This window comes from Cygnus olor, chromosome 2 (assembly GCF_009769625.2).
Source record: "Cygnus olor isolate bCygOlo1 chromosome 2, bCygOlo1.pri.v2, whole genome shotgun sequence".
In the NCBI taxonomy this organism is placed as follows: domain Eukaryota; kingdom Metazoa; phylum Chordata; class Aves; order Anseriformes; family Anatidae; genus Cygnus; species Cygnus olor.
The window spans coordinates 2,794,779-2,861,370 of NC_049170.1; the positions used below are offsets into that span (position 1 = coordinate 2,794,779).

A 66,592-nucleotide genomic window follows, 5' to 3' on the forward strand; every position below is an offset into this window, starting at 1 on the left:
AATTTGTTCTCTTGCTTCCCTGCTGCTCAGCACATCCACAGATGCAGGCTGAAACCACTTTCTTGTGAAGACCTAGCATTGGCCTTAAGGAAAGCAATGGGAGAGAAGGCGAAAGAAAACCCATTTTATTTTTTTGGAGGTGTAGACTCTCATTTGATACTTTTTTTTTTTTTTTTTAATCCCATATTCTTACAATATGCATTCTAGCTTCACCCACTTCCTCTGTGGGAACAGCTGTCAAAACGCTGTTACATCCTAGGCTACTGCGGCTTTACGACTCACATTAGCAGCTCTTTAAGGGTCTGGCGGAGGCTGGCTGTGAGGTTTCAAGCCTGCGATTTCTCATTACCCAACTGGCAGGAAGTGTAATGCAAGGTCAGATGGGAAGCTGAAGAAGCCAGGGAGGTATGTTGCAGGGTTTGATGGGATGTAGACCAAACGTAGCTCCCTGGATCCCCCATGTCCAATCCTATCACCTCCAGTCCTCCATTCTTCTTGCTTAAAACCACCTGGGCTAAACATCAAACAAAATATCAGCCAGGTTCCTCAGGGCCTCGTGTTGATCATTCTCATCATGACAAGAGTCATGCTTGCCTGTTGGGTTTGGTCTACTGCCAACTGAGGAACACCCACTCTGCAAGTTTTGTAAGACCAACAGAAAGTGAGTCCTAGAAACTCCTCCGCCTTTCATTTCTGTCTGTGACCAAATGATTTGATTCATGCAAGTATATTGGGAGTAAGTCCATCCTTCCATCCCTTACCTCATGTAGACTAACTATCCCTTGCCTACCTCAACTCTTTCTTCATGGATATGGTCCCTGCTCAATGCTGTCACCATACAACTCCTCCAGGTGGTCTCCCTGGAACTAACAGCTCTGTGTACAACTCACCTGCACCACATTAGCTCAGGTGATCCGTGGAGGTTGCTCACAAGGATGGGCTTTTGGATGTTTGTAAAGGCACTCCTTCAGATGGGGTTGTATGTGGCTAAGTGTGAGTTTTGACACGTCAGCTCTCCATCAGTGAGTAGAGATGGTGAAGATCAAAGCAAGGTGTCTAATGGTTTATAAGAAAAGAGGAATTTTGGTCCCAACTCCAGTAGCTTCATTAACTGGCTATCCACTGACTATAAAAGGCACAGGAGGTGACCAGCCCCTGTGCATCCAGCTGCAGTGTAAATACCTGCATTTAAGCAGACGAATCTTCTATTCACCCTCAGACATCGGGTTTAAAGTAGAAAACATTGTTCAGTGTATACAGTCCCTTCATCAGATCATTGTATAAAATGGTGAGCACCCTAGGATGCTGATACGTGCAAAACCACCAGGACTTCACATTTTGATGCTCTGCAAGGGTGACATAACACTTCCTACAGGACTTATTTATTACAGGTGTTGATGCACTGGAAGCTTTCAACTGAAACTTTTAAAAAAAGCAAAGCAAAGCAAAACAAGAAGTGGAAGGCTCATTGGTTGTGCAGAGATCTGTCTAATTTAATGCACTTTTCCTTAGGTGGATGCTGTAGATAATAAGCTGTGAGAAAGAGTGCAATAGTGTGCATAATGCACCAACATGAGCAAAATACTGGATGAAAGTATCAGCATCTCCGAGGACAGGCACTGCTGAGTGTCAAAAGCACTAAGGAGCCATTTCTTAAAGGTTTGGGTAAAGACCTGGATGTGATTACTGCACCGAAGTGGAAAATGAGATAACAAGGGTGCTGGTGCCTGATCGCCTGCCTCAAAAAGCAGCAGCCCAGTAAGTTAAATAGCTTCTTAACAGCCCACCACCTCCTCTCTCAATAAGATTTTCTCAGCCACAAGTTCAGTCTGTTCCAGGGCTTGGTTTTGGTTTAGATTGGTTTGATTTGTTTTTGTCTGGTTGATTTTTTTTAAACATCTTGATGAGTTAGACTTCAGGTTGCTACTGGTTGGTTTCTCATCTTTCTCCTCATCCTCACAAAAAAGCAACATCTGTGAACCTCTGCACAGCTGTAGCACAGGAAGGCATCATTTCATTGCATGCATATACATACAGGCATGGGGTTGTTTCTGAGAGACTTTGCAAAGCCAAATCACCCACATTCATGTCAGTAGGTTGTGAGAGGAACAGCAACAGTCTCTGGATATTTAAAGCTCAACTGAAATGAATTTTAGAGAATTGTTTTCATTCAGACAGATTACACTTGGCAGTGTCCTCATTCTGAGCTCCCGTCAGATACTCAGTCAGAGGAACTGAAGTCACATCGTGACAGCGACATTCTGCCAAGGTACCGTGGCTTCTCCAGCTCAATACGATGACAAGGCAATCCCATGAAAAGCTGACAGAGCTCATCAGCCCCCTGCAATTAACACTGTATTGGCCAAGACACTGGGACAGCAACTGGCCCCAGTCAGAGCAGCCTGTAGCAGTCCTGAACCTGATCATAGTTTGTGAGGTGTTTCATGCAGAGTAGAAGATCTGAGGGAGGAAGAGAAGGAAGCAAGGAGTTTTGTCCTAGCTGTGAGTCACTCCAACATCATTCAAAATTGGGATAGGTGGGATAGAGACAGTTTTTTAACTGATGGTAATATTACAAGGACAATTATGTTTTGACATGTGAGGCAGTAGGTTGTCTGTGATTGGAGGCCAAGCTCAAGGAGCTACAATGGATAGACCTCAAAGGTCACTTGGGTTAAGTGTCCCCAAGGCTAGGCTTGTTAAGGATTTCTTTCCTGAGAGAAAAGGAGAATGCTTGCTTCTATGACAGTCATGAGCGCCCCTTCTCCTGAAATCCTGAAGGCTTTCAAAGAGGGGCAGCCTGCAATGAGCCCAAATAAACGAGGATATGGGACCTCAGACTGAAATCTAGGGCAGCATGCCTCCTTGATAGCATTTCCAGCCTTTTAAGGCTTGCATTAGCCACAGGTACAGGCTGGCTGCAGGACCAGCAGTGAGGAGTAATGCTGGGGGAGGGGCAGGGGCTCCCACAGCCATTGAAATTAGAACTTTTTCAACAGATGTGAAGAAAGAGGAGCACACTTCAAGTATAATTTAAAATACATTTATTGTTTCATTTGTTCTGGCTTTTTTGTTATACAAAGATGTTAAATAACTTAAATACATTCTCAACAGTCACTCAGAATCAGATTTATACCTACAAGCTGTACATATGAGGTAGAGAAAAATAACTTAGGCTCCCATAAGACATTGGAAAAAAATAAAAAAAATAAAAAGAAAAACACTAATCCTTCATGTTAGTATTCCCACCTCCCTTTAAAAGGAAATGCCATCCCAAGTGTGCAAAACAAATCCTAGACTTTACATTCAGGTCTCAAAGGTCACTGTTAGAGACCACAGTGGGGTGGGTGGAACAAGGGAAAATTCCCATGCTAGTTTGGTGATTGTGCTTTGGGATGGGTTCATGCCTAAGGGGATCTTGGCAGGGTTTCCACAATGACCTTGCTTAGGCCTCAATTCATCTCCGCCTCTCTCACCTATGCTTTATCTCCTTTTGCTGTCATTTGGGAGAAACTGGCACCTCCACATTGACCAAAACACCTGTAGAGTTGCTTATACCAACAGACAAGAGCCTGGACAACCAAGCTTTTAATGCTTTCCTTAGCTAAGGGGTGATGACTCCAGGCCCACTGCAAATGCCCCACAGTGCCAAACATGTCAGCACCTCTGACTTTCCTGAGCAACTCCCCAGTGAAGGCAAAACTGGGTGAAGGAGGGGGATCTGCTGTCCCTTTGGGTGACCTCGTCAAATATTGCTGAGCAGGGTTTTCCCATTTCTGAAAACATTCAGCAACAACTGAGAAAAATATGTTGTTTAGACATGTCCCTGCTACCCTGCTGAATTTTCATGTGTCTGAATCATTTATGGTCTTACACTCTTCTCGTACCCTGCCCCTGAAGGAATGTAGTTACAGGAAGCCTACCATGATGCCAGATCTAAAATATGCTTGAGATATCCATTTTTTTTCCTCTCCTTCCACAAATACTAGAGATTTTTTTTTTATTTTTTCTCCTTTCCATTTGGACATATTCTGTTTCCTGGAACCTCTAAAATAGTTTCTAAAAATAATTTGGCCAAATCCAGTCTTATCAGTGACAACTGGATTGAAAAGACATTCATTGATAATCATGACCCTAAGCTTGACTGCTTTAGCAATAACTAGATTTCTACAGGGCTGATCCTGTGCTACACTAAGCCTCCTTTGAGTTACATGGACAGTAATGGTCATAAAACACACTGGTCATTTTGCACGAAAATATTGCTCTTCAAAAGTCATCACCTAGTTAGCATCCTTAAAAAAGACGACCAGGACAAGCTGGCCATGGAAGCCAGACGCACCCTACCAGATGTGCATGCAGAGCCAAAAAGACTGGGAATGCAGAGCTTTGCTGCACCTGTTTTAGCAAGCACAGTATAGACCTAATTTTACTGCAGCAGCAACTGAGGAATTTTTCACAGGCACTATAATCCACCAGAAAATTACCTTAAGCAGCATCTACACCATGAAAGTAGCCTTGAGAAATCTGTCCCTTCATCTGGATTCTCATCCAACCCTACTATGGGCCAAACCAACTTAATTTCTTCACATATATTGGCTAAAGTAGGGCAGCTGAAAAGTCACTAACAAAGAAATTCAAGACCTGGGCTGAAGGAAGGCAGATGCATATGAGCTAGCCAACCATGAAAAATTGACAGAAATTGTTTCTCCCCTGCCCAGATCTCCCCAGCAGTTCTCTTGAAAACAGTTGGTTCATAGCTCATCGTAGCTTCCAAAGGTGAACAACAGCCTTCCTGAACTGCAGCAGACCAAGTTCCAGCTCCCCAGTTTTACAATACCCCATTCAAAATGATAAAAATTGCTTCAGTTAGATCAAGCCTGGAATTTGGCCCTCTTCATTTAATCTTCCCATGCACTCAGATATGTTTTTTCCAGCTAACTTTTAAGAGTGTTTTTCCCAGGCCAACTGAGATCAATAGCAAATATCTAGTTATTGTGAATAAATTTAGGTTTTCCTCCCTTCAAAGCCATTCCAGGACCAGTAAACACAACTAAAAAGTGTAAGCTTGAAGCCTGTCACTCTTCACAAGCCATTTTTTGTGTCAGGAATAAAAATAAAATTTGGAGGGGGAAAAAAACCCTACATTTCACTAACTGGAGTCATTTGCGAGCTGGAAGACAATGAGAACGTAATGTTTAGGACTTGTTTTGCATGTCTCCACATCCGGTATATATGAGTCAGTCACACAGAATAGAAGCTTGTTAAAAAACAGATGACGGGTGCAACAATTATTTGTGTGGGGTTTTATTTCTTTTAATAGAAAATTCTAATATAAAACAGCAAACATTTTCAGTTTGCCTTGTTTACAAAAATATTATATATATATTTTTTTTTATATTTCTGACATAACTAAATGCACTATTCAATAAAAATATTCTTCCATCAGCTAACTTCTCTTTTAAAAAATTAATAAAAAATTATATAAATAATGGTTGCACCCCCCCACCCCAAAACTGATCACGCAAGTCTTGCTGGATCAGCTTAGGAGAACCAACACTTTGACATTTTGGGGGGACACGGGCTAAAAGGGAATCAGAAACCAGAGACTTCCCCTACACCAATCCATCTGTCTCCAGTTATATCTGCCACAAAAAACACTTTCTCGGGGTGTGAGTGTGTGTGTGGGGGGAAGTTGTTTCACACTTGGTTTTTGTTTGGTTGTTGTTTTATTTTTTTAATGAAATGGCACCATGAAAGATTCAGAGCCTAAATGAACTCTTGTCATTTTACAAAAATGGGCAATTTCAGTCAATTGCACTGGAGATCCAATGGTGTGGCAGTAGAATTAGCCTCTCTGGAAAAATCCAATTTCAAACAGCTGGAAGCAAAAGGATTTTACAGGACACAGCTCAGTCTCAGTGTCTGGCAGAGGACTTCAACTTTCTTACCCAGGGTTTTCTGAAGGTGCATATGGAGCAGCACAAGCAGAAGCTCCTGTACAGCTCCACAGATCAATTAAATTCCGAAACACAACCTTCATAAACAGAAAACCCAGACCAAGCACTCAAAAGGGTTTTGAGAGGGTTTAAAAACATTTCTACCAGCTGCTACTTGCATCACACTACTCAAGCTCCATTGTTTTTTTCCAAAATGAGGCTTTTCTCCCCATTCTTAATTCAAAGATAAGGCAAACATTTGAAAATGCTGGACCTAAACGTCTCCCCGTGCCTCCCAAAAATCACACACAACAAGGTGGAGGGAGAAGAGAAATAACCCACATATGTTTTACCACCCTAGGTCAAAAGGCCAAGAAGACAAGTTCTCCTGATTTCAGAGTGTTAGTATATTTTATACACTGCCTATACATTTAACACATGTGCCTCGCTACTATTTAGTTATATTTTTTTTTTAACCACAGGAGAATAAACCTTGCTATTTACAATATATAACAGGCAAGTAATATATCCACATTAACATAAATACAATTTGTTTTTTGTGTTTTTTCTTTTTCTTTTTTTTTTTTTTAAATACTTACAGAAAGCATCCAGGCTTCAGTGCGTGAGTTATAATACACAGAAGAGCTCTTTCACTCAGTAGTTCATTCACTCTTTGCCTCTTTCTTCTAGTCTAGCCTTAACAGTCTGCCTCATTGCCCACCCCTCTCTCTCTGCAAACTCACCAAGCTATCCTATCCCATCCGACACAGGCATTTTCTCTGCAACGATATCCATGCCAGCACTGCCCTCTCTTCTGCATCTAGGGACTCATTCTCCTCTCACACCAGTGCAATGTGGAGTTACTCCAGCAAGGTCAACGGAGACAGAGACACCAGTGAAAAGAAAGAAAATGAGGCCCATGGTTTAAATATAACAATAATAATAATTAATAATAATAATAATGCACATAAATTGCAGCCCATTCTTTAATTAAGAACACATTTTAAAAAAGAATGGGGCCAGAAATAGTAATTCAGACCCAAAAATCCTCATGTTTTGAGCACATTTGGATCCAGCCTTACTTTGGAGGGGAAGAGCTATTCTAGCACACACACACACAAATGTAACAGTGAGCTTGCACATGTGTGAAAGAAAGAGAGGGAGAAAGAATTTAACATAATACCACATTGAAACCATAAGAAGGTCCTTCTGAAGGGCTTTACAATAAATAAATGTTTGTTCAATATTTATATATATATATATTTACGTGTCTGCGTGTGTATATATATACACACATGCACACACTGAATAATAGGTTTCTAGTCAGTTTATTTTTTAAACCATTAGATAAACTGCTTGTGGGTGACTTTCAAAGCGGCGCATCTCCCAGAAGCCGCGAGAGCTTCCTGCAAACCCTCTGCGTCGGACGCTCCACTGTGCTTCTGCCATGGTGGAAAGGGACAAATACTGTCTGTGGATTACTCCTTCTACAGCACTACCCCAATCTCCAGAATTGTACAGCAAATAAACAAACATCAAAAAAAGAGCCAGTATGCTTTACTTTCCAGGACCATAGCACTACTAAAAGTAACATCGTAAAAGTCCATCCCCAGTACTCTACCTCCAGATTTGATGCCAACAAGCCAGGCTGGGCTGCAGTTATTTGTTACCAAGAAAAAAAAATATATTTTCTCCTCCCAGTAGATGCACATAAACAGCTTAAATATTAGTGGCTACTATTTGGGGAAAGAAAAAAGTAAAGTTAAAAAAAAGGAAAATAATAGTCCATTTTGGAAAACTGCTCTCCTCTTTTTGCTTGGCCAACATCTACCACTACTTGAAAAACTCCAGCCAGCTTTCCTCCATTGAGAACCAGATCAATCGTTTATAGAAAATTGGTGGAAATTGCTACTACTGGACAATCAAAAACTGCTATCAAAAATAAAATACAATGCCCTCCACTCTCCAGTGTTTCCTTAGAAAGCTTCGTTGAGGCATTCACTGGCTGCTTCCAGTCCCAGAAGCACTTTTATATGATAAAGGATTATTGCCGCATCAAGTCCTGGATTGTAAGTATCCTCTTCAAAGGGAAAAGAAATGCTGAAGATCATCATCTATTTCACAGCATCAGAGCTATATCTACCACTGCAGTTGATTTCTGGCTTCTCTGGCCACTTGATGGTTTGTCTCTGCGTCAGTTAGCTGTTCCGAATCCAATAGTTGGTTACCATTTAGCAGTTGTATTTTTAAAATACAGTTCTCAATCTAGTGGTTAAAAAAATCTTAAGGTCATTGGGTTCACTACATACAGCTTGTGTCATGTACCACTGCCATGGTTTAGGGTAAATGGAATGATGACCTAAGTAAAGAAAAGTTGAATCCTCCAAAGTTCCGATCCAGTCCAAAATGGCTGCTATACAATGCAAGACATCACTGCCTTCCAAGATGCACTGGAATTTCTCTTGTCCTCCTCAAAAACACATGTCCAAATTCAGCCGACATAAAACAAAAAAGTTCCAGTTTAGATTTCTGAAGCAGTTTCCACAGGGTGAAATCAATCAACAAGAGGTGGGAAGAGGACAGAAAAATGTCTTCCACAAAAGTGAAAATAAAACAAAAGTATCTAGTGGTTTGTTTGTTTTTAAATAAAATTTAAGACAGTGATAGTGCTAAAGGAACTGCATTTGAAGTAATTGTATGAAAAAATAACACGACTGAAAGGGACAGGCACATCTGGTTTTCTGCTGTCTTCCCAACCTCTTTCTTGGACACATTGTCATCCGCAACATGGTGGACCCGACATTTTTGGAGCTGTATTTGGTGATCAAAGCATGTGGATACGGAGCTGTCATTAAAAAGCTTACCCTCCAAGTGAGTCTCTTTGTGAGAGCCTTGTTTGCTGGATATGCAGAAATTCCACTAGAGGAACAATCAGGGCTGTTCCTGCTTACCCCACACCTCTCTCCAGTTTCAGAAGGGAAAAAATGAACACTTCCCGTACCACTGTGTTAAAAGCAGAAAGATCTTTCTTTCTTATCTGTTCAGCTCTCTACGCTGTTGGGTAAGCTTCAGGAATAAAGTAATATAGGTTATTTATTCCAGAGAATATATTAGCCCAGAAGTTCATGGAGGATTGGTGAAACGATCAAGATGTTCCAAGGATAAATGATCAGTCAAACTGCGTGGACGACTAAGCTGAAGGTCAACTGGTGTCTAACCCCAGTGTGACAGGCACTTATTTCCACATGGTTGGACCTCATTAAAATTCAGTCTACAGGAAAACAAAACAAAACAAACAAAACAGCAACACAGCTGGGTCACCTGTACCCTACAAAGTGCTTATGTCTCAACATAGCTTTCAGATCCCAGAAGGTCAATCAAACCCTGTTTGTCTCCATATGTAGTTCTCATAGATCATGATCGCCCGTCACTGAGGGTTGCCATCAGGCAGAAGACGCATCAGTCTTTGCAGGTGTAAACCTCTTCTCTCTGGGTGCACTGCTTGCATTCCACATAGCAGCACCAACGGACCTGGCACTGGCACGGGCGGGTGACCACCCGGCTCTGCGTGTTGTGCCCTCGCCCACAGCAGATGCTGTCGCAGTTCTTGTCTTTGTAACATTTCCTTCCCGAAGTCCCAGGCGAGTATCTGCTCATCAGACAGAAGCTCGGGGAATCATCAATGTAGACAAGGTCCGTAGTCCTTGGGATTTGATCACTGTGACCAGGGATGGATTTCTTGGGCGGGGAAATGTCTCCTTCACCCGTGGCCTCATTGGTAGTGCTGCCCACTTTGAGCGATGTCTCATACTTCTGCTTCAGCTGCTTCCCTATTTCATGGAATGGAGAAAGCTGCCTCCAGCATGTTCGAACAGTGCAGGATCCAGATACACCATGGCACTTACAGGTTGTCTCCACTCCAGCTTTGATGACCTGCGGACACACACAGCCCCAGAAGAAAATCAGTTGTGGGGGAACAAATCAAGGCATAGAGGAAAAAAAAAACTTTTGCTAGAAGAACATTCCTGAATCACAGAGCTGATGACAACTCAAATACTGTCTGTTGGAAGAAGACAGAAAACGCACACTACAGGAAAGACTTGTTTTAGAAGGGTCTCAGCTTCCAGAAATGACACTTACCTGTCAGAATGTTGCTTTACTTGGATAGTTAATGGTACTAGTGAAAGTGCAAAGACTGTCCAGTACTTGCACTCATCTTACATAGGCAGAGATCAATACATATTTTAACACCTATTTATACATTTTAATAAGAACATGGAGATAAGATGCAACAAAAGTGAGTTGGTTTAGCATAGCTAATGGGGAGATGCTGCTGCAGCCCACACAGACAGGTGGTGGCATGTGCTCCAGAACATGAGCATGAACAGCAGGAACCTTCTTCCCAACACACAGGTTGCCACCTTAAACCCATGTAGCTTCAAATTAGCAGCACAGGCTCAGTGGAAATGCAGTTAAAGCTGTGCTGTTTCCAACAGTAACAGCTAGGCACAGCATCCTTTGCAACTGAGGAAAAGCCTTTATGTAGCTGAAAAGTATATAAGCCCTCGAGAACAAGATCTTGAATTGCCTCTACCAAAACCAGCAGCTCCAGAAGCACACAGGTAACTTCCACCTATATATCCTGTTATCCTATATATCCACCTAATAGATCCTATTCTGCAGTGTGGCAGCACATCCTAAAGGAGATGACAATTTTTTTTCCTGCTAGCATTGAAGAAGCCTGCACATATCTTAGAAAGAGTGCCATTGCTTACTGGCCAAACACGCACTTAACGATGTATGTTTTCTTACAGAGTGAAAGCCAAGGCTGTGTCAGTCTCTTCTGTGCCTTCTCTTTCCCCAAAAATTTAAGATGTGAAGGAATGGAAAACAGACACCTGTGTGGAAGGTTCAACAAGTCCAGGTAGCCAGACCCAGTACACCACCTCTTGACTACAAATACCAAGGGCAAGGTTTGATTTACCTCCTTTCTTATTCTAGTTTTATATTTTATTATGTCAATGTTCAAATACTTGCAGTGGGTGCTGTTGCTAGAAATAAGGCTCATCTCATAGATCCCTAAAGGAGGAAAGTAATTTCTTCAAGATACCAGAAAGTACCCGTGTGTGACATTCCCAAAGCATAAGCAAGTCAGCCTCCATATGGGAAAACGCCTAGATGGGGATAACTCACAAGGGCAAGAGCACCACAAAGCGTAAACAGAGAAGAAAGAGCAGAGCCAGTGGAACCACGGTGCTCACACAGGAGATGGAGAGGATGGAAATACAAGGTTATTTTCAACAGAAAAAGCAACATGGGAAGTAGAAGCAGTATCAGGAAAGGAAGAGATGAAAGCACAGAGAGGTATTCATCAGTTATTCATCTCAGAGAGAGACAAAAGTGGTACCAGCTCCCTAGGTGCTGTAAGGAACCCCATGCCCATAAGCTGAATGCTGCTAACAAAGGACCCTATACTTTTCAAGAGAGGTAGCAATAAAGATGCTCCTTGGCACAAAAGCATATCCATCTTCCTTTAAATGGCATCTGAATGTTCTCCCCCACCTTCTCCAGAGGGATTTACTACTGGGACTCCTCCGTGGGCAACATGAGAGCAGACACGTTGTTTGGTCAGTCACAGATAACCTGCATTTTGCCCACAGATTATAAACAGATATTTATAGCTCTAGTTCTCCCTCCCCCTAAAATAGTTTACATTTTGACTTTAAATGGGTGAGGTATAACCACCCCTTAAAATAGCAAGTTAGAACAGAGTGTGTTTTATAGAGCTGCCTCCTGACAAGGTACTGCTGAGAAGTGCCCTTCCTTTGGGCATCTACGGTACCTAAAAAAGAAAAAAAATCTCCCCCTTCTGCCCATTATGGCATCTGCCTACATTATGGCCTCATGACAGCAGAGGACTGGCTCCAATCCATTTCCTGACCATCCGGTTCTTAATTATTTGGCTACATGAGTCCTGCTGAGCACCATGTACAAATGTGCAATGGGTCATGGACTCAGAATTGGGGTCTGGCCCAATCCTGATATTACAGAGACATTTTTAGAAAGACACTGTGCATAATATGGCCTTCAGCAAAGCCTGGCCAATGGTCACACTTCATTCCTGTGACAGCCAAGACCTTTTCAAATGCAATCCAATAATACACAGTAGCATTCAAACAAGTGACGGGTTACAGAGAGAGATGTGTTACTGCTTATAGTACTCAGCTGGGCCGGCTTGGTTAGGGGCTGTCACGCTTTGCGTGCCAAAGTGTCTAGCCAACTCTGCAAGAAATCCCACAATGTTAGACAAGAGCGTACAGAACACATTTCAACACCGAGGAAAAAAAAAAAAAAAACACACAACTCGCCCATGCTCTCCCTCGTATAAAGTCACATTTCACTGGTTGTCTAGAAGTGAGAACTGAGCTCATGTGAAACAAAGCTCCCATACCTGATTTCACGCCCAGACCATCAGCAAACTGGGCAAAATTGCTGAGATACTTGCAAACGGGCTACACACTGCAGTCATTCATCCATTCGGGCTTTTCTCAACCCTTCCACCTCCCCCAACACCCACTTGCATCTGCTCCACCTGGAAAAGGAGACGACCACCATTGTGCAGGATGGGAAAGCAAGCAACCAGCAGAAGTTGGCTCAGCTGGTACGCACACTCCTGTGCACAGCCTTGGCTGGATTTAGAGCTGGTTGAACAAGGCACAGTCATGAAATGCAGAAAGAAAACTTCAGCAGGGGGTTGTTCTTGTCAGGAGCCACCTCTCCAGAGCCCAGGGGGAGGGCTGATGCTGCAGGTGCAGTGTATCCAAGGCACCCACATGGGGCTGGTACATGCGGCACAATACGTGTTGGAAATCCACATCCTGATGGATTGACAGCTAGCAGATGGCAGGAGACCTTCAAGTAGGAACAGACATGTAGGTTTAGGCACCTGAAGCACACCATCCAGACAGGGCTGACCTCACTGAGGCAGACATATGACTTTAAATGCCTACATTCAAGAAACACCTCTAAACTCCCATCTGACCAGCTGGAGCCAAGGCAGACAGGGGATCCTGCAGCACTGCAGACACCTGCACAAGCTCAGCTGAACAGCTCGCCAGTTTCCCCTGACTGTGCTGGCCACATCTCCACTTGCTAACAGGAGCTTAGGGACTCAGCTCACATGGAGACGCCTAAATTTATAGAGGTGAACCTGTGAGCACAATCCCACCCTCTGGGTGCAATTCATGTGTCTAAAAATTAGCATCTAAAGTTACTTTAGGCCCTGTAAAACTGAAACATTGCACTTTGCCACCAGATACCTCTCCAGAAGCATAAAGGTCTCTCATACGTGCTGTGTCCTAACTGCCAGGGCATCCCAAATTGTACAGGTGCCCTAAGACAACAAATCCCATTCTCTTTACCTAGACTTAAACAGTGAAGAAAAAAGCCCCTAATGAATCCCAATCTGCTGTTGTGGTTTTGTTATTGTTGCTTTTCATTTTGTTTTTCCTGACCCACTTCTAGCTCCTTGTTGACCAGTGGCTGGAAGATCTTAGGTGTCGTGCACCAGTAAACAAAAGCACAAAAAGTTTCCATTCGTAAGAATGGAACAGTTCATGAAATCCAGCATGTGGATTTTCATATGGCCACTGTGCAAGTGCAGTGCATCCCAACCGCCCCATAAACCTCCTTGAAGGGCAGGGAAGGGCTCAAGAATGTTACGAGGCAGCGATGGTGAAAATCCTAGAAAAATTTCTTCCCCAGACAACCTCCCCTGCTGCTGTCAGTCACGATGCAGCTACTCAAGGCAACGTGTGATGGAGCACTGCTGCCTACAGGCCCCCTCACCACCCACCAGCCAACATGAATCTTGGCAAAGCCTCTGTTTCCTGTCTCATTCCTCAGCTTCCACAAAGACTTTCCTCCTCTTGTTGAATGGTCCTGTCAGAAACATTTAAATCCACCTCATCCTTACAGAATACTCAGGCTTATTCCAATGAAATGCCAGCACATTGCTTGGAGAAGCCTTTCCTGGCCAAGCCCTGGGATAAATGGGGAAGATGGCTACATCACGCTTTTAGACCTGGAGGGACTTCCAGGCCAGAATAACTTAGCTTTTGCTAACAAAAAAAGTCTAGGATGCATGAGGCAGAACAAAACTTTAACACCAGCTATTTCAAGAGCCATAGGTAGCTCCTCTGTCCTGTTTGAGGCACATCACACAGCTCAGAGCCTGATCTGGCTCCATCCTACATAGACTTGAGTCTCTCTTGCACGCTCACACCATCACTTAATAACCATATTTCATCCACACCATGCTAAGTGGCCACATGTGTGCCTCTATCTTGCCACATGCATGTATTAACTTAAATCTAAATTGCAAAATACTTCATGCTCCCTCGTGTCTTAAACACTACAACTACCACACGTCAGCAGAGTGACAGTAACTCAGAGGAGCACCAACATAGCAGTGCATTTGAATCCTCAGTGCACTACATGCTGTACAAAACCGTGAAAGAGAAGTTGAACAAAGACAACCACTGGGTCAGGGGTAGCATCACACACTGAAATTATGTCCTCCCACTCTCCTCTGAATAACCACCTGCTCTGGTAGTCTCACAAATAGGACAGCAGTTTGGGAGGAAAATAAAGCTCTGTAAGCAAATTAGTTTGTTTGACTTAGGAACAAAACCCCCCATTGATCTTGTCGTGAGAATAGCAAATACTGACAAAAGCACAATGAGGAAGACAATTATGATACAGCAAGACTGAACCATCTTTATTGGTGCTTGCTGCTCTGAGGAAATTAGATAGCACTGCAGGATCACCCGCCCAAATGGCTTTATAAGAGCCATAGAGAAAAGGGATCACAGCAGAGCATTGCTATGCAACATGTAATCCTTCCTCACAACAATGGTTTGCTACGAAGCTCAGACTAAGTGCCCCTGTAATGATCAGTCTCAGACATGCTGCAACACACAATTTCTCAGTGTTTTAGCTGAAATGCTGAGGACAGATTCCCATTCATTCCCAGCTGGGTCACGGGACTCCGGCAGTGGTTTTCAGACAACTCTCGTCTGGGCAGCAGCAGTCCGAAGCGGGGACGCAGCCGTGGGAATTCCTCGGTTTGAGCTCCGCTGTCGTCATGGCTGGTCTGCGGCTCCAAGGCTTCAAACCATTTGCCATGGTTTGGGGGAGAGGAGGGAGCAGATGAACCTTAGTGCATCCAGGAAAAGCCTGCCCTTGCCTAGCCTGGCTTCAGACAGGGCTTTGAGATGCTGAGATGCTTCCATCCTCAGCATACAGATCCTCCTTCAATTTAAGTAGGCTTAGATATTGTCTCAGCTCAAATATTAATGTTTGGTTTGGACGACAGCCATTTCTTCACAGTGCCTAAACCACTCAAAGACTTCTGCCTTAACACTGGTCATTGTCAGTGGCTGAAGTATAAGAGCTTCACAGATTGCTAGAAATTCTCTTTTCCTTTGTCTTCTTCTCTTCCTTTCTCTTTATCTTGTTCTAAAAAGCTCTTCTACTGAGCCTATCTCAAACTGCTTTTTCAGAAGTTTTCCCTTGCCACTAACCTTCTGTACAACTCCTATTTTAGCAAACTATGATTTAAAATACAAACACTTAAACATAGAATATCATAACCCTACTTTAAGTTGAGAACATTAAAGTAATTTTCTCATCTTCTGTATTCCTAGTATGCTTCACATGCTGAGAAAGTTCTGCAAAAACAACTAACTGAGATTACTTATGGGACAGAGCAAACACTTTTCTCCATAGTGTTGATTTCCAGGCCTTAGAAAGACTTTGGCAGAGCCAATCTTAGCCTGAAGGAAGGAAGGGAAAATCCAGACAGCATGCCTGTGCATTCCTACCTGTCATAACCTGGAGCAATTAATACTAGTGCTGGCCCTGCAAACTGATCTGTACATACAAAGTCAGGAGCTGGTCTCAGAGAGGCTATTTGCTAGGTTTGATTTGTACCTCAATTAAAACATGATGCTAGATTTCACACTGCAAATGCACCTCTGAAGAAACCACATAAAGGATGCATTTTGCATCCTTTTTTTTTGATGCACTAACTGAATCAGTAAGTTCATATGGATTTTCCTCATTAAAATGAGCAATTATTAGACAGTTTTTCAGAGTGTTGAAAAAACAGATTCATACTAAAGGTGCCTGTTCAACAAACTCTGGAGGTTGACTGGTGTCATGTTTTCTAGTGGAAACCATATGAGATGGGATTGGCAGTGCTTGCAAACACTGGCTTTGCAACAGGAGACCAGGGTGCAAGTCTCTGCTTTGCTATGCTGGTGTGTGTGACCTTTAGCAAGTCACTTAATCTTTCGGGGTCTCAATTTCCCCTCTGAAAAATGGAGATACAGCAAAGAAGAGGGTGGTGTGCTCTGATAACACGTTACATGATACCTTGTGAAGTTCCTCAGACAGATGATAGCTGGGCAAACATCTACTTGATATGGAGAGCCCATCTCCAGAGCAGGCGGCACACTCAGCCCTTGAGATCCCTGCCAGGACCGCCTAAGGGGGCAAAGCCATTCCTTGCATGGACTTCCAAAACAAGCAAGCCAGCAGCAGGAAAAGTCCACGCACCTCCCATAGACCTCTGCAGAGCATCCCAAACAGTCTCGGGGATGCAGGCATACCATGTCTTGGGGTAGGTCTGGACTTGAACCCTGCAGCAACAAGGTGACAAGGATCCTTCTAAACTGTGTGGATAACCTGTGCAGACCAAAACACATGGGATGATGATGTGTGAAAATAATTAAGGAATGGCTCCCTCGTGAAGGGAACCAATTTCAAAGGGGAATACTGCCTGATGAGAAATTTTTAGGGGGAATTTTTTTGTTCTCCTTTTCTGTCTTCCCATAGTTTTGCACTGTTGGATCTCAAGCAGCCTGTGGCTAAACCCCTGACTTCAGGGTCCTGAAGGCAAAGGCTTGCTTGTGTCCCTCCTTCTGGAAGCATAAAGGAAAAAGGGAATGAGAACATGACTTTTTTTTCTTTTTTCCTTGGGTAATAGCAGCCCCCTTTAATAGTGCCCCTTGGATCTGCAAGACATGCTTGACCAGACATACCTCTGGAAGAGGTCAGCACTCCTGGGATTAAGAAACTTAGCAACGCTCCAGAGAGAGAGGTGGAAAGTCATGTTTAATGATACTTTACTGAGAAACCAGGCAAATTTAATTAAAACATCACTTACTCAAGCCCAGTGGAACTAATTGAGTGCTCTAATATTCCGACTTTTCATTAATGGGTTACAAAAGAGGGCTGCACTTGTGTGTACAAGGGGGAGAAAAGGGGGAGGATATAAAGAAGAAGAGAGCCTTAGCAAGGCTGCCTGTACTTCGTTTAATATAACCAAGAAACTTCATTGCTGGCAACAGAGCTTTAATACAGTTGACTTCTCTCACCACCACCACCCCCCATCCCCTTGACACATAGACAGCTCCCCCCAGCACACACCCTCTCCACCCAAGACCTCTCTGAAAGAATAGCTGAATGAGCAAGAGCAGATTTGGCAAAGGAAGGGAAATTGCTTTTTTAATAAGTGGTCTATTCAGAGCTCCTACTTTTCAATAAAGAGAAGGCTGGAGAAGTCCTGGTCTAATTACCTCATCCTCACGCTAGACAAGCTCACCCTTTCATTAGCGATTGAGGTCATATCATATAACTTTGTGAGCCATCATGGGCACAACATGCTCTGTGATTATTTCATTGGTGGCAGCAAAATTATAGTCGGCCCATCAAGGTTGTAAAAAGCAGAAGTAAAATAATAATTAAATGAGAACTTCTACCAAGAGACACCAAAACTAGGTGGGATAGGATAATGTCACCCTCCCAGAAATACACGGATTGTTTGCTAGTGTGACACCATGGAGAAACTGCTGTGCCGACCAGGAGGGAATAGTGTTTGTTGCCAATTCAGTCAATTAAGCACAGGTCCTATTTTTGCTTGGTCTCAAGGGACTATTTATACATTTAGCCATGGTCGGGAGTAATTAGACGGGAAGGATTATATGTTGCTAAGAATCAGTGAGAGACCACCCAGCTTGTGCTATATCTTTGATAGATATTCCTCCACTCCCCAGCGAACACACACACCTCCATACATAGGCTGTACCTACACCAAAGTGGGCAGGCACAGCAGCAAGTTCCTGCAGCAAAGCAAAGTACTGGAAAAGAAAGTCTCCTTGTCCACTCCCAGCACAGTCCAAAACAGTGTGTAGCACAGCTAAGGTTTCGGTTCATGCCTGTATGGCTTAACTAATAGACATAAAATCTGCAGCTTGGTTTGAGGAAAAACAATGGGTGCTGAGCAGGAATTCGGGAGAGCTGGCCTCACTCTCCTGCTCCATCCTCAGCATGCTGCATAACCTCGGGAAAGGCACCCAGTTTGCATCTCAGCTCCTGCTCAAAATCACCAAAATCATCCTTTTGTAGCTCATGGGGATATTTAATGCATTAAGGTCTGTGAGAGTAACTTATTTAACAAACCGTTTCAAAATTGTTCTGTTCCAAAATGGCACAAATCAAGGCTATCTGCACTCATTCTATATGCCTTTTCATTCACATCAAATACATGATTTATTATCAAAATAAATAAACTAGATTAATTCAAAGCAGTATTAGATATTCACAGCCACCAGGTTAGCATCTCCTGCTATGCAATGGTTGGTAAGTCTGTAAGACAGCAGTTAGTTGATGGGCAGCTAACCGGAGAAAGAAAAGTAAAGGATGCATGTCAAGTTTCATAGAATGATTTCATATTTCACCCACTGCCTTTGTCAAGGAAGATATCAGTAACTCAGTGAGGGAGCCTGGTACTGAGTGCTGGACCACTCTCATCCCCCACCAATGTTGCACTAGCAGCATAAGTGAAAAGCAGGGCTGGCAGGAAGCAAGCAGATTAAACCTGATAGTACTATAGACCCAAACGTAAGCAGTGCCAGAGACAATCCAACCACCCCACCAAGAAGGCTCAGGCTTCAAATCAGTTTCAACATTTTGAAGCCTGAAGCAAGTGCTGCAGGTTTTGACCCTGCAGTTACAAAGCCAGCCTCACCTCCGACTCAAACACCTCCGACCATCATCTTAATGACATGATATTGTGCCAATACATTAGATCCACACTTCCTGACTACATAGATATATGTTCCCCTGATCATTAACCACCATCCTCATAAAAGCTTCCTTCTTAACATGCAATTCTCTTGTTCTCTGCTGTGCTTTGTGGTGCCACTGTGAATCTGGTGGGCTGCTTGGCTTGCCTTTCAACCACACTAAGGTACAATTATTCTAGGAGCATAAACAGAAATCATTTCAACCACTGCCGCAAACAGGCAAGGCAAAGCTGTCAGACAGCAATACCAACTCGACAGGCACGGCATGGGTGGACAAAAATAGGAACACCGGATCACTGACCTGCAGCAAAGGTCTCTGACTTGGATTGCCATGAGGGCTCTCGGTGTCTGGACAACCGTCACAACTGTTACTCAGCTGTTTAGCTGCAGATATTACACTAGCACTCAGAAACCACTGCCAATGACCAGGGCCTGACTGTGCCAAGTAAAGTGGAGGCAGAGGATGCAAGAGAGTCCATGAGATCTCCCATTGCCCCAGGGCCTAACTCACAGTAGGATCAGGACAAGAAAGTGCAGACAGAATGGAGAGATTCGCTCCCTCCAGCTTATCCTTGGAGTTCATTTAGCTCAAAGCTGCACAGATAGTGGAGAGAAGAGCTGACAAATAAGGCCACCTAACCAAAATCCAAGACTGGGTCTCAGCCATATAGGCATCCTGCCTGCAGCTACTGGGATGGAAAGCACTGGGAGTTAGGTCAAATCTCTTGGGCAAGTGTTTTAGCCCCACCAGTGCTGGAGGGAAGATGTATATGGATTTACAAGAACATGTCAATGGCACCTAAAGCCACAGCCATCTGGGTTCTGAGAAGACTGCATTATGTAACTGGAAAAGGAGTACAGCAGGGACATCTCACAGCTCTCTACAGCATGAGCTAACAGCCTTCATGGACCACCTTCCCCATTTTCTGTTCCATTTGTTACACAGCCAACTCCAAAGAGCTATAGGACAGGCCCTCGGGAACAATCAACCACAAGGATTAAAACAGATTTCATCACTCTGCAGAGCCTGTTTCACACGCCAGAGAGCTGCAACAGGAGTTCAGAGGCACTGAGCCTTTTAATCCAGAGACAGAAAAGCTGTCAGCCAAAGCCAGACACCAGCTAAATCCAGGATATTTCTAATCCTGATCTCAGTGCTGTCAAGGAGCATCTAGTGGTGGGGAGAGGGGGAAACTTTTTGCTGGCCAGCACTCACTGGTGGCATTCTCTGATGCCCCAGCTCTGTCGCGAGGAATGACATTTTATGCATACACACAGGAACAACTGAGCTGGGGTGGTGATTCCTAGAATGCACAACTGGCTCAGCAGCATTTGCCTGGGAAACTGGAGACCCAGGTCCCCATCCCTGCCCCAACCCTCCATCCAATCACAAGGACAATAACAAGGCTTGAAGGCTATTTATAGCCTTACAGTATGTCCCCCTTCGAGGTTGGCGCAATGAAACACTGATCCTAGGCACCTGTGCTGGCCAGTCTGGGGGATTTTAGTGTTCGAGCAGCTCTAGGCTAGGTACATCCAAGCAGTTGATGGGAGAAGGTGGAAAGTCCTTTCCTTTCCCATCTCTTGCTGGGATGAACCAGCAGTTGCAGATAATTTGTTCTTTACATCACTCCTGGTGGAGGTCCCAGGCAGGAGCATAAAGCCTCATGGGGAGGAGTATGGAGTAAGGAGTGGGAAACCCTCCAAGTCCTCCAGGATAAGGGTGGGAGAAGAAAAATGAAAAAAAAGAAAAAAGGAGGGTCTGCATATCTACACACTATTAGCTTTGAACACAAGTCTGACCAGGGTGGAAGGCTTTTTTTTTTTTTTAGGGACTTTTAGGACTGAACTTGGTCAGAGAGGAAAAGCTCTGTCCTGGCCCCCCACCAAACATTTGGCCAGCCAGTTTTAAAGAAACTTGGCTACAGAGATGCTACGCTGCCCATGCTCTGCAGAGTTGCTTCAAGAAGAGCATCCCTCAACCTGTGATGCTGCAGAGTAAATCCTTTCCTCCTTATCATAACTCACCTAAGCCTGGAGAACCTGTCTTGACATCCCTTTGCACTGTAAGACCCTTTCCTCCCTGAGCAAAGCTGGGGGTCTTTCACACAGCTCATGTTTTCTGGAGAGTCCTTTTCCTTTCCCTCTGGTCTCTCTCCAATGGCTTTGTACAATTTTTGAAGCACAGTGACCAAAACAGGGTCCCTAATAAGACTTCACCACTTCAGGGGAAAAAAAAGGGATGACTCCACACATTTTGCATCCCGTTTCCAAGCAGAACAGCACCTTATTTCCCTCACAACCTTATTTCCCTCACAAAGCCTACCACCACCAAGAAGTCCCCCAACCCCACCTATCTGCAGACCTCGCACCCACCCATGGCTCACCTTCATGCCCACGAGGTTGTTGTGGAAGTCCACCCTGGCTCGCAGGTCCTTGTTGGGCTTCCTCCCCAGGAATTCCTTGACAAACTTGTTGCTGTATTTCAGGTTGTCACCGCAGCCACCCCACTGCCAGGCCTCACGGTTCTCCAAGTCGGGGGCCTCATCACAAGTGCAGCGCTCCATCCGACCTGCGCTGCACGCTTTAGCCATGGCATGCGTCAGCCCCGCTGAGGAAATGGCGTACAGGAAGGCCGTCTCCTTAAAGCCTGAGGGAGAGAGGAGGCAGCTTGAATTGCACCCAGAGCGAGGGTTAAAAGAAATAAAAACTGAGGTACAAAAAACATAATGGGAAGGTCTGAGTGACATCGGAACATGTCAAGCTCTACAGACACCGTTGGTGGTGGAGAAGATGTGGTGGAGAACAGGGAATGATGGATTGAGGTGGCACAAACCAGGATTGAAACAAAACCAAATGTAATAAACAGCTTTGTGGCTGTCACGCTTCAGTCTCTGCCTGAGAATGGGAGGTGAGCAAGATCTGGGCAGGCCATGGAGGTACCATCATTACTGTACAGCAGTGCTCCTACCAAGGGGCCACCAAATAATAGGAGCCCAGCACTAACTTCCAGTCAGGTGATTGGGGTAGAAACCATGAGGGCTTCCTTCTCCCTCACAAAAAAAATAAAAGTCGCCAGGTCCTAATCAAGTCCAACAAAAAATTGTTAACAAAAGGCACCTGAGGACTGGAAGCACTTCATAGCCAGCCTGTCACCCAAGGCAGTACCCCAAATACCTGAAAAAGTTGTTTACAGCTCAAACCTTTCATGTACAACCCTTTTTTTCTCTTATTATTTTAAACACCTCTATGCTCACCTGCAGGGTTGCAACAGCATCCGCCTCCCCCATACAGGTAAACTGAGGCCCAGAGAGATTAATGAATTCAATACAAATGAAAAAGACAAAAATAAAAAGCAAACATACCAGTATTTATAGTTCCCCATTCTCCAGCTATGGAATCAGTAAACGACTGCATATTTGAGATGCAGTTCCAGAACAGCTTTGGATGTGACTCAAGAAATCCCCCACTCAAAAATAACACAAGTGGATGGTGACAGTAGTGGATATATCTGTAAACTGGTGTGTCAACCGAGGACACACAGAGACACTGCCAGGTCATTTTTGGAACTGGTCCTTGGGAGGTTCACGGTAGTCCAAGCGAGCTCATGGGGCACTAGGCTGGCCCGTCCCCAGAGCCTGCCTTCCCATAGCACTGCCAGGTGCACAGTCCAGAAAGTCAGCAGAAAAAAGGTGAAAATCCAGTCCAGGAGACAGAGGCTTGGTCCTCCCACTGGGGCTGTCTCAAACCAAATTGTTAAGAATTGTCATACCATTCCTGCTCACCTGAAGAAGAGCAGATTTATTTAGTTCATAACAACAAAAACTCATGGATATGTTGACCGCTAAACACCACCTTAGCAGTTCTCATCTTTTGTAGGCTGATTCAACTTTTTTCTAGGCTACGCTGTAAGGATGCTAAAGAGAGTCTCAAAGCCTCCACGCTCCCAGGTTGTCGAACTGGCCTCTTGCCACTGCAACTACTTGTGCTATGACATGGGGAGGTACCAGCGTGCTAACAAAGTCCTCGATGGAACAGGGCATGCACACTCTCTCCCCTGAGAGCCTGAGGCACTGCAATTAGCAGCAGCCAGCCAGGGCTTGGCACAGTTTAGCGGCCACCACAAATCCACAATCTGCGGGAAGGTCTCTTGGTTTGAAGCACTGAAATTGTGAAATCACTGAGGGACATCGGTGCCCTGCCACCACCCCGCATACCAGGTTTGACACGAAGCCAGGAGGAACAGCTCATTCACCAGGCTTTCCCCTGTCAATCCCTGCATCAGCTTCAGCTCTCCTCTTCCCATTCTTCATCACTGAAAGCCCCACAGATTCCCAGTGCCCATCATCTCACCTGCAGGCAGCTTCCAAGCTAGTCCATGTGACATTTGGCTCTGGCCAGATTTAAAGCCATCTCTGCCATGCACTATTTGATTGCACCGAGATATTTTGTAACAAGATAATGAGCTTTAAATCAATGCAGGCATTCTAACCCCCAGTGCATCGACAGCCTGCCATCCATGGCTATCCCGTTTCAGCCATTTCCAAAATTGTTTGCGGGTATCCGAAGAGGATAACAAGTCCCTTAAAAAATCCCGTTATTTTAAGAAACAGGCCACATCAGCCCAAACTGCAAACCAGCAGCCAAGCTGTTCGGGTGACCAAGTGGAATAATGGAGGGGAAAACTTTAAGTAATTCCCCCCCCCCCCCCTTATTTTCCTCTCTTTAAAAAGTTGCAATAGTCCTGCCCTGGAAGAGAGAAAACAAGCCCACACTGATCTATCTGAATAGCTGTGTCTTAGTGGGCTGCACACGCACCCTTTTGCCCTGAGGTATCACTCACTGCAATGCTGAACCAGGAACCAGCAGCTCCCGGAGAGGAGGAGAAAGATTTACAGGACAGCATGCTATGCCGCGGGAACAACGGCTGAAGGATTTACAGCATCGGTGGAGGGCTGAGATGTTGCAGGGGCATAAAACATGGAAGAATGAGACAGCAGACAGAGCCCCGCAACCCTCGGCACTACCATTCATTACACAGGGTCCTGACAAGGGGGGTGGGATGGTTCTCGCTAGTGTTTTCCAGCGGCAAACCTTCAGTCTGCTTTGAAATACCCCCTCCCCTTGCCGAGGGCTGTCCACAGGGGCAGGCACATCTGAAGGAACAAGCTGTGGCCTCCAGGTGTCAGCATGAGAAAGTGCTTGGGTTTCCCTAGGCGCCACTAATCCAGGGACTCCTCTGGCATGCAGAGATATTTTTAAACGTCTTGCAGCTCTGGCTGGACCTCTTGGGTTTCATAAGGACTTTCCTTGTTTCCACCGTCGTCAGTGACGGTGCATGAGTTAAGCCCCAGCACTTCTGAATTTATTGCCATTTATTAGCAAGAGAGGGGACACTGCAGACCTCTGCCCTTATCTTTGAGCATGTCACACCCTGGGTTTCTAGGTCCAGCTCCATCACTGAGCCTAGGACTTTCTGAGAGTCGCTGAAGCCCCTGAGTCCCAGGAAAGCCACCTGTGAAATGGGCCTGCTGCATCATTAGCTTCAGGACAGAAATAAGAACTGGATTTTACTAGGAGGCTGCATGAAAACTGGACTATATGAGGCTGTGCAAAGGAAGGAGATAGAAAATACCACCTGCTCCTCCTCAGCTTCTGGTCACCTCCACCTGCACTGCGGGGACAGGCTGTGGGAACCGCCCCCATGCACGTCCAGGGAACTTTTCCCCAGGCAGAGCAGCAGCAGAGCACAGAAGCATTTGGAGTTTTTGACGTGCATAATGATTGGGTTCCCCCTGACTACACCACCAAACCAGCACAGAACGGTCCATTTTGTCTCCGTTCCCTAACCAAGCTTTTTTCCCCCCAATTTCTTTCTTGAAAGATTAATATAATAAATAGAAAAAAAATGAACTTATTAAGAAGAGGACACAGCTTTGGGAACTTTAACCCCTTCCTCTCCAGCAAGGGTTTGACTTCCAGCAGGAGTGAGGAGCAAGCAGAGCAGCTGGCTGCAGGTGCCTGCACCAACATCTCCAGCCCCCGTGCAGAGGAGCTGTGCCAGCAGTAGGAAGCAGACAGGGGTTGCTTTGCCACTGCAAGCACACAAATTGCAGCCACATGGCTTACGCTTTGCCTCCTGTGTGCTTTCATAGATGACCTGAGATTAGCTTTACCCTGGTCTTTACCTTCTTTGAACTCCTGTTGAACCTCTGGGGAGGTGACCACCCACCAGCAGCAGAGGATGCACCCAAGGGAGACCACCCTGCGAAATGCCAGGTGCAGGAGGTGCCAGCAACCCTGATGAGCCCCCCCGTCCCGCTCACCTCTCTTTAGCAAGCTGGCCCGGTATCTGCCTTCAAGGGTGCAGTTCCACCGCTCGAAGCGGAACTGGTACTGGCACTCGAGCGCGCTCATGCTGATGGCCTCCATCAGGGTCTCAGCCACGCCGGGGTCCCGCCGGCACATCCTGCGCTGCTTCTTCTCCAGCTTCAGGCGGTCACAGACTTTGTAGTGGGCTTTGACGGCAGCTTCCTCCATTTCTGAGGTCAGAGGGAGGATGGTCAGGGGTTCGTTCCCCGTCAGCCTGCAGAGGGACAGAGGGGCACAGTGGTGAGGAGACAAATACAGCCTGCAGCAGACATAGGAGCTGTGATGGGAACAGGCTCAGCATGGCTGAGCACCCATCTGGGTTCACCAGCACTGGGGCGAGAAGTGTTTTTTGCAGCCAGGCTCTCTGCTGTGTGTGCACAGGGCGGGAGCAGGAGAAGAAGGGTAAGAAGCAATATTTGGATTAATTTCCTCCACCAGCTCTCACAGAGCTCACTTGGATGTAAGACCTTGGCAATTGCCACCTCCCTGCCAAACTCAGAACTGCCACAGGACAGTTCATTTAAAACCGAAATAGGGAAAAAATGACAAGGTACATAAGCACAGAAACTCAGGAAACCAGCAAGACAAGAACACTGCAGCCACTCTCCTGTGCCCTCCACAAATCGTTTTAGGGTATCAGGCAGAGCCAGAACCAGCTTGGGAATTGGAAGAGGGTGACTTGTCCCACCAGACCTCAAGGGACACGCCAAGAAAGCACGTACAGCCACTCTGCCCTCAGCAGAAGAGATCCGTACGTAAAACCCAGCAAGCCACAGCCCGAGGCTCACAGGCAGGATATGCTTTCAGAGGCAATGCTGCCAAAAGCTTTTAATGAGGAATGACTAAAAAAACGACCTGAAGAAATGTGTCCCGCTGCCTTCTCCCCTTCCCCTGCCTCCTCCGAGCACAAGGTCCTTGACTCCAATGTGAAACAAAAGCAGCCAGCGGACTGTTCCCGGTGTCAAGTGACGAGCTGCTGGAAAAGGACCAGGCTGGCATCAGCCCCGGGGAGCAGAGAGGCTGCAGGAACATCTGCTGGGCTCATGAGCAGTTTGTTGGCCAGGCTGCCCGCACCCCACTCTCCTGGCTCTGCCCTCTTCCGGCCAGGTGCCAGTCCATGCAGTCAATGGGAATCACTATGTAGGGTTTCGAAGGTCCTGAAGACACATTTCCCCAGCCAAAAAGGAAGAGTTGCTGAAAGCCAGAATTGAGAACACGCTGGAACATCACAGCCCTGCACAGGCAGACACAAGCAGGGGTCGCGCAGCCTCCACCGCTGCGGGGTCACCAAGGTAAGTGGGGCAGTGGACACAGGAGTGGAGCACAAGCTCATCCACTTCACCAAACACAAAGCAAGCCTGGAAACCCTTAAAAACCCCCTTAAAAATCCCAGGAACAGCGCTTTGTTGTCCTTTTTAAAATGAGGATTTCGGTGCAATCAATGGGACGCATCCTGCCAGGAGTGCAGTCCCTCGGGGCCCACAGCTAGGGTGCTTGAATTCCCAAACCCCTGTGCACAACATACACACAATCATGACATGAGCCACAGCCAAGCAACATCCAGGACAGATGACAATTGTTACTAATTGTTTAATGAGGTGATTTAACATCTGAGGTCAAAAGAAAGGAGCAAAAAACAAATACAAAGAAGTAAAATTTGTGGGTTTAGTTGTGTTTTTGTTTTTAAATAAGCACATGGTCAGGGAAATGTTCTCCTTCAGTTACTTTTAAAAGTACATGGATTTCAAGGAAAAAAAAAGCTGCAATGGTAAAAAAATGAAGAGTCAAAATGATTTGTGGGAAAAATGGAAAACTAGCGTGACCAATGTAAATTTCCCAGAATACTTTTTTCCAAAAAAAACTTTTGCTCCTAAAACAGATAAATACATCCAAGCAGCAAGCTCCATCTGAAACACATACAAATATTAACCCTCGGGCTCGACTGCCGCCCAAGGAAACAGCACGTCACCCGGCCCCCGTGGCTTGTTTATGAGAAAGGTGGCTTGGTTCAAGCTTTGTAGTAGCAAAGACCTGTAACAAAATCTCGAGGACATTCATTCCTGGACCTCGTCAATACTTTTTCTTGGAGGGTTCATTCTTGCAGGCACCATAACTAGTGCAAGGGATACCCTCAGCTGGCAAGGGAAAGGGAGGAAGTGTAGGAGCATTTCCCACAGCTCCCCCTCGCCCAGTTTACCTTTCCAGCTGAGCTGGTACCAGTCAGGTGCATGCTCTGGAAAACAAGCTCTGAATATCACGTAGCAGGTCAGTTACTGCAGGGAGCAGCCGTACAAGAATTGATCCCACGGCCACGATTTCTGCAGAGCAATCAGTGCTTTGGAACCCCTTCCTTACCCTCCCCCTGGATGCTTGGCTTCCAGATATTTTGGTGTGTGGTTTCTCATAGAGCAGTCTGGTAAAACTTGCTGAGAGCACAGCCCAACTGCACGCAGCTCTAAGCGGATCCCAGTAAGAATCTCCTAAATAAAAACAAAGTAAAGAGCCTGGGACAAGGAGAAGGTAGAAAATCAGATTCATGTATGTGCTGCACACAGCCAGAGGACAGGCTTCCAGCACCTGCTTACAATGAGCTAATGGAAGGTCCTGGAAAACAATAGGAAATTGAGGCATTAAGTGGACTATTTATCAATGTCCATTTTCAAAGGCTCAGGAAGAAGCTCACCAGCTCTGATAACTGGGACACACAGACACCACAGCAAGGTGCACATGGTGGGCTGGAGTGCGAACTCCCACTTCACCCCAACAAACATCATGAAAATGATTCCTCCAGCATGATGCTCTGGAAGAAAGGCAGAAGAACACCTTTTTCCACCCCTTCAGCCTGTTTCCTGACTTATCTCTATGTTGAGGAGCACATTCTCCGCAAGTCCTTGCCCAGTACAGAAAAGGGGACATAACATACAACCAGCTGAGGAACCAGCCGTGCAACATGTTGCTCAATGGGGACCTGTCCATCCCTGCCTGGCTCACTGCTCAGGCTAACTGCACTGGCTTTCAAGCTGCTGTGAATCAGAGCGAAGCAAGTGAATTTGGAAAGCATCTCCAGGAGAACACAAGGAGGAGAAAATTTAGGGGAAGTGGAAAGGGACTTTTCCAACCATCAGGCAAGGAAGCTCCTCCAGGTGAAGACCTCCATGAGCGAAACCAGCAGCATAAACACACACAAACATGTTTTCTCCTCCCAACGCTGGATCCGTGCCCATTTCCACAGGGCGACCCATGCAGCAGCCTCAGCTCCAGCAAGGTGAGGTGGCACTCCTCAGAGCGTGGCATCAATCATAAACACGCACAGGCGGAGCCAGGGAGCACCAGTGCCCCCACCTGAAATGCTGCCTTGGAGCTGCCTCTGCATGGAACCTTTGTAATCCCATAAAGCCCTTTTATGCAACCTAGGCTGAGTGAGGTCCCATAAGGCAACGGTGTCAGAGTTGGGTGCTTTCTCAGCTCCTCACAAAGACCGAGCTGTTTCTTCCATGAAAATCTTTCACGATAGGGGAAAAGGGAGGCTGGCTATTTTTTATGTTTTTTTTTTTTATGTTCACCCAATCCATAATTATGATTAAAGTGCCAGCCAGCACTCTGTGCTATTGTATTATTTTGAATTGAGGGGGCTGAACATCAGGCAAAGGTGTTTGTCCTCTAGAAAACTGGACAGAGACCAAATAGCTCATTTCACCCAACCCAGGAAGCTCTAACTGTGAAATTTAACTGAGGGCAATCTGAGGGCTACAAAGCCAAGGGAATCAACCTGTGCGTCAGATCTCGTCCGGATCTTTCTCTGTGCACCTCACCTGACTTCTGCTCTGAGCAGCACACTTGCACCGTCCAGCCCTCAGGAAGGACCTGGTTGCTCAGTGCCATATTGCCTATCTCAGAGGCAGTTTGCAACATCATGTGCATTGTTTGCCTTCCAAATCTCCTTCCAGTTCAATCCCCCGCTGGTTTGAGGCCAGAAGGTTTATTATCACTGGCTGTGAGCAGCAAGAACTGTTAGGTTTGCACAACCACTGCTAGTGGCATTCAGCTGCCTTGGTTGTGCACTGCACAATCCCACATTGCACATCCCACACTGATAAGTGCCTGTAGCAACATGGACTCATTGCCCTGCCAGAGAGGTAATTTCAGGTGGATCCCATTTTCAGCTCATTTTGGAAGTCAAGGGTTTTCATTGCCTCATCAGCTCATTCTTTCCTGAGCATACCTGCATTTAACTGGGGATTTTCCTGATGGGAATTTGAGTGGGACAAGACAGAAGGATGACATCTGCACAGACCTGTGAGTGCATTCTCATTTTTGACATGCTCAAGAGTTTCCTCTGCAAGTGCCAGAGACACGAGCCAAGGTGAACTGCTTTCCTGCGAGAAAACACCTCTGCTATATGCACCCCCAAAGGCCAGCCTGCTGAAATACTGCATTCCTATCCCCGAACTTCCTCCTCTGCTGGGAGATTTTTCTGGTACATCTGTACGAGGACTCAGGTAATTGTATTTTCACTTTTTACTTGAATGCTTTTCTTGTGGTATCCACTCTTCTTGTTCTTCTCTTTCCACTGCTTCTTTCATTTCTTCTAATAATAATAAAAACAGGTTCTGACAAGTTGACAAACAGCGCACACACTAGCCGTTGTCACTGCAACACCTAAACTAATGACTCCAAAACTCAAGGAGCCAGAGTTATGCTGGACCACCAGACATATAATTGGTTCTTGCATCCAACAACCTACAGTTGTCCTCTCTCTCCCCCACTGCCACACTACAAAGAGGCTTTCCTAAGATGATCTACCATGCTCCCTCCCCATCCCAAAAAGGGTAATTGCTGTTTGAAATATAACAGGTCAAAAGTCCAAGAAAACTAGGAATAGATATTTGGTAAAACAGTTGATTCTTCCATGGCCAACCATCTCATTCTGGAATGTGTGGTGTGTTGTGGATTTTTTTTTAAGCATTCACATGTACAGATGCCACCATTGTGCCCACACTGTAACTCAACATCCTTCGAACAGAACTGTCAGAAGGGCACCCACCAAACTCAGCTCTGCTCTTGCCAGAGCTTGCAAAGCACAGGTGAGCCCCAAATCATTTCAAGTCAGAGAAGTCTTTTCCCCTGTGATACTAAAACATTAGTTCCCCAGTTTTCTTTCCGTTCCCTAAAGTCAGAACTAAGCATTTTTGCTCCAATACACAGTGCTCACCCCAGCATTCAGGTATTGGCATCTATTGCCGCCTTACCAAGATCACAAAACCCAACACCATGCAAACTGGTTTAAAAATCCACTGCAATCCTCCAAGCTACAAAGCCAAATATTTCCTACTTTGGCTAATGAACACACGGCAAAAAAATAAATAAGAATCCCATGTCCCATGGAACCCCTTCAAAAAAATAATGCAAGGTATTCTTCAAACCTCAGCAAGGATTTTTCAGCTTCTACAATATCGTGAAATCTTAGCATGAAGTAAGTTCCTCCATGAAGATAACCCTTGAAGGTATTTGGTTCCTTCTTTCCATCATCCACAGACCACTGCCTTTTGTGCACATCCTTCAAGGTCAATCCTAACCACCTCGCTGTTTTGTGCGCACCCGTTTTTGCTCTCCATGCTGTTCTCCACAAACAATAGTGCCTTGCTGTTGGAGACATGAAACAGAAACAAACAAACATTTGGAAACCTAAGTTACAAACACTGTGATTCTCAAGACACGTATGTCCTAACTGCTAATTCGATCCTTATCTCCTCCTCAGTACCATGGTACACAACCCCAGAGCTTTTCTCTGGATAGAAACCCCTCAGACATGGGTGTCCTCTTTAGCCAGTAGCACACACAACTCAGTTGCAGCTTCTGGTTGCAAAGAAGCAAGCAGCAGCCCACACCAGATAGACAGCTACAGCATGACATGCTTCCAGCAGCACATGACAGGAGCAGATGGAAAGCAGCCATACCCTATGCTCATGATCCTTGCAAGTAAAGGATGGGAAATGTCTTCAATGTCCTGGTTCTGCTTCTGAATGTGGGAATCAGGAGTATAAAGGGGAGACAAACTACAGCCTGGGGGAATTTCCAGACCAAGAGACCCCACTTACCAGGGAAGGAAGCATCAGTCTCCATCAGACTTAAGAAGTATGCTCAGATTTTCTTTTTAAGGAGATAAAAGTGTGTAGATTCTTGTAGGCTTTGGTCATTTAACCTGTCTTGAATCACTCCTTTGCCTGGGCAGACCTACACAGAGGTTCCCTCCAGGCTCTCATCATCCCGGCTAAGGGGATGGAGGAGATTTTGCTGCAAATCTCTAGCTTTTCCTGTCCCACACAGCCCTCCTGAATGCTTCTCACACTCACACGTGCAAGGTTGGAGCAATGCTTCTAGCATTCACCGCTCTTTGATCCCAAGTCACTAAGCTCTTTTCAGACCCAGGCGTTACCACAGAAGCCATTTACGTCCAAGTTTCCCGCCTTAGCTGAAGTTCACCCAGGAGTTAGAGGACTTCTCCCAGGCTGCTGAATGCAGTGGTCCAAGCAAGAGAAATCCACCCCACAAGCCAGCCGTCCTACCCGAGAAGAGAGGTGGCCCCACCAGCCCAACAGAGAAGTTCTCACAGCAGATCAGAAGGGATTTTTCTGTGAATGGGGCAAGACAGGGAGGGTTGCCTCCCAGATACAGAGCACTTGCTGTGTGTATAAATAAGCTTCCATATAACCTCATGCCAAAGCATGCCCTTAACTTCTGCATAAATTACCAAAAAAATAAAAATCAGCACACAGCATATAAAGGTTTAGCTATTAAAGGCAAAATAGTTCAAAGAAAGCAGGGAATACGTGACTTTGTTCAGATATGGAGACGTGGGGGGCTGGGGATGTTCTTGGGAAGGCACATTCCTGTGTACAACTTATGGAACCAAGGTGTCATGAGCAACAGCTATTTTTGCCCTGTGGCAAACAGAAACACCACAAGCAAATACTTAGGCTGCAGCATTTCCCACCCATGCAGGGCAGGAGAGCAGTGCAGGTTATGAATGACAGCACTCCCTGAAGGAAGGAAGTGTGCCTTCCCTTCTCCCTCCCCCACCTTCCCCAGCGAGGAGGACATGAGCAATCAGAGAAACCCGACAGCAGATGAAGGAACCAAGCTCTGGTCTTTCAGCCCATGGGTTGTGCCTGAACCACAAAGCTAAGCTACCGCTCCTTCTTCCTCCCTCTCCTTACAACAAACCATATTCAGCAAGTTTCCAGTCCACAAGAGCAAGGGACGTCTTATTTTAGGCAGGTGGCAGAGCCGAGATTTACCAGCAAGGAGATGACACAGGGTGAGGACAGATGTAGGACCAGCTCTGAGAGTCTTTTCAATATGCCCTTGTAATTTGCATGGCTCATGCCAGAAGGGGCTGAACAGCTCCCAAATGACCTTCAGAAGTGTCACTAAACTATACACCTTCAGGTGGTGGTGTTACAACCCGGTGGCCATCAGCTGGGAGCTCCCAGGTCCCTCAAGCCTAAGAACTGCCTGTGCCTGCAAGTGGACAGAGCTGAAGGAGGGAGGTGGGGGGAGAAGAGGAGGGGAAAGTTGTTTCCTCTCCCCTTCATCCTCTCAAGAATGAAGCAGCAATCAGCCAGATTTATGGGGGATTTTTAACCCAACTTAAAACCAGCCAGTGAACTGCAGTGCCAGTGGAATGCATGGGCCAGGCGGCAGCAGGGGCTTTTGCTCCCAATTTAAGACAGCTTTAAACTTCACCTTCCTCAGCTTGTGCCAGCAATCAGCCCCCCACCAGTGCCCCCCTCCCCAGCTGGACAGCTCCTGACCCCCCACCTGCCCGCTGTTCTGGCCACTGCTTGATTTTTATTTTATTTTTTTGGCTTTTTAAAGAAAAGTTGCTTGGCACGTGTCATACTAGACCGTAGGCAACCCGTAGCTGGGAGTTTCGGTGCAGGGAAAAGGCGAGCAGTGCGATGGGAGAAGAGGAAGGAATGAGCCTGGAGAAGAGAATAAAAGGTTTATTTTAACCCTTTTAGGGCCACGTGGGGTGGAAGGAGGAAAGAGGTTTTCAGAATATTTTCTGATAGGACGAAATGCTGAGAGATGACCATACACACGTTTATGCCCTGTAGTAACACCAAACTTCCCCTCCTAGCAGGAGAATAACCACCTTGCGGTGGCTTTTTTTGGCTTGTTTTTTGTTTGTTGGAAGGAGGGGCATTTTTGTTGTTGTTTACACTGACAGACACCCCCCACATCCCAGGACCTCAGATCCCTGCTGCAGTAAAAAAACACCACAGCAACTCTGCTCCCTCCCAGACAGGGGTATTACAGCAGCTCACTTTAATCCAGAAATGGGCCTAACGGCTCCCCACAACATAAAAACAAGGAACATTTCTAGATCATCTTTACAGAAATCTACATAAGCATCCCTCCCCTTGCTTTTGAATAATTTCTGGTGGGGCTGAGGACCAGAAGACCACATATCTAACAGATCACCCAAGGGAACACAGCAGTTGCACAATTTTCTTGCAACAAAGGGTTAAGCCACATCAAACTGTTACGTCTACTCCTACAATGAAGACCAAATTCCCAAAAGGCAGAAAGTCATCTGTGATATAAACCTACAGCAACAGCTTTGCTTTCCTGTTCTAAGCAAAGGAAATCTAAGTTCATGGTCTTTCTTGGTACGTGCCCTTGTCTGGGAAGAGTTGCCCTTAAGCAAAGGATATTTAGAATTTGAAACGTAAACAGTGAGGACTAAAAATAAACCCTGTAGATGTCTGCTAATTGTGCTTTTTGCACTGGTGTTCCGTTATGTTCACAAAGAAGGCAATGGAAAGCATCCCACATGGGGTAAGGGCACTCCTTCACAAGGTCCCCAAAGCAATTTCTGTCCATCCTTCTGGCTCTACCACTCAGGCTTCTGCATGAAGCCCACCGAAGCCCTGCAGACCTGCCCAGGGCTGGGCAGTTTTGCTCAGGGTAATGCAGGGATCAGGCCTGCTCACGCAGGTGAGGTGCAACATTAAAAAGTGATAATAGGTTCATGACAGCACTGACTGCCCAAAGCAAGCAGTACAAGCCATGAGACAAATCATTATTCCCATTTCTCCTTGGAGTCCCTAGATATACATGCATGGATGAAGACACCTTCAGTTTGACCCTGTATGGCAGAATTACATCTCCTTGAAAGCTCCTTGGGGATCTTCAAAAGGTGTCTGGCCATGGTCCTGGGCACCCTGTTCCGGGTGGCCCTACTGGAGCAGGGTTTGGACCCAACGGACCCAGAGATCCTGCCAACCTCACCCGCTGTGATTCTGCTATGCTCTCAGCACTTGAGCCAGGAACCTGCTAGAGAAGCACTGCAGGACCTTGCCTTGGGTGCAGCATTTAACCCACCTACACTCTGGATGGAAGTATGAACCATCCCAGCGACCCCAAGCACACACCACCAACACCGTGCAGATGGATTCACATGATCAGAGCACCCCTCCTTCCTCGGAGCGGTTCCTGCTGCTGTGCTCACTTTGTCCACCCCAGCTCTGCAGCCCCAGCACCCCACCACGTCCCCAGCAAGCCTCCCACCCACGGCAGCCCCCAGCACGCCAGGACGTGGGCATGCCTCGCACGGCTCCAGCACCAGCACAGCCAGCCATGTGTCAGTGTCAGTCTCTCCCACCCGCCCCTGCCAGGGAACGCATCTGACTTCATAATGAATCAGCCATTTGTCTCCCTAACACCTCGGCCAGCCCTTTGTTAAGCCTTATCTCCCAAATTTAAGAGCTCCACAGCACGCACCACACTGCAGGACTCAGCTTCTTCCTTTCCTCCCCTCCTCAGTCTGTCTGTCGTATAAATCGTGCTGTCCGTACCAAACACTGCCCGGTCTGTTCTCAGCAGATGCCACAGTTATAGAGCTGCCCTTGCCCAGACCACAGAGATTGGCAGCAAGGGAAGAAACTCCTCGTAGCCAGCGCAGCCGCTTCCCTTGCTGCCTGTAGATAGCCTTATGTGCACGCACGTTCCAGCAGTGTGGCAGTGACAAAAAATAAAGGTTACAGACAACATAAACCCCAAAAACTGGGGGGCTGAAAGGCTGAAATTAACACTTTGGGGAAATCACAGTGAATGCAGGGCTCCTCAGGACAGAAAAACAACTGGAGAAGGAGTTTTCTCCTCCCTCCCCACCCCCAGCTATAACACTCAGAACCTGAAGGTCCCAGCCACAGAGACTGGCTCAACATTTTCCTAATCAGCTCGCGGACTAATGACAACTTCTAGCAACAAGTGCGCAGGTTCAGGCTGGAGGGGGGGGTTCACCTCCCCCTCCCCTCAAAACATTTCACCGAGCCCCTATTTGATATCACATGGAGGTCAGCTCGTGGAGTATTTAGATGGCTGGGCGGTTTGACACATCATCTGATCTATTTTAGGAACAGTTTACAGCTCTGCAATTCCTCCCCTGCACAGCAGCGATAGCTTTTCCACTCTAATGTCACATTATCCTCGTGGAAGATTTAAAAACTAAACAGGTGAAAAAACAAACTTTCTGGGCACTGGAGAGAGCAGGATGCATGCAACATGTTATGCTTATGGGATGGTACAGGTCTATCCTTGTTCTGAGCCCAACAGAGATTGTGGGAATCAACTGTGAGCAGAGGCTGGTTCCTTACAAAACTAGACAGGAAGACCTTGAAAGGTTCTCACATTAAGACCTTTCTGTGACAAGGGGCGTCTCATGCATGCCTTTCTGAAGGAGCTTTGCAGTTCTGGGGTTTTTACAAGTTCCAAATGAAACTCCAAGGGTCAGGTCTCCAGCCAAACAAACTAGCTCTGGCCAAGGAAGGTTTCAGACTTATCTTTATCTGGTAAGTCAACAGGGAAGGAGACTGTGTTCTTGTAAGGTATCCCACACTGCAGGACAAGTTCCCTTGAAGCCAGCCAACACCATAATCCTTGTTGTTTTCTACTCCAGATGCAAGGGCCTTCTCTCACTCCCATCCATTGAACAACGCTGCTCTCCCTCTTCTCAATCTCCCCTGAACCCCAAAACACCACTCATCCAATCCACAATTTATCCCAATGAGAGCAAGAAGGAAAGAACCAACAATGTGAACACCAGCTATCAACTTCCCAACGTCCATTCCCCACCAGTAAAAAAAGACCCAGGCCCGACACCACTATAGAAACAGCACAACCCTTCCTCAAAGGGGTGAATCCATGCTGCTTTGTGGAAGATGCAGACACTGCAACAGTGGCCAATCACACATGATGAATAAATTGATATAGATAGCCAAGATATCTTTAACAGACCTGTGCTGCTGGCAGGATCCTCACTTACCTTTTGAAGGTGACTGGACTACAGAATATCAGCACAAACCTCAGCCAGACCTACCTCAGCCAACACTTCAGGTAAATAACCTCAGGATGCTTTGTGACTGCAGCAAGCACATCTTTTTATTACACTATATAAAATTTATACAAACAGAAGTCAAATTAACCAAAGTACAAAAGCCCAGGGAGGCCCAAAGTTTTATTCTGAGTGCTGCTTAGCAGAAGGGAAGAAACTGTCCATCAGAGCAATGTGGTTGTGCTCAAGAATTTAAAAAAAATCCTTTATCCACTGTATTAAAAAAGCTATGTGGGGCACACTCCCTGAACCAGTATTAAGGAAAGCATTTCCTTCCTGTATTGATCATCCATCCATCCAAGTTACATTGAAAAGGCAGGGAGGAGGACAACAAGCCAAGTGTTATACATAGCAAATTCTGATTAGATTATGAAACTTTAAGATCTTAACAAGTGGACAGTGTGCATTTTACATAATTAGCTTGTTAATTATAAATGCCTTACATAGTGCCAATGGCAGATTTTCACCACCTAAAATAGCCCAAAGCTGTTGGATTCAGGAACTGCTGCCATCCCAATTTAGATCAACCCAAATACAGAAACCACGAGGTGGTTTCGTTACACCAAGATTAAGAATTGAATCGGCTCTTGTGTTCCTGGATGTTGGAAGGGGTAGAAGATTACAGAGAGCAAAGACATTATATCACACTGCACCTTGCCACCCAATCCTCACCAAACACGAAAGCTGTTCTTCACAGCATTTTGACAGATTTCAAGGTAATTTAGGGGGGAATAAAGCCTCACTTTAAGACTGGACATAAAGTCACAGCACTGTGGGATGCCACAGCTGCATCCACATTCATTTAGCTCATGTTGCAGAGAACTGTTCCCCAGCTCCATGAGATGGATGCTTCATGAAGCTGGGACTGTTCCATCTCACTCCCAAGAAGCTCAGAGCAGGCCTTCAGGTATAATCACTGCCTGCAAAAGATGACCTCAGGAACAGCAAACTAGGAGAGGAAGTAACTTGATTTGCAAGTTGAACATGCTTGACAGAGAAGTCCCAGCAAATGCAGAGCTACAGTACCCCACTCCTTCCCATTGCCCTGCAGACATATGAACGGAGAAACATTTTCAATACTGAAGATGTGCAACAAAAGCAGCTAGAAAACATCTAAAGGAGAAAAGCAGAGTTCTCCTGCGAAGGGGATCCACACACTGGGATTTATCCCAGCATGCAAACCTTCTCCGAGATACCTTCAACCAACTGGTGCCAGTTCCCACTTCCCAGACTACCTACCAACAGCTAGCCGAACAGCACAGCAGGAAGGCTGCCCTAAAATCATTGGTTACCCAAAAACGCCTTGGAGGTAGGTACACTATGAGATATGTTGGTGCACAGCACCGTGATCCTTGATCCTCTGTTTTCACCTACTGAATAGCATTAAGTGATATAAAACAATGTCACAGAACACTGAGTATTCCATTTCAATGTCGGTATGGCAGTTTCCAGAGTCCAAAGGGGAAGATGGTTACATCTGATGCAGCACACAGCCCCACAGTGCTTATGGTAAAAGGAAAGTACAGCCCATTTCCCTTTGTCTTAATATTTTTACTCCTTAAATCCCCCAGATTACTTTGGGTCCACTCTCTTCAACAAACCTACAGAGCAGGATTTTCTATTTCCCACAAAAAGTTTATCAAGTTCCATCTGAACAAATGGCAAGAGATTTCAGTTGACTTTGAGAAACTGTAGTAAGGTCAGCAGCTTTGAAAGATGCTCCATAAATCTACACACCAGGGAAATATCCAGCAGGGAAGAACAAAATCCAACCAGTGCACTTTCTGAAATCACCTCTACTAAAGTGACCTAGGTTGATAGTCCATCTTACAGGATAAATTGTTTAAGGTCTGAAAACGCACAATCCATCTCCCAGCCCAGAACTGGATGATTGGTTTTGCCCACATTCACAAAGACATTTAGCTAACATCCCATTCAAAGTAACTACGATTTATAATCCTAAACTTCTCTTGAATTCAGTATGTTTTTGAGTCCATCTGTCAAACAGAAATGGTGATTTGAAAGTCTTAAATTATTCCTTGTGAACTGTTTTGAGAACTGGAAGTGGTCATGAAAATTTTTTATACAAGTCACTTGCAATTCATCCATTCAAGGGCCAGGAAACATCAGCATAACTACGTGCACACCTTAGGAAATCATTTTTTTTATCTCAAACCGCCATGTGACAACATTCTACAAAGGAGCACTGTGTTAGATATTCTCTCCCAGACTCCCATCTTGTCTTCGTTCCCTCCAGAAAGAGTGATTCCCTCCAGAAAGGAGGCAGGGAAGCGCCAGCTGTGACAAGTAACATGCTGGGAAGTTAAAACCCATTCAAGCAAGGAACTATACAAGGCAAATTCAGTCAGTTTTTATAGCCTTTCACAAGTCATTAGCACACCTTATTTTCCTGAGTACTGAGTTTCTGTGTTTCCCTAATGACAGCAACTAATCATGGAATAAGCTATAATAAAATTTTAAGTAATCAGAAGTAATGAAATAAAAGCTGACTTTAAGAATCTGACAGGATGCTTATGTGGACTCTCAAGCAGATTGTCTGAGCTCCGTCTCAGCATCTTTAAAACACCCACAAGGAACCAAATGCATTTTTAATTGAGTACAGAATCTGGAAAACATGTTCTAAATAAGCCATGGTTAATGAGAATAAAGAAATATTTAATAATTGCCAATTCACTGCAGAACAAAACTAGCATGCAATCCAGAAACAAAATTCTGTTGCAGTCTACACGCACAAAGGAGATGACGGAGTTTACTCATGCAGCTTACTTCTGAAGTTTCTCAAACGTAACTGTGGAGCTTTACATTAGCAATAATTCTGCATTTAAAAAGCATCTCCAGATGCTTTAAGCACTCACACTAATTCACACTGTTTCTGGATTCATTTGCAGATGCATTCCGATAGTTATGTTCAGTTTTCCCATGTGTTTATCAGAAACTTGTGTTCAGCACTACAAGGGACAAGCAAATTCCAGGGACTCCAACCTATACCCATGCAGTATATACACCAGGGAGATTTGTGGCATATACATACAATCAAATGAAGCTACCTGTGACAATGCTTTAGTGCAGGTGGAATTTGTCTGATATGAAAATGCTACAAACAGCCAAAGACAAATTATAAGACAGATCAGGCATATTCCCTGAGCAAAATCATTTCTCTCTAAGTCTGCATGAACGACCTCTACCTTCCTTTTCACTTTAGCCCTTCATGTCCTAATGCGATTGTAGCAATGAACACTGAGAACCCCCTCCCTGGACTATTCCATCAGATATTCATTAGAGCCACTCTCAACCAGAGCAGCTCCAGCCCGAAACAGAGTTCCCATCTGTCTTCAAAATGCACATGGGCTCACTTTACAATTCCCACATGCCACCTCATTCAGTGGGTCTGGAGACTGAGGCATTGTCCCCAGGGTGATGCAGGACATTACTACACAGAATCTAGAATTAGAGCCAATGGGCTGAAAAAAAGAGTCAGACTGGTAGAATCTAACTTAATTTCTAAGCGTTGCAAAGACATGCAGCTACACAGTCAAATCTCAAAAACTATAGAGTGGTCCTGAAGCACAAGCAAATTCTGTTGTTTGTTCGTGAAAAGAAAATTTCCCTATGAAGAAGTCTCCTCAGCATGTTTTCTTAAAGTACAGGGAAAGCAGGCTGTCCACTCAACACCGGGTAACATGTAGAGGACGAAAGTCAGGACAAAAGAAGTCCAAAGCCAGCTGAACCACCAGCAATACTTTGCATTTCAGTTTAGCGTGAGTTACGTTTGCCCTCAAAACCTGTGGCAAAGCATATTTGAAAGGAGGGCTATGAATGCAAGCTGATACTTAGGAGATTCCAGGATATTCAAGCTTAAAAAGATGCATGCACCAAGATAAGGCATGTCTTTGGTCTTCTCTACAAATGTGAAGATTTCCCAGCAAATCACTGGAAAACAGCACTGCTATTTAATCCCAAGCTGAAACCCCATAGCACTGCAATGAAACTTGGCTACATCCTTCTCCCAGAGCGTACGTCCTGCTCTGGTAGACAGTATCAGATTCCCCTTCCCTTTTCTTCGTCTGCACTTGAGACTTTCCAGTTGGCCCATTATCAAGAAAACCATCCCACCCCCAACCTTCATCCCTGCAAGAGCACGCACCTTGTGCCAAGACTTCCCCTGCTCTCCCTGAGGTTACGGAGATATCCAGAGTTCCCATGCCTGCTCCCCAACCCCAAGGGATGCGAACCCACAAGTCTCACACCTCCCTTCCTTGCAGCCCCGCGAGGGTGGGTTACACTTGTGGATCTGCAGAATGAACCACAGGAACAAGAGTGGCAGGATCCCGCTTGCTTTGCCAGCTTTCTCTCCACCATGAGCCCCAGAGTGATGTTTGTTTTCTGAGTGGCGGAGAAAGGAATCCCTCTAGTTTACCCCTCTCCAGCCTCAAAATAGCAGTGGTTGAAAGTGCCCCAACAGCATATTGCTTGTGCAGCTGGAGCAACAAGAAATACTGAAACTAAAATCAGGGACATATTTTATAGCAAAGAAATCACCGGCAGACAGTCACTTTTTTTGCGCTACAGGCTGACCAATAGGTTTCAAAGCAGAAAGGAAAAGGAGTAACCCGTCCTAGCACAAAACTATTGCTACCACATCAAAAGCTATTTATGTAAGCTTATACCAATTCACTTCATCCCTCCTCTGAGGGTTTAAGCAGACATTAGTTTTGTATGCTCATGACTTCCAACCCAGCTTTTCGCTGCACATCCACATGGATAGTCTTGACATTTCAGTAACAAACTCTGATCTAATCTGGAGCTAGCAAGAAGCAAAGTCAACTTTTTCAATGCAAACAGCAGCTTTAGGGAGGAAAGTTAGGCCCAAATAATGCAGAGATGAGAGGAAACCTTTCGACCTGAGCTCAGCAACCTAATTTCTTTGTGAATCAAAAGCATTCTTCACATTGGAATTTTCCTCCAAGTTAAAAGAGGGCTTGCAACTAATTAAAAAAGCCCTCCAAGTTTCCAAAGTATTTCAAGCGATAAAACCAAAGTTACAGCCTGAAAATAAATCATAACAGTAATATGCACACACTTCAGGAAAAAAAAGATATAAACCAACACTGGAAAAATCTTACACTTAGTGCAGCCAAAATGCCAGTTGATACATGTCACATTTGGGTGCTCCAGGCAACGCTATCACAATGACTAATAGAGGCAGGCAGAGCTCCAAGATGAATGTCCAAAGCCTAAGAGGACACACAGATGCTCCCTGTAGCCTTAGAGAATGGTGATGGCATCTCAGGCCTTTTGCTGAAGCTCTAACACACTTTTAGCATCCTGAGCAGCAGAGCAAGTAGAAGCAAGGCTGCGACCTTTCAGACATGGTTACTGGCTAATCACTCTTGAAGCAAGGCCTCGGAAAACATTTAGATTGAAGTATCCATGAGAATAAGATGTTTATACATCTTGTATTTTGCACATTTATGATTTCAGTGTCTCCTGGCTGCAAGAACTCAGGGGAACCACAGGCCAAGAAAGAAAGAACGACTCAGGCAAAGGGGGAAGGATAGCAACTCTAACAAGCGCTTTGTGTGTTTGCTAGAAACCTGTCACCAGTCTGCAAATAAGAGAGTAAAACAAAATTAGGGGAGATTTTTCCCCAGACGGAAATACCTTTTGCGGCTGAGTTGACAGATCTATTGGGCATAACTAAGCATAACGTGAGGGTTGCTCCCTGCTAAAACTTTCCAGGTGTTTATATCTGGCTTCAGCCAGAAGTGCCATGAACCCCCTGAGATCACCCCAGCCTATCAAAAGCTCAATGCTATCTCAGCACAAACTCTAAGAAGGTCGTATAGCTACTGCTGTGGCTGGAGATACTGTGCTAGCAACTGCACACAGAGACAAAGGTCTCCGCTTCTCCCACTCCAAGCTGGAAGGGAATTTGGCGCCAGAATGCCCATGGGGAGACACTCAAATCCCTGGAGGATAATGCTGACAGGATGCTTTATGAAACTGCAAAAAGGAGAAAAGGAAAAAATAGAGCAAGAGGGAGGGTGAAGACAGCAGTACAAGAGGGATCCTTACACAGAGGTGGTGTGGGAAGCGGTGGGAGGACATGGGTTTATGGCAAGACGACAAGTAAAAGCCCCTCTAACACCATTTGCCAACTTCATCTTAAAATAATTATCATTTGCAGACTGCATATAACAGCTTGCAAACTCCAGGCATAGGAAGCTCATACAAGGCATCACAGGTGAGACACTGCTTTGCTCCACCACAGCCAAAACCACCCCAGCCTACAACTACACTCAAAGTCACTCATCGGAGCAGGACACTGCACAGCAGGAGGTGCATGAGGGCAAGGAACGAGTTAGCCAGCGCCTCTGTTAAGTTTTTGGGCTAAACACCTAATGTCACTAAATTACAACTCTGGGGAGGGGTTCACATGACAAAGAAGGTCCCCATCCGTTTTAGGTTCCTACACATCTGGTTACATCAGATAGGATCAATGGAGGGGGAGAATTTCAGGACATCATTGGACTTACCCCAGACAAGGCCTTACAACCTCCCCAAAATAGTCTTTGTTGGTTTCACACTGAAGACCCCAGAACTTGCAAGGCAGGTTTAATTTTAGAGCACGCTCAACAGATTTGCTTACATAATTTTCTTGATTTTGAAGGCTTTTTGTTTTCCTTAGTGAGAAAAGCTGTCCAAATTTATCAAGTTAAGCAGGGGGCTGCTGGCCCATAAGAATATTAAAATACGTTGGCTGCAGTTTTCCTTGTAAAATTTGCATATCATAATTAGGGCAATTTGGAATTAGAACAGCTTTAAAAAGCGAGGTGGGAAAGAAACCATTAGAAAGGACAAATCCTTACAAAATTATACCAGCATCTAAATGCAACAGCCCTCAGGGCATCCAGAGGCTACTGAAAACAGGGCAGCAAGAGATCAGGTGGTGTTTCAGTCCAAATCCATTAAGGAGGATGTACAAAAATCCCACAACAGGTGACAGCAATATTCAGGGATTTTTAGAGAGAACCATCTTTCTGCTAAGCATACATTTATAAGTACTCAAGAAGATGCTGCCCTCATCATCTAACTGGACTAAGCTGACTAAGCTCTAGTCTACAAATAATTGTCTTTCTGGTATCCTATAAACCAGTCCCTGTAGCCAGCGCCAGAACCTGGCAGCAGTCTGGATGCTACATTAGATTTGGATCTGTTGTTCAGCTCCTCCATCCACTCCTTCACCTCCTCCTCACTTGATCACAGCAAGAACTCAACTTCTGAGGCTCGTACTTAACAACATGAAACCACAAAAAGCCACAAAACCCTCTCACCAACAACTCACTTGAGCACTGCTTCTAGTTCTGACACCATTTAACTCATTTCTAAAGTTGGGCATTTTCTACTGCAGTTACCTTCCAAACCTTTGGACAAGTTGCAGTATAAAGAAATGGTCCATTCCCACAGCCTGCAACCAAAGCATGGAAACCCCACAGACCCCACAAATACGACAGAGTAGTATCCCTCAGGCTACAGACTGATAGTAGGGAGACTTCAGTTCAGGCCTTGCCAGATTTTTTCTGCCTACTGAAAACCCATTTTAAGGGCCAGTTCCAGCAGCTCCTTTGACATTTGCCCAGTGGTGGTAGCAATACACAATGGAGGTCTCACCTCAAGCGGAATCACTTAACTTGGGGCCAAAATGCCACTCACAAATCTCCAAGGGTCGCACATTTAGGTTTCCAGCACTCCTCAACACAAGAGCAGCCCTGGAGCTCCCCGCCACCAGCTTGGGAGGCCCTGAGGGGAGGAAAGCCACAATATGGGGCTGTTCTTTGATGTGGTCAGCTCCCACTTCACAACAGCAGCTCATTAACCTCCCTCATTTAGATGGTGGTTACAAACTCAATTAAAGGCCAGCTGCCATCAGCCACTGGAGTCCGAGGCCTTTTGGATGCAGACTCTGCATAAGGGTGATGCCCCTGAGATAGAGGCCCGAGACTAATTAGCCAGTGCAGATCTTCATCTCTAACTTACTGCAAAGAGAGACACCAGTGCCTCAGGGGATCCGGCCTCTTGTCTAATGTGAGACCATTTCTCTCAGCACCTGCAACCCTATTTGTTGCCTTCTCCTGAAAAAGCCTACTTAAAAGCATGGCTTCATCAGAGAAGCCTTCAAAGAGCTACCTCAGAAAGATCCCCCCGGCCTGGCCCGACATCCCTAGGAGAGGAGGAGGTTTTGCACATGGCACAGCGTGGCAGGATGTATTTATGTGCCTCTTCATGGATCATAAGGCTGGAAGGCCGTGTCATCCCAAAGTAAAAATTAGCATCTCCATTCAGCAAGGCCTTGGCCTTTTCTCAGGAACAAAGTTAAAAAGTTTGCTGCTCACACAAAAGGTGACGGCTGCCCAGTAGTAATTCTTTTCAGTACTGTCCACAGCAATAGCCTCCAGAAAAATCTCAAGATGCTAAATGAGGTTAATGGCCTCAAAAAAAGAAACATTAACACTTTGTGGTGCTGACTTCATTGCACCTGGCCACCAAAACCCAGCAAGACAGAGGACCAGATTTACGTTACTGCTACAGGAAACTTAGCCAGAGAAATCAAGTTTAACACCCATAATTATATCAGTAAATATTGTCATCATTTGTGCCCATCTCATGGCCATGCAAGAAGAAGGCAGAGGACTGAGGAGCCCCACAGCAATGGTGTTCAGCAACACACATGCTGCTACAAGGGAGGGAAGGAGCAGTTCCTCAACAGCATGAAAATAATCAGCTTATGGTTCAGTCAGAGGAACTGCCATCACCAATTAGAGGAAAGCCTTAATTGCTAGGAGGTGAAGCACCAATGAAAGTGGCTGGTTTCACTGTGGAGCACCTTTCATTGAGCATTTGAAAGGTTGGTGTGGAAAAGTGTCTGCCAGGGATCATTCAGATGCTTCCACATAGGGGCCTTTCCAGACCCATTTTACAATCAAGCCATGGTGGCCTGCTGCATCTTTCCACCTCCGCTCTCCCAAATAACAGTCAACAGGCCCAGAACACCTCCAACTGCCTGGCTAGAAGGAAGTTGGCAGCTTTGTGCATGCCTCTCCAAGGCTGTGAGACGCAGGCCTTACAGAGCTACATAGCAGGTCCTTTGAGGGATTTTGGAACAGGTTCGCTGCCGCTGCCTCGCAAGAGGGAGCGGGCTCATAGCAGGGCAGCAGCATCCATGCCCCACTTGTATGCACTTATCTTCTGTGCAGCGTGCAGGGCACACCAGGGGGACTCTTCAGGAGAGCATGAACAAAAAAACAAACTAAAGAAACCCCCAGGTTTGTGCCCCCCCCGCCAAAAAAAAAAGCCCACATAGCTGCCCAGCTGCTCCTGTGACCACCCAAACTGCTCACCTATTTCTTAAATGATGGTGAACTAAGTAGAGGAGCTGAAATATCACAAACAGGGGAGAGACATTACACAGGGTGATTAGCAAAATAAACTTTCATACTGGCAGGCTGAAGAAGCAGGACCAGGAGCAGTGCTGATGCTTGCTGCAGTCATGGGGTTTAACCCTTCCTTCTCCCTTCCCTGTGAAAGATGGCAAAGCTGTGCCACATAACCATTCCACCCCAGCCTGCTGGGACCCACTCAGCAGGGGATAAATTTGGGTGCAGAGCAGCAAAACCATGATCTCAAGTGAAGCCTGAGGGGGCCAGGATGGTATTAAATGGGGTCATGGACTAGAAGGTTAGAAAGCTTCAGCTGCAGGGGGGCTGCAGCATCCCTCTCCATTAGGAAAGCAGAGCCAAGGCATTTAGTGTCAGAATAAAGGAAAAAATTGTGACATTTTTCCCCCGTTCAGGAATATTCTCCCTACTTGCTACTGGTAGGATTCCCCTCTTCTCCCCAGCACACATCACCTGATACGTAAAACCCATGAGAAATTCCCTGTCCTGCCCAGCTCTCTCCAAAGCAAGAATTATCTTGCTTAGTGCATCACAGACATAAAGACAATTTTTCAGCCAAGCTTCAGGGAAACAGGGGCCAAGCTCTTTTACAACCACAGCTCATCTTCAACTGGAAATGTGCTATTAATGATGTACTGTCATTAAATCCAGGGGGTTAAGGACAGCAGAGAAAAACTAGCATGTGACTCACTGTCCTGACTTTAAGTGAAAAAGCAAAGAGTTCAGTTAAAAGAAAAAAAGCAAAATCTGGAAAAGAATATGCAGAGTAGGAAATACAGAGGAAAAGGACAGCAAACACCTCTAAAACACTCTGGCCAGGCACTTTTGAGCACTGAACCATCAGATGCAGCTCTGCACAGGAGCTGGTTCACACATTAGCCTGGTAACATGTTTGCAGCTTTATATCTGAGGGGCTGCTTATATTAGCCATCTGTAAGGAGACACTCCAGCAATGCTAACAGGAATGAACTGAGCACAGGAATGCAAAGTGGGTTGGTTAAACCACATCAATTTGAAGGATTGCCTTCACACAGGGCTCTAAAGTGCTCTTAATTCAGTTTAGTCCAATTTGCACTGAAATCAAGTATGTTAAAGTGAATTAAGGCTCTTTAATCCCCAAGGAGAGTGTTTCCACCAGGGCTAGTTAAGAGTAATTGAACTAATCCACTTTAAAAGTCAGCTCAGGTTAGTTGTGCTAAGTGGCTGTACAGATGAGGCCCGGGAGCACAGGGACTGTCTCTAGCATGCAAGGATCACATCAATCTGCCTCCAGGGCTGCTTTGGGAGGACAGCTAGAGCAGGGATATTTTGCTTTGCAAAGCTGGGAGTGGTCCAAGACACTCAAATAAGACTACTGTAATAGAAATGTCTACTTGTGCTTGACAGGTGCCATCTGGTCGCAAGCAAAGGCATTTTCCGCATGTATTTTCTGTACGTGCTATATACACTGGCTATGGCCAAGGGGTTGCTGTTTTTATGGGCAGCTAAGGGACCGGGGACACTGCTCCAAAAAGCATTGGCACCATCTCTCATTCAGACCATACTTGAATGCCACCAAGACATTCACTTGTCTGCCCTCTCCCTGCCTCAGAGATGCTTTAGGGAAGGACTGAAGGGCCCCATCTCCACCCTGCATTAATCTATTAATTTCTCATTTGGTGCTATCACATCCAGCCCACTCCTGTGTTCCCAGGTGCTAAACACTTCCCACCAGTTCCCACCCTAGATTTTCAACTGGTTGGAGTAAAACCAGTCCAGCCCCACACAGTCCCCACAGAACTAGGAAAGGGGACACTAAGACAGGGCAACAAATCAAGGAGAGGACTGACATCCCCAGCTCACCCCAGTTCATACAGCAGGTCCCCCCCAGACCAAGCTGGCAGCAGCACAGAGCAGGCTCTGCACAGGTTTTGCCTTTCTAGGAAAGCACCGAGCCCCTGTTTGATCCCAGCCCATTCTTCCCCAGCTAAGAATAATCCCCCCAGCTGCTGTTTGATTTCCACATTACCATGGACGCAGAGTGTTTTTATCTGGTACATATACAGGGGGAGAGGGAGCAAGCCTGCGTGTGTTCGTTCTAGTTAATGTTTCCTGTGTGGTTCAGGCTGTTATGCCTCCAGGTATGTTTATTTCACTACTTTAGCAAACCAGCAGACTTTTTAATGGAACTGTTGATATTTTTCCTGGCTGCTCCTCCTGGAGAGGCGAGGCAGTGTACAAATGGAGTTCATTCCTAGCCCCAGCCTGAAGCTACTCGTCTCCTCCTGGGACTGCAGGGAATTGAAGGTTTCCATTGCACTGGTCAGATTTCTTCCTTGTCCAGCCTTCAAGCTTTAGATACATAAACAGAGGCGTTCAGGCAGCTGACAGTAGCGAGAGCAATGCATGGCCAGTGCTTTATGCAAGAACAGCAGCTGCTCTGAAAAATCCAGCCGTGCTTTCGCAGTGGGGCTCTGGAGGAGGATAGTGGTGCAACACTGCACCCCTAAAGTAAAGCCTCAGCTACAGGGCTAGCTTCACCAGCAGACCTCACAGGGTGAAGCCAGGGATTCCTGCTGACTGGGCATTTTAGAGATCAAGCAGTCAGTGCATCCCTCCCCCCCCCCGCCCCAGTATTTGTCCTGGCACCCTCTTCATTGCTGCAAGAGTAGCAGTAACTCCCATCTCATCAAAAGGCTCCTGAGAAAATCCCAGCCACCCAACAGATGTGAACTGAGTCCCTGACTCTGCTCACAGCCTGCTCCCTCAGTAACAGCTGTTTTACAAGCTGAGGCACCCTGAGGTTATGCCCAAGCCCAAACCCACGCGGATAGCTGTGGCAGTCCCTCTGCTCCCCACCTCTGCCCCTGTGCTGCTGAGCTGTCCAACAGCAGGCAAAGCATAGCATCATGAAGAGCAGCTCACCAGCCTCATATGGCACCCACCACAGGAGCCATCAGCCCCTGCAAGCAGACCTGGTCAGCACACAGCTCCCCACCATGAGGTGCTCCCCTGCCTACAGCCTGGTCTGCAAGGGAGCAAGACCAGCCCCTGCCAGCTGGGCAGGGACATGGTAAAACAATGCCAGCATCACTGCATGAGGCCATCAAGCCTAGGGAAGTCTCATTCAGATGGGTCAGAGAAGGCCAAGCCTTTAAGCTCCCCTCTCCCAGCACCAGCTCAGGCATTCCATAAGCCTTGCAGCAGCTCAAGCAAGTGCTGCAGGGGATGTGGTGCTGAGCAAAGATGCCCTTCTCTTCCCCAGTACATCTGCAAGGCAGCCTCTGGGACAGCACAGAGGGAACCCAACCCATCACAAGCTCCCCAGAGGCAAAATGCAATTAATTTGAAGGCAACCCCAGTACCTCAAGTGAGACTTGTTTCTGCACAACTCCCAATCCCTCTGCAAGCTCAGGAAACAAATGCAAGGTTATATATGGTCCCACTCCCCTCCAGATGCCAGCTCTTTGGAGCAATGTCAGTCCTGCATCTTGCACAGACACATCTGTCTATAAACACATTGCATCAGCTACAGAAACCAGCATGGAGGTTTTGGCTTCAAATGGAAAAAACAGGAGGAACAGGCATGTAACACTGACAGCAGGGACTGCTCAAAGCCTCATTTCATCCAGTTTTCTCTCTCCTGAGAGCAGCTCTTTAGTCTTCTCTTCAAACTCATGCTAAGCCTCTGGATTTTCCAGAGTCAACATGGGACAAGCCAGAAGATAGAAATAGTCACCAGGGATGCAACACAGTGCACTAATGAGCCAAAGGAAGTGTTGGATCTTTGGTTAGACCCTGTAATTCAGCTCAAGTGGCTGTTTCACCTCTGGCCTGTCAGATCAGCTTGCTAACCACAGACTGGGAAATAGCTCCCTGCTAGCTCTCAGCAGGAGATTTATCTTTGGCAGGGGCTGAAAACATCCCTGCCCCCCCCTCCCACTTTTGATTACGGAGAGGCCCAGAGATGCAGAAAGAGCTGTGCTATTAGTTTGCCAGGTATTTCAGGATCTCACCTTACACTGGAAGAGGATTAGGGCTAGGAAAGAATTTTGTCAAGATTAAGCAAAAGAAGCCAGTTCTGTTAAATAAAGTATCAGTTGTGGTGAACTGTCCCCAGAGGGGTTTGGGCTCCGGGGTAGGGTTTCTGGTCAGAGGAGATGGGCAGCCCCCAGGAGCTCTGGTACTGTAAGGCTCACAGCAGCCTGCAAGCTGAGCTGAGCTGGAGAAGCCCAGCTGAAGCCAACTGCTGTGGGAGAGGTCCCCAAAACCAACACCAATGGAGCTAGTGCAAAAGGTTGGATCCTTATCCTAAATGCCATAACACGACAAGCTCCCCAGCACTGAGAGGTACTGTCCTGGAAGAGACTCAGGTCCATAAGAGGCAGGACTGGTGCTTCCCACCGTCCTTCAATTTCAGTGTCTCCTGATTCCATTGAAAGCAGGATTTGACCTGAAAGTCACTAGGGAAAGGATGCGGCAGACCTCCTGCAGGTATTGGGGAGTTTCAGTGAGAGGGCTGGGCAGAGCACTGATCCCCGAAAACACACTCTGCCAGAAGTATTAGCACAGATCTAAAGTGATGCACTCATGTTGGTGACCAGGCTAAAATAAAGCCCCTCTAAGCTCAGCTCAAGACACAGCCCAGGAGCACTATCTGAGCATCCAGAAGATTGAACACTTGGCAGCTTCAGAATTCAGACCAAAGTGTTTGCCAACAGCAATCCTTGAAGACAGAGCTGGAAAGCTCCACAAGAAATCCTCTGCAACAGGTTCACCTGCACAGCATAACCAGCTCCACCTACAGTCTTCACCTGCAACCTCTAGCAAAAGTGTTGCTGTGCCCCCTGGGCTGCCTGGTTTTGTTTTATTGCAACACAATCAAGACAAAAAGTAAATCAACCTGTAGAGAGAAAACATTACAATGATGATATCTAAAGGTCTGAGCTCACCATAGCACTGACAGCCAGTCAATGCACTCAGCTCAGCAGGGGTTCACAGAGCAAGATCTACACTGGGAATTAGCTGCAGGCAGATCTGCACCATCCCTGTCCAGTAACAAGGTGGGGAGGCTACAAAGGTTGCATCAAACAATGTCATGAGAGCAACCTGCCAGGCCATGGATGTCAGAGCCTGGAAGTGGGCACTCTAACACAAGCCCTTGGTGATCCCACAGCTGAGCCCACAGAGAGGTCAGCAGCACCAACTTATGCCCACATCCAGGGCTGGGGAAGCTGGCACCTACAGCTGAGTGGTGGCAGCAGGGAACAGAAATAGAGCACTTGGAGGTGGAATATAAAGGGTAATAACTTGCTCTGACTGGAGGTTAGAATAGGTTTTACTGAAGCTGTGGGAGAGCCCACCTCTATCAGTGCCCACCTGGCAGTGCAGATGCTTTTGGAGAGGAGTTGTGACCAGCTCCTTTTGACATGTTGAAGGGCTTAAGATACAAAATAAGAAAGTGTCAAACCACAGGCCCTGTACACCAAAATGTTTCACCTCAGCAACCTGTCCCACCTAACTATGTTACACATGAATACACCACCCAGAGGTCACTCAGTACACACCCTTGTATCTCAAGCTTAATTTTGTTGGACTATAAGGATGAAAGAAAACTGAAAGTAGACCAAGAGGAAATGGAAGCTCATTCTTTTACTCCTAAGCTGACCTCCTCCACAAGGACTTGGTCTTGAATCCAGAGGCTGCTAGACCCCAGCTTGCTTTGGGAGGCTGCTCTACAATTTGGTCCCAGAGAGGTTTCCCAACAGCAGACCAAAGCCTTGGCTAAATTTCTGCCCATGCTTCCCAGTATTTCCGTAGCCAGGGGACAGCCAGTCAACATGTTTTTAAGCTCAGCTATGCCTCTGTGCATCTCAGTACTTCATTATTCACCTCCAGACAAAGTCACTTGTTGCTCCAGAGCACAAGCGGCTACCTCCTACCACGCACGTTAAATGGCCAGTTGTGCTCCTTCAGTCTCTGTAGCATTCTGAACAGTTTTTCCAAGAAAGGAAACTTTTGCTGCTGTTGTGAAACACGTCCACCTAATGCAAGGCAAATGCAGAAGTTAGAGCAAGCTAGTTTTTTTTCCCCGAGCTCTATAAGCGTCTGGCTATCCAATTAATGATATTTTAATGAGCTAGGCCAAATGAATCTGCTCATAAAATGCCTGCCAACTCCCATACTTCATGACATCCCATCAACATGAACTGCACGCTCCATGCTACCTTCCAAACCAGTACAGACTCAGCATTAACGTCAGATACTGTTGAGTTTGCATGTTCTGCAGCGGGTGTATAGGAGCGCTGTTCTGCTCCATGTTCTTTCCAAAGGAAGAGTTCAAGTTTTTTTAACCTGTCATTTCCCCTTCCCCCAAAAGAAGCCCTTCAGCAACTGAACCAGCAAAACATTCCCCCCACCTTGCCGAAGGAGGATTTCGGGTCACAAGCAAACTGGAGGACCACACGGCACATACAGGAGCTGTTTGATCCACTGGAAATAGAAAAATCTATTCTGATATATTTTTCCCCCCGTAGCTGTTGCAACAAACTCTATCAGCTAAAGCAAATCCCATACCTGCTGTGTTTATCCATGTAGTCACAAAATACTCCCTGTTCCACTTAGCACACTGCAAACACACATTACAATAAAATGTAAAGCTTACCGAGCTGATAAATTTCATAAGTGTATTTTATGACCGTATCTCGAGAGATAAGGCTCATTAGCACTTACAGCCATGATCTGAGGGAACCTTAAAAAGCACAGTCAAACAGTGGGGGGAAAAAAAAGAAAAACCAGGATTTTTGACATCTAGTTCCAAAAGGGTTAACCCTTTCCATCCAGCATCATAACTTCTAACTCCTACTCCCAGCTCTGGGTCCAGTCTTTCAGGAACACGTGCCCTGCCTGGCGTGCTGCTCCAGGACCTGCAGCAGTCTCATGCAACCACATCCTGCAGGAGGGACAGCCCCCCGGTCCTGGTGGCTGAGGGCTGCTCAGACTGAGAAACCAGCTGCATTAACATGCCACAAGCCACTAGAGAGCTTTTCTGTCTGCATGGAGCGAGGCTGCTTCCTTATGGAGGCAAGCCAGGGGCTCCGTGTGGTTGCAGTCCAGAGAGCCAGGTATGCAAAACTTTTGGGATCGCTTCAACACCACACCCCCTCAGGAAAACACTGGGAACCTGGCAGGTTCCTACCTGGAGGGTCAGAGAGCTTGGGATGAGGTTTAACATATGCTTTAGTATATAAAGTGCCATCCCACCCAGGAGTACTGTCTGCAGGACACAGCTGTAGCTGCATGGTTAGGCAAAAGTCAGAGTTTCCATATACAGCAGAGCAAAACAGTTTTAATGCTTTGAGCCGTCTCTGCTTAAATACCAAAATTTGGGATGGACTTGTCCATCAGTACCACAGACCAAGTGACCAGAAATTCAGCCACATGCTGAAGATGTCACTGCTCCATGTAACCAGAGCTGAGGATCTATGTGGAGCTTCTGGCAGTAGAAGTCTTTACACCTGCAGTAACCTGACCCAAGAGTCAGTGTTCAAGACACTTCCCCCTCATAGGAATATTCTAACAGGAAAGCTCAACAACCTCCAAAGAAAACTGCAAATCTTCCTTCCAACCCAAATCCCTCTCTTGAATTAAGAGGGATGAACAGGGACGTAAGTGGAAGACAGCACAGACAAGTGTCTTCAACTTTTCTGAGCTTTCTACGCCCCACCATCCCCATGCAGCTCTGCAGCAGAAACCACCTCGTGCACTGGAAACACAGGGGATGCCCTCCAGTTCTGTACTGCCTCTGCCTCTCAGACTGCTCCATGAGTACAGACAGCTTAGTTGAGTGTCTTCTGGCTTGGCTCTCCCACCAAAAAAATCTCAAGGAATCATTAAATATCAACATTTCACCAAAGGAAGACACCAGGGATGAAAACACTGTCAGCATCCACCTAAACGAGAGGAAGGGAGCATCCCTGGGGCAGGAACATCTCCAAGAAGCAACTACACCACCAGCAGAGAGCATTAAGCAGACAAAACAAAAGCAAACTGACAAAACCCAGTCCAGTTGGAAAGATTCAGACCAAGGAGCATCACACTGGATTCTCGATGCAGCCTCCTAGACCTTCCCCTCAACCCTCCCCCCTTAAAATCTCACAGCCTAATTCAATTACCCACCACTGAGTAAGCCTTAAGGCAATTCTCATTACACTTCGATAAAGCACAAGGCCTTTAATAATTAAACACTCATGGGCTTTTTGTGTTGGGGTTGTGGGGCTGACTCCCTTTTATTGTTGTTAGCAGCTTCCAAGAAAGCAAGTTAATCATTGACCAAGCCTTTCACCAGGAGACCAGAGTCCTATAGATCTCTGGTCTCCAGCTCTGCATCACTAGTCACATTAAAGGAAGTCACTGGCTGCCTCCTGCTTTGCCAAGTATTCACTTAATGGTCTCCTAACGAGCCACCCTCTCCCCCAGGAGTCATCTGTAGTGTTGGTGTCCATCCCAAAAAGGGGACAGTATTTGGACATGGGGTATGCACAGCACTCCCCATTAACCAGCTTGGTTTAGCTGCTGACCTTGCAACTAAGGGAAACTGAGGCACAAGGCAACTGTCCTCATGTCTCAAGCAAGATGGTCAACCCAGGGCATGAGTCCAAGGCATAAGCCTGTCTGAATGAAGCTCTGCTCCAGCACCACGCCACAGGTGGAGAGAGCCACCAGGCACCCCCCAGCCTGACGATGCAGGTCTGGGGGACCTCATATGCACGCTCAGAGCTACTTCTCCAATATTCCCAGGTTTGTCATCATCCCTAGGGCACTTCAATTCCACCTTCAAGTACCTACAAAGCAAATGCTTCATCTGGACAGGGGGCTCCCCTTTGCAAAGGAACAGGGGTTAAATGCTGCTTTCAGCTGGCACAGAGAGGCTAAGTGAAGGAGAGCAGCCCATCAAGGCAGGCAGAGCCTCTACGTGAGAACTCACCCAGCTGAAAAGGAGCAGGGAAAGCATCCAGGCCCACCCTTTCTATTCCAAGCAAACCCAGAAATCCAGCACCTTAAACCCCAGCCTCACCATCTGGGGGAAAGGCAGAGAAGCTCCTGGCAGCAGGGCAGGATGGCAGAGCCACCTCCCGGCACTCCAGCTGCGCTCAACTGTGCACTGCATTCCTCCCTCACCACCCGAGCCCAGGTTTTGTTTTTGGGTTGTGCCGAGAACCAGCTGCTCCATCTCACACACACGCCGGGGACAGGCAGTGTGTCTGGAAAGCAAACCCGGGGCTGCCTAGCTGCAGGGAGTTCACAGGCAGCGGGTGGGAGCGGCCAGGCGGGTGCATGGCCCCACACCACCATCAAGTGACAGGTACAGAGAGCCTGGATGTGCAGCAGCTGGGTGAGCACCTAGTACATCCACAGGCTGCAGTAGCTGGTCAGCAAAGGGCCAGTACCCATGGGGTTTGCTTTTATTGGAGGGGACGTTCAAGGTGGTACCGCACTTGTAGCAACCCCATCCAGAAGCTCTTGTTAACTCAGACCCTCCCGAGAAGCCCACCCCATGTGGGTGGTCACCAGCACCCAGACATCCATTCTAGTCCAGTGTTCACAGCAATTTTCTTCATTGTTTTGCCAAAAATCCCCCAGAATGCATGGCACATCACGCTTCCACCCCAGCAGCACCCAAAGCGTAGCTCAGGCATCTATCCTGCACCTGCCATGGGCAGCGAAACCATTCTGCACTTCCTGCACCAAGAACCCCAACGTGCAATCCAGCACCCGCTCTCAGTAGCAGCGTGTTGGTAAATTAGGGCAAGCTATGCTCCCCTCCCTCCCTCTCCCCCACGCAAGCATTTCAGGGTTCCTGTTGCCTGCGTGCAGGGTACGGATCAGTTTCATTTACGAAGAACATTGCAATCTGTCAATATAAACACTATGTGAGCATGAGCCACTTGTAACATTACTACTGTCTTGACAAGTGTTTGCAGAGGGGGCAGAGCTGCTCGCTCCTTCTGCAGAGGGAGGAGAGCAGAGCAAACGCCGAGCTGCAGAGAGCAACACTTCCCTCAGCAAAAAGTTAGGGGTGTATCAAAATGGAGTCCGGCCATAAATCAGAACACCCAGAAAGAAACAGAGGGGTTTTGATTTATGGCCCTGACACGATGCGATCTCAGAGCCGCAGAGCAGGCAGCTCAGGAAAGCAGCAAGCTCCTGCGGGCCAGCTCTCCATCCTAGGGCACCGCAGGGCTGGAGTTACTCAGCCTGCCTGTCACCCCAGCAGAGCTGATCTTGTCATCTGCCACCTCCAAAGCCCAGTAGTGCAGGGCCCAACACAGCTCCCAGATGCTGCTGTGGCATTTCCATCACCCCCAATTTTGTGGCGAAAAGGGAGGGAGGGGAGGTGCCCACACCCAAGGCTACAAGGCACAAGAGAAGCAGGAAGGGGAGGCAAGTGAAATGCAATGCCTTCTCAGGGATCCCAGCAGCCTGGGGCTGCTCCAAGCAATCCCCCATCAGCCAGCTCTAATACAGTGAAAATTAGTTTTAAGACAGCCCAGCTGCAGAGGAGAGGGCTGAACTTACAAGCAGGCTGGCTTGGGGCACAGCCTGTGCGCCTCACCAGGCTTGTCGCAGGGCAATGCATCCCCTTCTGGGGTCACATCTCCCACACATATCCCTATCCTAACATGCACCCTCACCAGCAGGCATCCCAATGGGTGACTTTGAACCTGCCACAAGCTCCTGGGCAGTGTCCCAAGCACGCTGCCCCCTCCATAATACCGGCAAGTCCCATTAGACAGGGCTTAGGAGATGCTCCATCACCACATCTCCAAGGCCAGCCTCCTTCAGCTGCTTTCTGTGACTAGGACCAACAAGTCCCTTCTGATCCTATAGGTCTATAAGGGACTCAGCCCTGCTCACTAGGGAAAGCACTAGCACCCCTTCAGCCCCTGCCGGGTCAGGTCAAGCTGGCAGCTTCTCCCCTCCTGCACCAGGGAGGAGGTCAGAAACACCCAGCGACCAGCGCTGAGGCTGCCAGCTTAACCCCAAGCAAGGGACAAGCCCGTCCCTCCCTGTCACCTTCAGCCCATGTCCTAACAGGGCAGCCTGGGGATGGAGAAGGCAGCAGCCTCCAGCTGTGGCCTCCCCAACCCAGCATCACCCCCACGCCATGGGGCAGGCGCAGACATAACTACATGCTGACACAATCTCGTTATCGTGTAACCATGCCCCATTCCGCCCCCCCCCCCCCCCCCCCAATTCCCTGGCAGGCCACACATTCGGAGACACCGAATTCTTTCCCTGAAATAAGACATTGGGGATGGGGGGGAAGGGATCACCCACAGCTGTCCCTACCCTCCGGCAGCCTGCAGAAGGGAGCAGCAAAGCTGCAGCACAACATCTGCTTTATGCAGCAGCTCTGCTCCAGCAGGGATGTCAGCACCTGGAGCAGAGGCTCTAGCAGGCCACCAAAGGGTGTCACAGTGGCTCTGATGGCACCTTGGAGTGGGAAGCAGCATCGCTTCCCCTGACTAGACAAGGTGTTGCATTAGCTGAGCCCACTTTGGCATTTCAGCTCAGTCCCAAAGCAAGGGGTGATGAATCCCATTTTTTGGGGGATGAAAGATTCACAACCAAATAACACCTGGGGCAGATCCTCCAGGCATGCAGCTACCTTTCTATAAGCAGGGTAGCAAGAAGGACTAATGCCAGCCATCACAGGGCACTTGAAGCATCAAGAGCTGTGCAGGAACACAAGTTTTTCCTGTGAGACTTCCAGGAAGAGCAAGCTCCTTTATCAGAGGTAAGGAAGCCAGCAGCGAGCAGGGCTCACCTCTCCCACACCCTTGTGGGATCACACATCAGTGGGAACCAAAGACCTCCATACTGACTATTCCCCCCATCCCCAGCAGCCCAGCAAGTGCAGGCTCCGCTGCAGGCTCCTTGGAAGAACAAAGAGGAGATTAGCAGCACATGCTGCTAAGGGGCAAGCAGGATGCTTTGCATAAGCAAACTTCTCTGCGTACCGCAGCAACCTCGGAGCGCTGGAGAGCACATCTGAGCGGGCGCACATCTGGCAGCATCTCCTCTCCCCTCTTCTCGCCAGGGAGGGAGTCTCAAATCAGAAACGGCAGCTGTCCTGATGCACAGGGAATAACCCCGGGGGCGGTCAGGACACCAGACCATCAGCACGCTGCCCTCAGCTCAACATCTTTACCCTGAATTTAAGTCTATGCCAGCCCCAGGAGGCCAGGAGCAAAATTCCATAAGCCAGTGAGCAGGAGGTGTTACCTGCTGTGCCGCAGCAGATACCAGTGCCGCACGGATTAACAGCAAGGTTACAGCCAAGCTCCTTACAAGCCCCAACAGTCCCCCAGGCACACTACAACTGCTCGGTGCCGGTGGTCCTCAGCAGATACACGAGCTCCCGGGCTCAGTGCAGCCCTCACTGTGCGCTGAAGCAGGAGAAAAAGGATTTTTTTCCCCCAAACCTGCATGCACAGGACAGGCGGTTTCCTCGCTAAAGCAGCCCCAGCAGCAGGAAGTTAAACAGCTCTCAAGTTGGAAAGAGAAGATGTAAGTAGCACTGCTCGGAGAACTTTGCCAGACCACAAGCAATGGACAAGCCTCAACACCGAGATTTGTTTTACTGGAAAGAGGGGGGGGAAAACCTCAACTCTGCTCCGGCTTCCTTGGGGCCGGTCCAGTGGCTCCTACCAGCGGCCACAGCACACCATCCCAAACCGAAGCGAGAACCACCGCTCCTACAGCTGAGCCAGGTGCTCACACCCTGGCCCCGACCTCATTATTTGGGTAGGGTCTTCCCGACAAGAAAACGCAACCCCCCAAAAAAATCAAGGCTGGGACAATAGGAGAAGAAAAATCAGCAGACCCTCCGTGCAGGAGAGGGTTTTGTAAAGGGGCTACGATTATGGGGTGAGTTTAAGGGGGTCGGGGGGGGGGGGGGTTCGTGGGGCTTAGCCCCCGGCCGGGACAGGGGGCTCGGATCCACCTGCGGGGTGCGGAGCGGGCGCGGGCCGGTGCCGCCCCCTGCCGACCGCTGCGCAGCGCTCAGGTGAGCGCCGGGGGCACCAGGATGCGGGGCAGCCCCGGGAGGGGACCGGGGGAACCTCGGCTTTTTGGGGCGCAAGCCTTGCTCAGGCTGGGGACAGCGGGATGCACCTCCTGCTATGGGAAATAACCCCGCTGGGGGGATGCTGACAGCACCTGTGCATAAAGTAGGGGGAAGGAGAGGATTTGGGGTGCCCCGTGCTGGCAGCACCCCTAAAAAAAATCCCGGTACCCTCCGTGCAGGGCACGGTCACCCGTCCGATCGGGGCAGGGCGGATCCAAACCCTTCCCTGCGAGCCGGGGGTGGGATAGGGGAGTCCGGCCCCGGGACAGCACGGAGCGGGTGCCGGCTGTCAGCAGGGGATGCCCAGCACCTTCCAGCGAGAGGAGACAGCAGGCATGCACAGCATCCCCTCCTCGGGGCGAGCAAGGTGCAAAACCTCATTTTTTCCCACAAAATAAAAAATAAATAAAAAATAAAAATAAAAAAAATAAAAAAATTAAAAAAGGAAAAAAGCGGAGGAGCCGGCACCTACCCGAAGTAGGCGGCGGAGGGCCGCGGGGCGCAGGCGAGCAGCCCTAGGAGCGCGCAGGAGGAGAGCCATCCCAGCAGGACGTGTCCATCCAGCATCTTGCAGCGGCGCCGGCGCTGCTCATCTCGTTCCCCCGCCGCGCCCGCTGCGCCCCGGCCGCCCCGCGCCGCCTCTTATAGCGCCCGGCCGGCGAGGGGAGGGGCCATGGGGTGTGGGGAGGGGCTAAGGGGAGGGGAGGGGAGGGGTCAAGGGGAGGGGAGGGGAAGGGGAGGGGTGGGCACGCCCTGAGGTCCGTCCTCCCCCTCCTCCGGGAGGCGGGCGGAGAGGGGAAGGACGGGGAGGGACGGGACGGGGACAGGGATGGGATAGGGACGGGGACAGGGTTGGGGGGGGACAGGACAGGGACAGGGATGCGATGGGATAGGGACGGGGACAGGGAGAGGGACAGGGATGGGACAGGGACAGGACGGGGCCGGGACGGGACGGGACGGGGATGGAGATGGGGACAGAGACGGGATGGGGACAGAGACGGGATGGGGACAGCACAGGGACAGGGACAGGGATGCGATGGGATAGGGACGGGGACAGGGAGGGGGACAAGGACGGGATGGGCACAGCGATGGGGACCGGATAGGGACAGGGATGGGATAGGGACAGGGACAGGGACAGGGGCAGGGACAGGGGCAGGGACAGGGATGGGATGGGCACAGGGACGGGGACAGGGGCAGGGGCAGGGGCAGGGATGGGATGGGCACAGGGATGGGGACAGGACAAGGACAGGAACAAGGACAGGGACAGGGATGGGATAGGGATGGGGACAGGGCTGGGGACAGGGACAGGGACAGGACGGGGACAGGACGGGGACAGGGACAGGACGGGGATGGGATGGGGATAAGGACAGGACAGGGATGGGGATGGGGATGGGGACAGGGATGGGATGATATGGGATGGGGACAGGGACAGGGATGGGATGATATGGGATAGGGACAGGGAAGGGGATGGGGATGGGGTCGGAATAGGGACAGGGATGGGAAGGGGATATGGACAGGACAGGGATGGGGATGGGACAGGGATGGGACTGGGACGGGATGGGGACAACATGGGGACAAGTTGGGGATGGGACGGGGACGGGGATGGAATGGGGATGAGGACAGGGATGGGGGTGGGAACTGGTACCAGGACAGGACAGGGACAGTGACAGGGATGGGATGGAGACAGGATGGGGACAGGGCAGGGATGGGGACATGGATGATACAGGGCTGGGGACCGGAAGGGGACAGGGAAGAGACGGGCACAGGATGGGGATGGGGACAGGACAGGGATGTGACAGGGACATGGACAAGGACGGGTGTCCCAGAGCTGGGACACAGGCAGGCAGGCAAGAGCTGGCTGTGCAAGAATTGGATGCACAGGGGCTGGACAGGTGTGCAAGGGCTGGACATTTGTGCGAGGGTTAGGTGTGTGATGTGGCAGGGCAGGTGTGTGAGAGCTGGGTGTGCAAAAACTGCTCGTGCCAGGGCTGGGCAGGTGGGCAAGGGCCAGGTGTGCAAGGGCTGGGCAGTTGTGCAAGGTCTGGGGGTGTGAGGTCTGGGTGTGCAAGGGCTGAGTGTGCAAGGGCTGGACATGCCAGGGCCAGGCCATGTGCAATGGCTTGGTATTTGTGCCAGGGCTGGTCAGCTGTGCCAGCACCCATCATGCAAGGTTTGGACGTGCCACAGCTGGACAGGAGTGCACTGGTGTGCAAGCACAGAATATGCCACGGTCAGAAAGCAGCACAAGGAGCAGCAGTGACACAAAGGCTAGACGTGCAAGGGCTGACCAGCTGTGCAAGGGCTCATTAGTCATGCAAAGGCCAAAAGGCTGTGCAACGGGTAAGCACGCAAGTCTGGCCAGCCATGCAAAGGCCAGACGCTCTTGCAAGCTCTGGCCACTTGTGCAAGGGCTAAGCAGGCTTGCACATACAAGGCATGCAAGGCTATAAATACAAGGGCTAGGCAACCCTGCAAGGGTTGTCCACGCACCAGGGCTAACTGGGGCATGCCAACAGAGAGAAGCTGTGCAAGGGCTGGCCAGCCGTGCACAGACCAGGCATGCAGGGGCCAATCTCTCCACACAAGCACTGGGTGTGCAAAGGCCGGGCAAGGCACGCTAGGAAAGTGCTGATCCCTCATGCAAGAACTAAGTTATGCACGGCCTATTCAGCCCTTTAAAGGCAAGAGGGACAGGGGCTGATCCACCGTGCAAGGTGGCGTGCAACAGAGGGGAGCGCAGAGCCCCCGGTGCGTGAGCACGAGGACGAGGACGTGGCTGGGAAGCAGTTAATGCCCTAAATGTCAGCCTTTGAATCCGCACTTGGTGGCAGCGTTGCTCTCCACGTCACTCTCGCCGTCACGCTCAAAGCAACTTCTGCACCTGCCACGGACCGAGAACAAAAAGGTTTTCCTCCCGAGCGTGCGTGCGTGTGTGTCATGCTGTGGGAACGGCCTCACGTCCCACGGGGATGGACACGGGAGGGGATGTGGGTGCTTGGCACCCTCATCTGCCAGCCACCATCCCCAGAGGTTTAAACCTCTCAGCTCTGCAGAGCTATGCCCAAAGGGCGTGGGGTGAGGCAGCAGGACCCTCAGATAACCCTCGGAACAGGCCCTGGAACAGCATCAGGAATTTATTCTCTCTGCTCACCATGCACTGTGCCTTGTCCAGCCTTCCCGACACTGAGCAAACTATTTGGGTTTTGCTTATTTTCAGAATAAAATCATGGGAGGGAGAAAAGGGAAGAGGGGGAGGCTGTTTTAATTTCCAGGATCCCATAAAACATCTCAGCCATTCCCTACCTCAACCTTTGCAAAGCAGCCCTGTGGTATCACAGCCTGGTTTGCACCCTGCCAAACTTTGCGCATCCATGCACGGGGCGGTCCCAAGGACACTCAGCATCAATGGGTGCAAAACATGGGGGTTCAGGGGGTCAACTCCAATGCAACAAATTAATTCATCACCTGTGTGACCCCCCAGGGCCCAGCAGTATCTCAGTCCCCTTATCTTGATGGTCGGGACAAAGCAGCACAGCTCCATCCCAGCTTCTTCACAGGGTGCTGGAAGATGACCAGCTCCTGGGCTCCGTGGGCAGCCGGCAGCAACGTTGCATTAAAGCCCCATCTAGAGGCCTTTCACCGAGGAGACTTTGGGAGGCAGGGACCGGCTCTGGGGTCACGTTGGGTGTCCTCATGCTCCCACCTGAGCTCCTCCAGCTTAAATAAAAGCAAAACCAGGCTGTGGATTGGGGGGAGGACAAGCAGGGGTAAATACATCTCAGCAGGAGGCTTTGCCTGCATATTTCCCTGCTGGAAAAGTGCAAGAATCATCCTTCATGCACGTCCCCAAGAAGCTGGTGTGCTCAGCAAGGGGAGAGTGGAAAGAAGCCAGGCTTGCTCCAAGCAGCCCCATGGCAGAGGTGCGAGACCGGTTCCTGGGAAGGCAGCGCAGCCCTGGCCCTTACTCATTTCCTCTGCCTGCAGCAGGGTGCCAGGGCTGGGAAGATGTGCCGGGGTGTGCGTGACTCTTTCCAAAGTGAGACAGCACCGAAAATAGTTGGCGCTTCTGCTTTCGGCCGGGGGGAAGGGGAAGCCTAAACAGACGCTGACTTTGCCGCTGATGCTGCTTGTGGTGCTGGGAGACCGTGCACCGGTCCTGGGTGTAGCATCCTCCCTGGGCAGCCTTGAGGCTTTTCAGGTCCTTCAGCAGTTCCTGGGGTGACACAGAAGCTGGGTGTTTCTGCTCAGCGAGGTGGCCTTGGCCGGTGTCTCCAGAGCTACCGACAGCAGAGGGCAGTGGCACATCGGCACAGGCATGGAAGCACTCGGCGCTTTGAGCAGGCTTTTTATTTCCAGGGTGAAGGGAAGCAGCCCAGTTTTGTGCTTTTAGTGACAAGGTCACATCAGAAAACAGTGCTGCTGCTGGCATTGCAAAGTCTTTAGGATCGAAGCAAGACAGGGCACAACGCGAATGCGGGTCAAGGAGGTTGGGGAACTTGGGGAGCAGCAGCAAACCTGGGGTCCCGCAAAGGGCCCCAGCATCCTGCACCCACTGCCCACCTGCCTCCAAGCCCCAGGTGTGACTCTGATCCCTGACAGCCACCGGGACATCCTCAGGCAGCAAATCCAGCTGTGGCCGCCCCACCAAGCTTTTTGGGCATGTGAGGGCACAGGGGATCTGGAGGGTGGCTTCAAGTTTTCCTGCTCCATGACTCAGCTCTCAAGTGGCTCCCAGGGTTCAGCCTGTGCCCAGTGCTCCAGAGGCTTCCGTGTCCCAGAGGAGACCTCGCCACCATCCTTGCTAGGATTTTAGAAGGAAGCTTGGCTCTTTTTTATTTTTTTTTCCCTTGGGGCTTCCCTTCTCTCCCTATGCTTCTGTTCCACATAATTTTCCCCACAGAGCCATCTGCCCTCCAAGCTCACCCAGGTCTCGCTGCACGACCTAAACCTCGCCAGCTCAGCGGGGCAGCTGAGTCACAGGAGTGCAAGAGGGAAGGAAAATACCCATGAAGTCATCTGGCTCATCCCTCGCTGCCAGTTCTGCATGGGTTCCCCACCAGATCCTTGGCACTCGCTCCCCAGACGGGAGTAACTCCAGCGAGGCAGCTAGACGTGGGGACCTTGGTGAGAAGCCTTCAGCTGCATTTCCTCCTGGCGAATCACCTCCAAGACGAGCCATTCACATTTCCTTTCCTCAGTTTCCTTAATTAGAAGTGGGCCTGGCATTTATCTGCCCTCCGGATATGGTCTGAAATAACAGACAAGATCCAGGAGTGCTGCCTGCCCACGGGTCATTGGTTATTCCACCATCTCAGGGACCACACCGTACAAGTTCCTCTAGCCGCCACCGCCTTTGTTTCCAGTTACTCTTTTTTCGCCGTCATGGGGACTTCCAGGGTGTTCCCTCCCTCCGAGTGATCACACATGGGCTCAGAGCCAGCTTCGTGCTTCTTTTCCAGCAGGCAGCTGGAGTCACCCTGGGGACAGCTCTGAACTTCAGCACCATGGTTGTGTTGCGTTGTGTAGTGTTGTGTTGTGTTGTGTTTGTTGTGTCGTGTTGAGTTGTGTTGTGATGTGTTGGACCTGCTGGTGCCCAGCCCTCCAAGACCAACGTTTCTGGGGGGAAAGATGTGCCCAAAATGTGCCCATTGCTTCCATCCGGGCTGCTGGGAACCAGCCTGAAAGCATCCCCCTTTTCCCAGGGCTCTGGGGAGGGCAAATCACCGCAAGCAAGGAGCAGCCTGGCTCTGATTGCACCCACCCCGTGTGTCCCCACTTCTCAAAATGAAAAAAAAGGCCCTGAAACCTGCAGCAGCCTGTTACTCTGGGGCTATTTGAGGCAAAAAGGAGAGCCTGTCATGCTGTGACGGTCTGTGTGTAGTTATCCACCACCTTTCCCCTTCCATCAAGGACAGAGATGCAGGGACACGGAGATGCTGGGTGCCCACCCCAATTACAGAAGGCCGAGGACCATCAGACTGAGCCGTAGCCCATAGGGCTATGCCTACTAAGTTTTTGCTTGCTCCTCTGTGATTCTACCCCAGAATGAGCTGATCTGATGAAAATAATCAGAACCAGGCCAGGGCACAGAGCTGCAATGGGCCAGTCCCCTGGCAGGGCCCCTCGCACCAAATCCCCACAAGCAATGGGTTTCTCTAACCCTCCCTGCCATCAGAGGTCCCTTCTCTTAACTAATTAAAGGACCCACATTAAAATACTTTGAAAGAGACTTACCCAACAGGTCCCAATAGGCATCTGTTACACAGCAGCAGCTAAATCTTATTAAGCATTAGCAAGCACCTTACTCCTGGCCCGCGGTAACAGGCTCACGCAGATCCTTTCTCAGCATTGCCAGCTCTTGGTATAATCAGGCAATCTCATAAAATATGTTTACAAGGGGCCTCAGGAGGTCACCTGGTCCAGCCCCAATCCCCAGCAGGAGCAGCTCCTTTATTAATATTTTTTTTTATTTAAAAAAAAAAAAAAAAAGTATCAGCTGGGCTTCAAGGTCCCCATGGGGGTAAAGAATGATGTTTTGGCAGGGCTCTTTATCCATCGATGAGATTAACTCATGCAGGCAACAGGGACTTTCAGTGATATGGAGAGCATAGGATGAGTTGGTGGGTCTCCCCCAAATAGTTTTGATGGACCTGAGTCACAGGAAAGCACCCACAGGGGTCCCCCAAACCTCAGGGCTTGCTGATATTATATGTATGTGTGTGAAACCAAATGTTTTCAAATGTTTTACTTTTGATTTTTGCTTCATCATTGAAAAAATAAATAAATAAAGGAACCATAAATTATCTCACCCTCTTGGAAAGCCCAGCAAATGTTTTTCTGAAGGTCCAGGCATTCCTCTCTGGCAGCAAAGGACATCTCTGTTTGCTGATCTTCCCAAGAGCTGGCAAAATTGCTTTAAAATGACCTAAAAATGGGACTTTTTTCCTCCTGCTTCCACGTGTATCATTCCTGAGTTGTGCTCTGCACTTGCAAAGGTTTTTCTGTTTAAGTACCACCAAAATAGCCCCTTCAAGTAGACCCTTACAGGTTGTCCTTAGCACTGACACCTCTCTTCTCATGATTTCATGGAGAATCAGGGACTTTATAGCATGGACCAAAGTGACTTTTTTTAATGCAACTAGTCC

The 66,592-nt window shown here is 47.9% G+C and overlaps 1 protein-coding gene across 2 annotated transcripts; it reads right to left on the minus strand.

Annotated features, from left to right (window-relative positions):
• Positions 1-6,415: 6,415 nt before the first annotated feature.
• On the minus strand, positions 6,416-60,065 carry WNT9A (Wnt family member 9A). 2 transcript variants are annotated; one of them, XM_040549669.1, is made up of 5 exons: positions 59,920-60,065; positions 25,414-25,673; positions 21,475-21,737; positions 16,557-16,639; positions 15,451-16,484 (listed from the first exon to the last, which is right to left on the minus strand). In XM_040549669.1, exons 1-5 carry the CDS (start codon positions 60,012-60,014, stop codon positions 16,280-16,282), a joined length of 906 nt encoding a protein of 301 aa, XP_040405603.1. In that variant the 5' UTR covers positions 60,015-60,065; the 3' UTR covers positions 15,451-16,279. The 2 variants fall into 2 exon arrangements, with proteins under 2 accessions (XP_040405602.1, XP_040405603.1); XM_040549668.1 differs by lacking the exons at positions 15,451-16,484; positions 16,557-16,639 and adding an exon at positions 6,416-9,869.
• Between the last annotated feature and the right edge of the window lie 6,527 nt (positions 60,066-66,592).

Coding starts and splice junctions, on each gene's coding strand:
- WNT9A (XM_040549668.1), bottom strand. CDS start 60,014: ATGCTGGATGGACACGTCCTGCTGGGATGGCTCTCCTCCTGCGCGCTC. Junction 25,674..59,919: donor CCCTCCGCCGCCTACTTCGG/GTAGGTGCCGGC, acceptor GTCCCTCTGCAG/GCTGACGGGGAACGAACCCC. Junction 9,870..21,474: donor ACAACCTCGTGGGCATGAAG/GTGAGCCATGGG, acceptor GTGTGTCCGCAG/GTCATCAAAGCTGGAGTGGA.